General features: G+C 41.4%; 1 pseudogene; it reads right to left on the reverse strand.

Annotated features, from left to right (window-relative positions):
• Positions 1-13,793: 13,793 nt before the first annotated feature.
• Positions 13,794-53,898, reverse strand: LOC146618620 (cilia- and flagella-associated protein 337-like; annotated as a pseudogene).
• Positions 53,899-55,832: the final 1,934 nt, after the last annotated feature.

A 55,832-nucleotide genomic window follows, 5' to 3' on the forward strand; every position in this document is an offset into this window, starting at 1 on the left:
TTGTAGATAATCCTACAAGTATATTGATGAAATAATGGAGAAATTGTTAAATAACCTTGAAAAAGTGTTTGGCAGCTTTCATCCATTCATCTTCTATACCTGCCTATTCCTATTCAGAGTCACAGAGGGATGAAGACTATCCCTGTATTCACAAATGGAAAGAAGGTCACCAGTCTATCATAGGATTAACACCAGGCACATCTTCTATTTTACCTGATCTGCATGTTTTTGAACTGTGGGAGGAAACCAGATCACAGGAGAACATCCGTAGGACTTTCTTGCTGTAACACTCGGACGCTGTCGGCCTCAATAACTAAGTCCCTGTGTTGCCCCTCACTAAAAAATTTACAGTATAGAAAACTTTAGCCTTATGCTCGCTCAATCCTGACCTGAAATTGTCTGACCAAATCAGCGCAGCAGTCTCAAAACTGAAAAGAATATAGGGTGTATTACCTTAAGTCAACCAAGATTGATTCAACTAACCTCCTAACCCGGTTGGATCATCTTTTGCTTGTTGCAGCATAGATTCAGCAAGGTGCTGGAAACATTCCTCAGAGATTTGGGTCCATGACATGACAGCATCACACACCTGCATCACACAGATCTGTCACCTGCACATCCATCATGTGAGTCTTAAAGTTCCACCACAGTGCGGTGAACTCGAGAAAAAATTTCAGATGAACTTTGTGCTATGATTAATTATTCTGCTGGATGCTGCAATCAGACAATGGGTACACTGTGGTGATAAAGGGATGGACTTGGTCAGGTAGGCTGTGGCCTAAATTATGCCCAAAAAATATCCCCCAGATCATTACAACACCAACCATTCATGCAAAGCAGTATGAATCCATGATTTCATGTTGTTTACAAAAACTTTGGACCCTGCCATCGAAATGTCCCAGAAAAAATCAAGGCTCATCAGGCCAGGCAGTAGTTTTCCAATTTCTTGCTAATTTCCAGATTTGGTGAGTGAGTTTAAGCCTCAGTTTTCTGTTTTTAGCTGACAGGAGTGGTCTTCTGCTCCTGTGCTATGTATATTTCAAGACTTGTGCATTCTGAGATGCCGTTCTGCATATCTCAATTGTAACAAGTGGTTATTTGAGTTACTGTTGCCTTGCTATCGGGTTAAAGCAGTTTCGCAACTCTTTGGAGAACTGCCACTCACTGGACTCACTCATTTTCGGACTATTGTCTGTAAACCACAGAGATAGCTGTTGGTAAAATCCCAGTAGCAGTTTCTGAAATACTAACTAAACCATGCCACATTCAAAGTCACTTCAGGAGGTCATCAGATGTAACAGGACTCAAACCTTTTATAAAAGTCCAACTATTGTCTCGTCTGTCCACAGAATGTATTATATTCTGTCATGGACTATGAAATGCGTTGGACTCAATACTATTACTATTGAATGTTCACAGGTGTTTTTACAACTGGATGAGTAACATAATCTTGAGGCAAAGGTTGTAGAAGTGTTGGAATTCAAGGTTTGGGATCACAAACAAGCTGGTTCAGGATCTTCTTTTTCTACAACAGATTCTCTCAGTAACACGCCAGGATTTCTCTGCAGGGAAGTACTCTTCAGCCTGTTATTCTCAGTGAATACACAAGTATTAAAGTAACTGTTTACTCATATATATATTTGACTGCACATGCCAATGATGCTATTCGTTTAGAGATTTTGCACTTTAAAACAAAGCCAATCAAAAGTGCAGACAGGATCCTGCATTTTATGATAAAACTCACATCATCTCACAGCTCCATCATTAAAACCCAAGATATTGTTAACATCTGGTAAGAGCTATTTCAAGGGCTGAAACAATCATTTATTCTCACAGTTGTGTGGAACATCCAAAAGCAGGTCCTTCTGAAAATAATGATATTCCTTCTTTCTGAGGTTCTCATCACTGGGAGAAAAAAACCCCTTTTAGGCCACGGCTGTAAAGAGACTTACTCGGTGGACATGCCAATCTAAGAGATGTGGGCTAGATGAGGAGGAGGCAGATAGGCAAGAGCAGCAGAAGAGGATTAGCACCATTACTATAGGCCACAGTGATATGAGAAGTATGGACAGGAATACAGTACATGTGCAGATCCTTGACATCATAAAGAGAGTCCAGTATATTGAATATAATGAGGTCTTCATCCTCTTGTGACTTGCGGCTGAAGGTCCCAGTGGGTGAGTGATTAGTGTCCATGCAGTGTGTGTGTGTGCATGTGCATGGGAAAATGACTGTCTCTCTCTCTCAGAAATATGAATATGGTAAAGTATGTGGCATGCGTGCTCTAGACCAGTGTGCTGTATCTATCTAAGAATCATGAACATTCAGTGACCATAACAGGTGATAAGACTATTTGTCTTGCATAGCTTTACCAACATACAGTGATGGGATGTATGGATTGAAAGATCGATAGGAAATTAGAAAGGAAGAACAAAAGGGGAGGAGACAGAGTGAGTGACAAAGAGTGAAAGCAAGAAGAGCACAACAGAGCAGTAGGAGGGTATCAAAGTGTCAAGATCTGATAGCTAGTCACTAGATGTCATTGAGGAAGACACAGAGAGGTAATGAGAGCCGTGGCAGAGGGGAGAGAGGCCAGAGGGCTGGACGCAAAGGCCAACTGAGAAATTGAGAGGTTGAGTGTGGAAAGGAGGAAGAGAGGGGGGGAGATGGATGAGGTGCGGGACCTGAAGGCACAGAAAAGAGAAGAGCACCAAGGAACGCACGTGAGTGGCTCTTTATCACGTGAAGCCGCTTAAAGCCGATGGCTGTGTGTCACATATTCAGACGGTCACGTTCGCACGTTTTCTGCACAGAAAGTATGGATACTGTGCAGTCAAAGTGAGCCGCATGAGTGAAAGCAAGGCTGTAAAAGAAGAGATATGTCAGGAAAAAGCAAGAGTCACATCTGCTGAAAAAGATCAAAAGCAACTGGTGATAACAGGAGGCAGGCAGGCAAAAAACAAAGACAACCAGGTAGAATGTGCTTAGAAAGCCAGTAGAACGAATGGAGTGAACCACAATCCCCTATTGGATAATGATAAATTGCTCATTTTGGTTTGAGTAGAAGGTTTGACAGTAACACTGGCTGCCTTGTTAAAGCCACAGCGAAATAAAATTGCGTGTCATTCCTTTTTTATGTTACTCAATTTTATTATAGCTATCCAACTCGAGGAAAGAGTGAGTGTGACAGTAACTGCTGTGTGGAAATCTGGGTCAGACATGACGTTTAATAACCAGGGAACAAGCTGATACTGTTTGATCACATCAGCCTATTGTTCTGCCATGGATTATAGAGACAAATGGTGGCATGAACAAGATTTAGAATAGACAATTTTTCCCCTCCAATGTCTGTAAAACAATGTGCGTGGGAGCACAGGTAAAATTCCTTTCACTGGTGTTTTTTTTTTCCTTCTTGATCGCTCCTGTGCACCTTCTCTCTCTCTTTATCACACACACCAGCGTATTTTTTTGCAGCCACAAATACACACCTGAGCATAAGCACGCGCACACAGTACTAGCAGTCCATCACTGAGCTGTAACTCCACTGCCATCTCCAGGTCGTGTGTGGAACACATCCCGGATTGATTGGAACATAGTGATGAAGAATGGCTGTTGGCTCTATCACAGCTATCATTGTGATTTTATGCACTGAGCGTGTTGACTGCGGGCCGGGGAGGGGAGTGTTCACCACTCTCAGGAAGCACACACAGATTGTTCTGGGAAAGGGGGCTGCGTATATATTACAAACGACATGACATTTGTTTGCCAAAATGTGTTTGTCGTAATCACGTTGATAATGTTTCATTTCGTCCCGTCTTGCAAAGTGCTTCGTTGAGAGGAAAGGTGCAGAACTCTGTTTTGGAAAGAAATAAATCTCAGATGATGTGGGTGACCAGCAAGAAACGTTGATCATTTACGCCTGCTTCCACGCCTCGGTGGCTAGGTGTGCCCCTTTGCATAACTATGGTCAGACCATATGCTGTGTCCACATAGCAACAGCATGTAACTAATGTATTGTCTATCTGTTTGATGCAGCTGTTTGTTCCCATCCATTTTTTTACCGGTTTTGCACATTTTGTAATGCTCTTGAACATTCGCTCCACTGTAGATGCATTTAAAGATATTTTTTTGAAATGCAAAGACTTGCATGAACACAATGTGAATACACACCTAACCCATCCCTGCAGTTTATCTGAGCCAACAGTACAGAAGGCTTTAGCTAAGATTAATGCAAAGACTGAAAGCAGGGGGAAATAGCTATCCTGGCACTCTTCAGAGTCTCCAAATCCACCTACTAGTGCCTTTGGCCCCACTGTTTTACACATTTTACCCTGTAAGTTTAAGATATAAGGAAACAAAACTGTAAAAACAACATTTTTTGAATTTAGGATAGAACTGCATAGTGGAAGTATTTCTTGGCTGACAAGGTTCATTATTTATGCGTTGACTGCTTATAATTAATTGCAGTAAAAGTTGCAAAATGCACAACTGCAAGTTCCAAAAAACCTGCAAACCTTTTTGCACTTTGAAGAAGTGGTAAGGATTTTGTTTGTGGATAGCTGCTGCCGCCTACCAATCGCCATGCTAAGCTGTGCCGGTTACCTCCTGGTTACAATCAACAGTCAACAGTGGTATCAGACCCCCCCCCCTCTTTTTTTTCCCCTCCTCATATCATCCATGTAATTCAGTCAACTACTGTTAACTGCTGTTTTGCACTGTGGAACTGTATTTAATTGGCTTTGTTGATCATTTATTCAACCCACACAGTAAACATACTACCTGATTTTTAGTTAATCATCCCTTTATCAGGCTACACCACCTGCTAATGCTGATTATTTATGGATTAACGGCCATCTAGCACATATCTTTCGCCACACATACACGTTCACCCAAACAAACCCGGCTGGAATTCAGACACACGCATCCTTCTGCTTTTCATCTTTATCTATTATCTGGAATTATGTTCACGAAGACGCGTGCGCGCACACACACACACATACAGTATATAGCACACACATGCATACATAGACACAGCACTTGGGGATGGATGGTTTCTGTCATCGCAGCACTTTCCCAAACAGGCTCTGATTAAACAGCAGCTTAGAGCGCTTTAATTTCATGGAAGAACAGACAGCGAGAGAGGGCGCGATGGAGAGAGACAAAAAGAAGGTGTGTGTGTTTGTGAGAGAGAGAGAGAGAGAGAGAGAGAGAGAGAGAGAGAGAGAGAGAGAGAGGGCAACAGATGTATGGACAAGGGAGAGAGGAGGAGAAAAAAGGTGCCGGGTAGGGGGGCTGATAGGAACAGAGAGAATGAAACAAGCTGCAGCAGGAGAATAGATTGAAATGATGGATAGAAGATGAGAGAGAATGGGTGGACACAGTAAAGAGAGAGATTACTTAAGTCACGGAAGGGAGCAATGATAGACGGGATATGGAGGGAAGAAAGAGGACAGGGAAGAGTGAAGGCACAGGAGGAAGGAGATGGGGTGGGGGTGGGGGGTTAAAGAGATATATAAAGAGAAATCTGAAGACCTGTCCAGAATTTTTAAAAAACAAAAAAAACCCTTGAACAGGAGGTGAGGAGAGGTTGGAGAATATATATGCTGCAGGCAGGTGGAGGTGCTTCAATATTTCAGTCATATAAAAAATTTAAATCCCAGTTAAAATCTGTGAATACTGCATATTTGTGATTAGTCTTACGTGCCGTCACACAACACGTCGTTCCTCTTATCTGTATCGCTACACACACACACACACAGAGATCCACAAGCGCACACATTCATGACAGCCACGTGCTTCCAGTTAATGGCTGAATGGAAGATTATTAGGGGATATCAGCTATGGGGACGTAACCATGGGGCCAAACTGTCACACCAGGTTCTGGGCTAACACACAAGGGAGCGACCGTGCTGGAAGAGCCTCTAGCAAAGGAAGGGAGTTAAGCCAGCAGCCCACAGCAGTTTAAATGTGCGTAGAGCATGTCTGTTTCTCCAGTTTCAGATGAGGTATTCTATAGATATCCACACGGGAGGGGCTCGGTTAAAGGGTTTTATTATTCAGAAAGGACAATATGGACTGCGTGAGTGCACACACACGCACACACACACACACACACACACACACACACACACAAACAGGCTTTTTAAAGAGCTTTATGAAATATGTTAAAGTACTTACAAATCCATTTGCTTTGAAGAGCTTGCTGTGACCTTAAGGAGAACTGTGCCGTATTGCTGTGGTACTAGAATAGTTATATATGAATATTAATGTCATATTCTCCCCTCTGAACTGCCTAAACTGTGTGACACCTTTACTGCTGGCTGTTTGCATGCAGGTGTGTGCAAAGAATTCAGGCACTACAGTTACACTACGTGCACGCAGCTCCTTACCTTTACATTGTGCAGCTTATCAGGATTAATATTATATAGACTGCTCAGTGATGTGAGCACAGACATCAGCATCAAACGCAGCAGCTTCCAGGCTATGTAACCGCAGTTTTTTAAGAACTTTGAATCTTTTATATTTTTGATCATCTGCAACCATTGGGACCAATTTAGCATTCGCACCAACTGGAAAGATGTTTGAAAGTGTTTCAGCATGCTAGATAAGAAGCTCAAAGCCGTGTCTTGTGGAGAGACAAAAATAAAGAGGGAAAAAGAGAAGGAAAAATGAGTTGAAGACAACAGACATGTGAAGGTTGCTGTGGAGGTTTTCGAGCTGATGTGGATTAGGTTAACCCAGAAACCGGGAGCATGATATGAACTTCAAGTGGATGTGACAGATTTCTCCTCTTCACCTTTACTGTTCTTATACTCCGTTGTCTAGTCATCTCACCGCCTCACACTTCCCTCACCTGTTCCATATCTTTCCTGCTGTTTATCTTCAATTTCTCTTTTACACTTCTGTCCAAACCCTGCACTTTCACATCTCCTTTACCTCTATATTTTATCCATTTCTATCACCACTGAACTCTTGCCCGCTTCCTCTCTTCATCTACTGATTCTGTCTACTCTTCTTTTCATCCTCTTGTCAGTTCTTTCGCCCCTTGCTTCCCTTCGCGTTGGCCTCTCCTTTACTTGTTTCCTTCGATTTCTTTTTTTTAAATTTCCTTTGTCCTTCCCCCCCCCCCCCCATTCTACACAAATTCTCTCGTTACTTTCTTTCATCGTCCTCTCTCCATATCCCTTCCCTCTGCTACAGATGGACAGAGCAGGGGAGATAAAGTGGAGAAGAAACCTGCATTTGCAAGCGAGGGCATCAGTATTTACACCCAAAGTCTGCGTATACCTGATCATCAGTGGCAGCCTTAGCCCAGGGAAGCAGTGCACAGTGTCAAACTGAATTTATTGCTGTACAACTTCGCAACATTAAGACTGTTTAAAAGTGCTGCTTAGCATTCTGATAGCATGCATCATCCTGCTCCAAGTCAAATGTTCCTGCACTGATTTAGTCAAGATGCACAGATGCACAAGTATGCACAGAAAACACTTAAATCCGGCTCCTTTGGGCTGAGTTTTCTAAAGCACAGTGATAGATGGTTTTCATCTAAATCTTGCGTTTTGGCTTCCTGTCTTCGAAGAATGGCTCAGCTTTCATTTGCAGCACTAAACATGAAGCATGTATAGACACACTGACCACAGCCCCATGCCTTTCTCCTCTCAAGAGGACAGTAAGGCAGCACACAACGGCATTTTGAATAATTCATGATGCTGTCGTTCTTGCACACAACATGCTAGAACGGGCTGAATAGCCTGTAGCGCAGTAAAACTTCACTCTCTGTTTTTTTGCCATTTCCTTCACTCGGTTCGCTCTCATAAAAAAACGATATCCAGCCATTTGCATCTTTACAAGTGCGGCGGTGCTTAAAATGCAATTAAAAACGCACTCAGGCAACATCCTCAATAAATGTTACGAGGAACCCGACAAGGGAGGCGAGTGGGTTATTAGTGGCATCTTGAGGTGTCACAGTCACAAATATATTTTGCTAATATTGTGCCGTGCACCTCAGGACCCCACAGCTGGTTTTATCAAAGGTCGGCTGATGTAAAAAATAAATAAATAAACAAATAAAAAATAGCAGCAATAATTATTAAAAATGACAATAATGAGCTTGAATCAGGGCAGCGCAGTGGCAAGCTGGTTAGCACTGCTCCCTCACAGCGAGAATGTGCAGGGTTTGAATCCACCATCTGCCCTGAGTGGAGTTTGCATGTTCTCCCCATGTTCCTCCCACTTTCCCAAAAGGTCACATTCAAATGAGCTGCGGGTTGTCTGACTTCATAATTTCACAGCTCAGAATGCATCCATAGCCAGTTACGGCAATCTAATCATCTTATTGCCTGCTTCAATAACAGGTGCTTTGTTTGTTGTTCTTTCCTCAAATTTTGAAGCCAATTAAACAAAACAAAAACAATACAAATGAGACACGACCAACACGCTCATGTTAACTTTTAGTAAGGCCTCAGTCACACGGGCCTCGAGACCAGTTAGCGACCATCTGGCAACCACTGGGAAAATGTGCATTCCCTAACACGCTGAAGACACACTCACGCAGGCCTAGAGACCAGGCAGAGGCAACGGCTGGTCGCTACAGGAAAGTGTGTATTCCCCGACCAGTTGGTGAGGAGTGGTTTCAGGAGATTGCTGGCTGTCGCTAATGTGAAATGAGTTATTCGGTGCTGCACTGATAACCTCCACATGACTGTTTTGCTTGCTTGCTCATAGTTTGTATGGAAAACTTACACACACTTGGCTGCAAACGGCAGCAAATGACTGCAAGTTGCGAAACTGTGGAAAGTGCGACACAAACTGATGAAGGAGTGTGGAGCTGTATAAAGAAAAATGAGGAGTGATACTGTATACTGCATCTTAATTGTTAAATAGTTACACTCACAATTATTATGATAACTCCCCTGACACATTCAGGGGACCAACACGCGAGTGTGCGTTCCAATTATTAATCTGTATGAAAATAAATTTTATTCATGGTGGACGCTAAAATTAACTAGGCAATACCAAAATGAGAACTTAATTACATGACAAATGTAAATTTGATTTATGGTAATTATGCTGCAATCAGGCAACCTGAGCTGCAATGTGCAAGCAGCACCAAACTAATTCACCTGCCACTAAACTCATACATACAAATGAAGTTATCTTTAAAAAAAAAAAAAGTATATGAACAGAGATTTAGGCAGCATGAAACAGATAGGGCAATATTACAAGCCTGGGTGCTTCAGGCCAATTAAAGTCATATACATGCATGTGCACGTGCACTCGTGCATATGATAAACTGTACATTTGCAATAACCATAAGTCACGTATAACCTCATATAAGTGAAGTTCATTCTCTGAAGCCAATATATGATGGATCTTGCAGAATAGCAGTTTAATGGTTTCACAACTTGCAGGAACTTTTGCATGACGGCACAATGTATGAAGATTCACGCCTGATGTCTTCACAACTTAAACGTCAGCTTTAAAAAAGGGGGAAAAAACAACCAAATGACTGAAACTACTAAATTAAAATAAGCTGGAGCTGAAAGGCATGCAAATTATGTGAATACGCACACACACACATACACACACACGTAAGATAAGAATACTGCACCAAGAGGCCCAAATAGCAGAGCACTTTAATCACAGAGTTCATTTCATTTCCTCTCCTCTCCTTTATCACTGGCTTGGTTCTTATTCATCTTCATAAGAAAGCAGAGGAAAGAGGAGCCAGCTCCCCTAATAGCTCACTGATTTACATGATGAGTGTTTAGCCCCATAGACAAACTCCTGAAAAAGAGGAACAGAGAAAAGGACACACAGAAACCTCCACACACTTTCTCTAATACACACACACACACACACACGTATATAGAAGAATGTAATTTGATTTCATATTACTAAGACAAAGAATCAGAAGCAGATACACACATACACACTCATCTGTACCCAAACACACACAGACATAAAGAGAACAAACAAGGCAGGCCCTGCTATAAACAGATGAGTTAGCACTCACACACTGCTTTGCTTGTTTAGCGTGTAACTCAATTTGAAATGCTAACACTGCCATACGCTCAGGGGTATGCAGTGGCAGGCCAGCATCATCAGCCCACTTTCTAGTAATTTAACTCCACTCTTTCAACGCAGAACACTTGTGCAGTGGCCCCATATTTTACACACACTGAGTAAAATTAATTGGGAATTTTTTTGAGCACACATCATTTGCACGCTGGACCTACTTTGAATTGCAGATGAAGACGAAGGGGGGTGGCTGTAATGTAGCACGCCGTCTTTAAGTGCGTGACTGCATTCGGGTGCATTTTGTTTCTATTTCCGACTATCCAAAATGCGTGAACGCGTGTGTGTATGTGTGTTCTGTAGAGCTAGCAGGAATAATAATGACCTCGCGCTCCTTTATTAGAATCAATCATCAGTTAGAGAGGTGGTGAGTTTGGGGGGGGGTAATGACAAGGATGAGGAAGATGATGCTAATGTAAATATGGACAGTGGACATGAAATGAAGCTGGCAGCCTCCAGTTTAACTGTGGAAACACTTAAACTATTTTTGTTGTATATTAGCTGTATATTAGCTTAACGGTGAAGTATCGATATTCAGCCATGCTCATACTAAAACTCGTGATACTACCATTAATCTCACACTAAAACTGGTCAACTAATTCATTAAAAAAAAGTTGGAGGTGGAACTGGTGATTAGGCCACAGTAATTTCGATTAAACTCAGTGAACGAGTTATGCAGGACTGACAGCGCCACATTTATGGTTGCTGGCTACCGACAATAACAGGTGGAACTCACAGCGAGGGCTCCCAATTAAAATCAAAATCAACCTTCCTGCTTGTAATTGCTTTTCCACCTTCGCATTGTGTGTGTACGGCGCGTGTGCACATGTTTGCCCGCGCGTGGACGTTTGCGAAGTTGGTACTAAATTTAACGACACTGAAATTTCACAGCCTGGTTTGGCTATTAGACTGGCTCCGAATATTGACTCTTTTAATCCGGTTTGTTATAATTTCAAGTGATCTTTATGGCTACGTAAAAGTCAAAGAATAAATCCTGCACTTTCCTCCTTGAGTGTGTGTCGGTGGGGGCACCGTGTTTTATTTCTCCTGTGGATACCCGAGTACTTTGTGTTGCTGCAAAGATTAGACTGAGCGCCCAACTCCATCAATATCCATGACTCCTGTATTGCTCACAAACACACACATGCACGCGGTGATGGAGTGAGCGGAACAGACCTGACACGCTCGCTCACTGCTGAATGGGTTCTCTGATGGACTGAGGCTATTTAGTCACGCGCACACACGCACACACTCAGCTGGTGATGGAGTGAAGCCATTCCCTCTCCTCACCTCATGCCCAGTAGCTGGATGGTAGCCCAGTTAAGACTTGCCAATTGGCTCTTCCGCCAAATCAACCACACAAACTTTTCTGATGAGCTCAGTACTGTACACACACACACACACACACTTTCTCACAAACACGCAGCTTCACACGGCAAGTATTGATTCCCCCTGTAGAGTCATACTGGACACTTTTCCTACAGTTTCACACTTTTCAAGTTTTTTGGTTTTTGAGGGGGGGCGTTCTCATCCTTTTAAAATGTGGCGTCCTTTGTCATTTGACTTGCCCTTGAGCTTAGGCAGACCCTTAAATTCTCTCATCTCCACCTTTTAATTATCCTGCAGAAACTATTCCACTGTGGATTAATAATATATCATTCCTCTGATTGCTTACATTCTCTTGGTCATAAAATTATCAATTGCGAACTTATAAGAATTAAAAACATTGTAATCGGTTTCATTCTCTCATTAGATCTAAATATTACACATGTCCCTGTGAAACTGCTTCAGCTGACCTCTAATAAACTCTCAACAATAGTCACCTCACAGCACCTGGGTTTTAATCCACCAGCCGCCTGAGGCCTCTCTGTCTCCCTGCGCCTTTGTGGGTTCTCTCCGTGTACTCCAGCTTTCTCCTGCAGTCCAAAGGCCAAAGCTTTTTAGGTTAACTGGTTGCTATAAATTGATGTGAATCGGTGTAAATGGTTGTCTGTCTCTTTGTGTTAGCCCGGTTACAGACTGGCGACCTGTCCAGGGTGTATGCCTCCTCTCACTCAATGACAGCCGTGATAGGCTACCTAAATTGGATAAGTGGAAGAAGATGAATGGGTGGATGGATTGATTCACAGAAACCATATAAATTGTACTAACCATGGCTTTAACAGAGCCTTATACTTTTGGTCAGACACACTGTTACCTGCTGATGCTATTTTGTGACTTAAAGAGCAGCATCTAAAGGATTCTTAAGGTGCGTCCACACAGGAAGTATTTCATGGCAGCCAGAGAGCAATGGAAGTCAATGAGATTCGATGATGGGTGAAATAACAGCTGGCACAGAGTGGGCAATGTCCCAGGTTTAATTTTCTCTACTTCAGTGCAAGCTACTAAAGCACATACCAGAGAGCAAAGAATACCACTGATTCACATATGACAGCATGGTAATTTCATTAGAGGGATATTTAGGTACCCGGAGTCTGGACTGTCTGCTGGTGATTGACCTTCAGTAATAAAGCAATGTGGGATGAGCATTTACCTTAAAACAAGCTTAAAGACTGGTTCTGTTCTGTTATGCGCCTGCATCTCAAGCACACAGGCCTTCAGTCTGGTGGTCATGCAAAGGCTTTAAGGTGCAAGATACATCCACAACAAAAAAACTGCACAATTAATTTCTTCTTTCTTTCCATCCATCCTCTTCCACTTATCCAGTTCAGGGTTGGGGGGCTTGTCATAGGCCAATGCAATGCACAACTCCACTCAGAAAGGCCCCTTCTTGTTGTGAAGTGACAGTACTATGTGCTGTGCTGCCCTGCAAAATTTCCCAAAACTCTGGAACAAAGAAGTAAAAAGCTGTAGAAGAACAAGTGCCCCAGAGAAAGGCCAGTCAGGCAAAGGATGGGAGCCATCTCTTCTATCCTTGTTTACTGCCAGTTACTAATGAACTGCCTGCTTCTGGGTGAAAAACTGTACACACGAACATGATTAATATACAGTCAGATGCACTGCAAAATGAGGCAAAAAAAACCAAAAAAAAAAAACGCATCCACTCAGCAACCTCTTTAAGGTTTAGTTCAGCGGTTACATCATCAGTTATCGATGCATGGACTGATGGATGGATTTTCTGATTTCACACAAGCAGTCATTCCCAGGTCAGTCCCATCTGCATTAGTGGCATGAACTTTTGATTACAAGACACAGAACAACAGCAAAATCAAAGTATGGTGTCAAATACATAAAGCCTAAAAATCTGCATTGGCAATGACTGGAAGAGTGACTCTGAGAACACCAGTAAATGCTGTCTCGACTCTTACTGACTTTTGTATTAGAACACAGAACAACCTCAAAAAAATAATTACTGTAATCTCACGAAGTATCTTTTTCTAAGCATTATTGGTGATAAAAATCACAGAACTGGGAGCAATTTAAATGTTTTCATTCTTTGCAGATATGAAACGCATTCATGACGACTTACTGTCACACACTACACAATCCTAAGGGATAAAAATAAAATGCCCAAACGCTACAATTCAGTAGTGTTTTTATTTTTCTTCTACTCATTTGGCACACATGTTGTAGTTTCTTTAGCGAAACCATTACAGTGTATTTTTTTAAAGTAAGCAAACTATTCATTCTTTCAAGTACTTATTCAGTCCAGGAATAAAACAACTGTAATCATGTAGAACTCAAATCAGCTAAATAAAGTTCCTCTTGCAACCACTTTAGTTTCTCTTTTGTCTCTTTTGGCCTTTTTCTGATCCTTTATCCCCAGTTGTCCTCGCTCTGCAGGAGAGTCGTGTCCTTGGTTAACATTAGTCTCGCTGCTTGCCAGAGGTGATCTCTAGTCCGGTGTTTTCTTGCCTTCCTCGGTCACTCTGGTCCTGCTCCGCTTCCTGTTGCGGCTGTTGCGTTCCAGGTCTCTCCAAACACCAAGGATCACTCTACAGATCATGCACAGCACTGATGAGCAGAATATTCGAGTGTGTTGTGTTGCAAGATGTCCTTGCAGCCCCAAGACTTTTCCACTGAATTGATAAGAGTATTCTGGATTTTGACACTAGAGTTTGCAGGATTATTATTAATTGTGTTATTGTCTGTATTTTCTCATGGCTGTAAAATTATATGTATTATTTGCAGAACCTGAGAAATACTGAACAATGTTATCTAATGAGGCTTCATGAATTAATAAAATGTAGCACAATACTTCTTAAAGTATAAAAAGCAACACGAACTATGCACTGAATTTTTTCTATTGCCTCAAAAACATTATATTAGGGAAAGCAGCGTATTTCCATACCATGAAATTTAATGTAGAGAGCCTGTAAATGTATTAGCTTTCATGCATCTGTGCAGTTCTTTGTATTCTTATGAAATCATAGGAGTGAATTTGTGTGAATGTGTGTGCGACTGAATGAGTGTGTGGGCCTGAGGCAAACTCAAATGAAGCAACACTCAGCAGACACCGCCGCAGGCTAACTTCACATGAGTCTCTTTTGACACACACACGCCTAACCATGGCTTGATGGTAGGTTTCACATTCATTTTGTCAACTGGAAGCTAACAACCACCAGCATGCTGCAGAGAGGGAGGTTAGGCTTTATCAGAGCCCTTCTGAACATCTCTACATTTCAAGTGTGAGGATATAAGGCCGTTAGCCTGCCACTGTGTCACCGAACAATATCTTCATCCGACCAGCTCTTTATTACACACTTGCAGGTTGTGTTGCGTAACCCAAGACGCTGCACTTGTGTGCATTTGTTTACCTGTCCGAAAAAACCGACGGTCTCTCCAGGCAGGTAACTGAGAGCCAGACTGCAGTCTGACGATGCCGAGAGGAGGAGGAGCTTATCGCCATGTAAACACATCTCCAGGTGAGTCACGTGGTCGAGGTGTGGATGGAAACTAGATAGCAGTTTTGGGAGTTCTTTGTTGACTCCTTCACCTGGTGTGAGGCAATAATACTGAGGGACAGAGGAACAGATCATTACACAACCGCTGAGCTTTGCCACCCATAGTTACCGTTGCTAAGCTTTCTGTTTTCTCAAATCACACAGCAGGTTACAATGGCAACAGTGGCAGATTTACCACTCTCATTACCACTTCTTGTGTGTTTTATTGGTGACCATAGATTTTGCAGGCAGACATAAAAAATGACTAAAAGACTGAGGTACTTAATTCATATAAAACTGTATGTAGTACATAATAGGTGATTATAGTATGCCAAAAGACTGAGCGAGAAGTGTGTTGTGCATTCTATGGAATGAAACCTCACGAGCTGATGATTTATGTAGAAGCCTGAAATAAAGGAAGATCCTTGATATTGCACTGCAGAAAAGCTAGTTAGTGCTAATATTACAGTGCAGTAAAATTCTGGAAAGATCTGACTTTTTGGAGATGATTTGTGTTGTGAATATTTTTGCTTAACATAGATAACAGAGTGAGATGAATGCTTTTTTCAAAGAAAGACTTAGGGCTATGTTTAGCTGGGGCTCCTGAAGAGTAAACTTTTTAATGACAGAGCTGCCGCAGCTGGAGTGTACAATGAAAGTGAGATCCCACTGTAAAAGGTGACTTTTCCACGATAACCTGTATAACCCACAAAATCATATTAGCTAATGATGTCCTCTTTGGCCCAGATAGCATTTCCAAGGTTGGTAGTAACCTAACTGGCCATGAATGCCTCTATTGGCATCTTAAAGCAGATGAAGTACATTTTTAATCAATGTCTGACATTTACTGCTTTGGCTTGTTAGTTTTGCAGAGTAAATAAAACCTCTAAACTTATAACCTGTTAACTGTAACTTACAGTGGGGCAAAAAAGTATTTAGTCAGCCACCGATTGTGCAAGTTCCCCCACCTAAAATGATGACAGAGGTCAGTAATTTGCACCAGAGGTACACTTCAACTGTGAGAGACAGAATGTGGAAAAAAAATCCATGAATCCACATGGTAGGATTTGTAAAGAATTTATACGTAAATCAGGGTGGAAAATAAGTATTTGGTCAATAACAAAAATACAACTCAATACTTTGTAACATAACCTTTGTTGGCAATAACAGAGGTCAAACGTTTACTATAGGTCTTTACCAGGTTTGCACACACAGTAGCTGGTATTTTGGCCCATTCCTCCATGCAGATCTTCTCGAGAGCAGTGATGTTTTGGGGCTTTCGCCGAGCAACACGGACTTTCAACTCCCGCCACAGATTTTCTATGGGGTTGAGGTCTGGAGACTGGCTAGGCCACTCCAGGACTTTCAAATGCTTCTTACGGAGCCACTCCTTTGTTGCCCGGGCGGTGTGTTTTGGATCATTGTCATGTTGGAAGACCCAGCCTCGTTTCATCTTCAAAGTTCTCACTGATGGAAGGAGGTTTTGGCTCAAAATCTCACGATACATGGCCCCATTCATTCTGTCCTTAACACGGATCAGTCGTCCTGTCCCCTTGGCAGAAAAACAGCCCCATAGCATGATGTTTCCACCCCCATGCTTCACAGTAGGTATGGTGTTCTTGGGATGCAGCTCAGTATTCTTCTTCCTCCAAACACGACGAGTTGAGTTTATACCAAAAAGTTCTACTTTGGTTTCATCTGACCACATGACATTCTCCCAATCCTCTGCTGTATCATCCATGTGCTCTCTGGCAAACTTCAGACGGGCCTGGACATGCACTGGCTTCAGCAGCGGAACACGTCTGGCACTGCGGGATTTGATTCCCTGCCGTTGTAGTGTGTTACTGATGGTGACCTTTGTTACTTTGGTCCCAGCTCTCTGCAGGTCATTCACCAGGTCCCCCCGTGTGGTTCTGGGATCTTTGCTCACCGTTCTCATGATCATTTTGACCCCACGGGATGAGATCTTGCGTGGAGCCCCAGATCGAGGGAGATTATCAGTGGTCTTGTATGTCTTCCATTTTCTGCTGATTGCTCCCACAGTTGATTTTTTCACACCAAGCTGCTTGCCTATTGTAGATTCACTCTTCCCAGTCTGGTGCAGGTCTACAATACTTTTCCTGGTGTCCTTCGAAAGCTCTTTGGTCTTGGCCATGGCGGAGTTTGGAGTCTGACTGTTTGAGGCTGTGGACAGGTGTCTTTTATACAGATGATGAGTTCAAACAGGTGCCATTCATACAGGTAACGAGTGGGGGACAGAAAAGCTTCTTACAGAAGACGTTACAGGTCTGTGAGAGCCAGAGATTTTCCTTGTTTGAGGTGACCAAATACTTATTTTCCACCCTGATTTACGAATAAATTCTTTACAAATCCTACCATGTGAATTCATGGATTTTTTTTTCACATTCTGTCTCTCACAGTTGAAGTGTACCTCTGGTGCAAATTACTGACCTCTGTCATCATTTTAAGTGGGGGAACTTGCACAATCGGTGGCTGACTAAATACTTTTTTGCCCCACTGTATAAGTTACAGTTTATACACCTGGTGAATCATAGTTTGGTATTTTAATCATTTATATTTGGTCTGTTGAAACTGAAATGAAATGCTTTTATAAAGTGATGATATTGCATAAAGGCTACAAATGGATCATTTTATCCATTCTTAGGTGGTTGCTAGGCAACATTATAATTACATTATTATTTATAGAACCTTTTCAGATAGGAGGAGTTTCATGTGTTACAATAAGATAACACTGAGGGTACCTAATAACTACAAGATTTAAGTTCAGTGTTAAGAGTTACAATTTAAGCACAAAACATTTATTTTCAGTTACTTTAAATACTTTAAACTTATTTAACTAAGTTGCACATCATTTTAAGGTGACACCTGCGACTGACCTGAGAAATGTCTGGGCGCACAACTCTGTACTGTGCAATCATGTTAGTTATCCAGCTGATTCTGAGGTGCGCTCAATACTAGCCGAAGGGACAGAATTTCCACCAGAGCACTGAGATTGCCCAGCTTCAACTATATATACATAAATCTCCATAAATTAAACTGGAAGCCAATTGAGACGTACCCATCTGAATTCATCCCCTTATAAACTGTGACAGAGAGTTGAGCTCTGAATATTGTGGCAATAATACCCGAGAGGGTGTTCTTTTACTGTGATTATGAGCATGACAGTGATGCAGCTATGCTTCATACTGACGGCACGATCCAAGTCTTCATAACAAGAGTCAAAAAGTCGAAAGGCCTCTCTGAGGTATGAAAACTCTTCAGTGACCAAACGCGTGGGACATTCTCGTGTGATGAACTGAATCTCAGTGGACGTGGATGACATTACTGATGATGTGATGACTCCTCATCACTCCTCTTTTAATCGAGGTGGTCTACAAAAACAATATCTTTTGTTTAAAAAAGGAATCAATTACAAATCTCATCCATTTCTAATGGCCTCTACTGCTTTAAAATAATATTTTTTTAAAAAAAATAAAGAGGATGGAGGCATTACCTCTCTCCACTAATCCATCAGGGGAGATTTTCTAAATGATTGACTGTCTTCACTGTACTCCAGCAAGCTGCTGAGACTTCACAATGACAGGCAGGGCTGTCATTTTCAGAGTGAACAACACGCTTTGATTTAATGGAAATATTCAGGGTCCACTCTTTCTTCACTGTCTATTAAAGTCTGCCTCTTGATCTCTGTCCCACCCTCGGGCTCTGTTTTCATCAGTTTCCGTCATTTTCTCTTTTTTACTCCTTTTTTTTAACACCACAATATACAAAATTGTGCACAAACCCACCTTCACGTCCCATATCTTGACTGTCCCTTCCCTGTCAGCTGTGGTTAAATATTCTCCACAGGGACTGACAGCTATTACAATAGATCCCAGGTCCCCTTCGTGGGCCGTGAACTGTCCTACCAGACGGGCGTGCTGGGTGCTCCAGAGCCTGACCGTACCTGAGCCCCCGCAGGACACCAAATCTGCAGCGCCTGATGGAAATGCAGAAATAGAAATGGCTGCAATAACCAGAGGCATCGGTTATTTTAGACGTGTGTTTGGACTAGATTTGAAAAAGAAAACGCATGCTGTGGTAGCAACACCACAAGTACCAATAGGAGAAAGTCAAACAGAGTTACAATAAGTCAGTTAGAGTGTACCCATGTGGTCTAAAATGTAATCAAAATCAATTATGGATTAAAAATGCTCATATTGTTGCTAAGTGGGAATCTCAAACATCCATGATACTGAAAAAAGAAAAAAGAAAAAAGATCAGCAACATATTTCATTAAGCACTGAAATAGTCGAATTAGTAAGAAATCTGTACAAGTTCTGACTGACAATGAGATTTTTTTGGTCAACAATAAACATGGCCAGGGCTTCCTTTGTTTAGTTCTCCCTGGATCTGGCAACCCATAGAAAAAACTGCTCCACTAACATCATCAATAGAGCCACATACCTCATTGCTACAGCAAACCCGAGCAGCAGCAGCAGGCACAGAGGCCGATCATGTTTTTTTTGTTTTTAAAGCACCTAACAGCTACAGCTCAAAGCAGCAGCAGCTACTTAACAGCAAGAATAAATCTAAATGGATTTAAAAAGTCAAGGGACCAGGGAATTTTTTAAATAAATACAGGAAAGTAAACTTTGGCAGGAAAGTAGTTACAAATATCGAAAACTTGCTACATCAAAGGATCAGTGATGTGCAAATGCTGTACAGTATTTCCACACAGCCTTACTGTATTTGAAATATGTAAACACCAGACACACAATCTGTGTAAAACATCCTTAAAAAAATAAAAAAAAATAATAAATGCAAGGCCATATATTCAGCAGATCTGGCATTTTAAAATGTAGAACGCCTTTAAAGTTACTTCATTGTTTGCATCAGCTTCCGCTCTTGGTTTTGCAGGCACGTCAAACTACAACACTTTTACAGCAAGCATGCTTAAAGAGGCTCACAGCAAGTAGGTGAAATTAGCTGATTTGCAAATGCGATGGCTTTATTGTTAGGAGAAAAGTTAGAAAAGTCAAAATACGGAATTTGTTTGGGTGAAAATAGTTTTCTCTCCACTCTCTCTCAGCTGACATTTAATACTGAGCTGAGGCTGCCCCACAGCGTTACACAAACATACAGCCTCCCACATCTTTTAGGACTTACTTTAAATAACACTTTAAAGAGTCCACAATCTATACCTGCAGTTGTTACAGATGTGCGTCCTGGAATGAAGAACAGTCTGGTGATGGCATCGCAGCTCTCCGAGTCCTCTGTCATTCAAAAGCACATTGAGAAGTGAGAAGTGGGGAAACGACCCACAGTGTCAGAGTTGAGAATGAGGAACAGAAGAAAAAGCAAACAGAAACAGGCAAAAAAATTAACTTAATTTCTCCTTGTTTTAAAGATTTTTGGAAGAATTAACGTCTAATAATAATTACAGAAACGACGGTTTGAATGTGTTTGCAGCTGCTGTCGTTGAAAGTGGCACCTTGCTGCTTCTTGCAGTCTTCCCCTTCGTCATGTGGCCGGAGTTTCCTCAAAGCTTTTTCTGTGCTGCTGTTCCACACTATGATCTCGCCATGGTAGCTTCCTACTCACATCAGAAGAGGGACAAAACACAGAGGAAGAACTTGGCAACAACAAAAAAAAAAAAACCTTCTAAAAACTGTACTTTGCTTCATGGCAGTATATAGTAAACTTCACCGCCTGTGCTTTACAAGCTCTTGTGTTTACCAAGTGTCTTCACAGTAAAAGAAATACAAAGACTATACACACACACACACACAAAAGAAAACTTTTTATCAACACACACTTACTTTCTTATCTTGCTGCTGAATCATGCAAGCTGGCCACTAAAAACTTCTCTAAAGATAAAGTTCAACATCTGTCCCCAGCTACCATCTGTTCCAACACTCAACCCCTAACTTTTACTGCAAGAAGAAGTGCTTTTGAAGTAATCTACATTATATATAAGCAAGAGCACATGCATGGCAATGTGTTTGTCAAAAACGGCAGGAATCTCATCAGGTCGCTCAACAGTCCAACAGCAGGACTTAATGAGATGTGTGAGGAGTGTGTTGGCTATGGGAGGTGAGTGTGTGTGAGCAATAGGAGGTATAAAGTTTATGAGAGTGCCAGTCTGCTGCATTATTCATGCAGCCCAGGGCCAGCTTCTGTATTTCAAGTGACTTTTATCATGTCCTGTGTGTGTGTGTGTGTGTGTGTGTGTGTGTGTGTGTGTGTGTGTGTGTGTGTGTGTGTGTGTGTGTGTGTGTGTGTGTGTGTACGGCTGAGACAGAGAGGGTCAGAGAGAATGAGAGCAGATTTCTGCATCATCTACACAATGTTGAGCTTTAAGATGTAGATGCTTTAATCCCCCTCATTAATTTTTAAAATCACTTTGATGCACTTAGCCTGCACAATTTTGACAACATACATAGAGTACACATCACAGTGCATATTTAAACAGGGGATAATAACAAGAAATACAAAGACGTACGTACACAAAATAGTACTACACAGATTTATCGCTGCACAGCAATGTGCAAAAGTCTTGAGCCGAAGGACAGACGCAACAACATTGTCATCCCCTATGTAGCCGGTGTATCAGAGAAACTCAGGAAAAATTTTTCCAAGCATGACATCCCGCTGCATTTCAGACCCAGCAACACGCTCAGACAAAAACTGGTTCACCCGAAAGACAAAACGCCAAAACACAAACTTAACAACGTGGTGTATGCTGTACAGTGCAGCGAGGAATGCTCGGACCTCTACATTGGAGAGACCAAACAGCCACTTCACAAGCGCATGGCACAACACAGAAGAGCCACCTCCACAGGACAAGACTCAGCAGTCCATCTGCATCTTAAGGATAAAGGTCACTCTTTCGAGGATGCCAATGTTCACATTTTGGACAGAGAGGACAGATGGTTTGAAAGAGGAGTGAAAGAATCCATCTATGTCCACTGTGAGCGACCATCTTTGAACAGAGGCGGGGGTTTACGACACCAACTCTCTGCCATCTATAATCCAGTTTTGAGATCCCTTCCCAGACGCCTTAACGCCCACTCACATCCTGGGCCATCTGACCTCAGGAATTCGCATGATAAGGTGGGGCCAGGTTTCACAATGAACACACCCGAAACTCTGGCTGATTGGGACCCACACGCAGTTTCACACCTTGGCGATTAGAGGATCATCAGGGGGTCCTTTTGTCCCTCTGTGGGGGGTCACTCCCACTAGGTTTATATCTGGGACTCTCCACCATTTGACCTTAAAACTGAAGAAGCTTCTTGGATGAGAGGTGAAACGTCTTCAAGCAACTTAAAGAAGTCCAGACGCTTTTCTTTGCAAGCTCCTTTGACAACATATAATAAGAAAAGCGTTTGCACGGTTTGTCATTCTAACAAACTCAAAAGTCAGTATTTGGTATGACCACCTTTATTCTGCAACACAGCCTGAACTCCCAGTGGTGGCAGAAAGAGTTTGCTTAAATGGATCATCAAATGGAAGGGCTGTGTTTGGGATATTACTGGAGGAGAATGGGTTGTCTGTCTAACGTTGCTTACAGGCTTCGCTCCATTAGCAGCAGAATAGCGTCAATGGGAGCAGCAGTGATGGTAGTAGATGTACCGTAGTGTCAAGAATAGCTCTAACACCTGTAGTCTGAACTGCAGCTCTATACTTTAGTACTATTATACTTCTGACTGCAGTGTCAGAGTTAGTAACAGCAGCAGTGACTGGCAGACGTACAATTCTGTGCAAAAACTTCTAGTCACCCTTCGTTGCTTATATTTTGCTCAGAAAATGGGAAATGGGTGGTGATTTATTAAAATGTATGCAAACTGTCAAATGCTGAAAGTCAGTATTTGTTATGACCACCTTTATTCTTCAACACAACCCTAAATCTCTTAGGCAGCTTTCTTGTCATTTCTTTAAGGTGTCTTCAGGAATAGTTCTCCAGGCTTCTTAACGGACATTCAAAGCTCTTCTTTGGACGTCACCTGCCTTTTGTTCCGCTCTCTGTCCACATGATCTACACTGCTTCGCTAATGTTGAGGTTCAGGCTCTGGGGAGACTGATAGAGCTTAACTGTGTCCTTTTCTATCCAGGAATGCTTTTAATACTTTGAAATGTATTGAAACTCATTGTCAGCAAATAAAAATGAGAACTAATCAGAACTAAATAAGTTTTGCATTAAAATGAGTTTGGAAGTGAGTGAACTGATCGGTAGTAATCTGCAGTATGGTTAGATGCGCACATTTGATCTGCCGCCAAAAAACAGGAAGGGGGAAGCTCCCGGATAAAGTGTAAAGCTTTGTAAAGTGTGTGGAGAAACTCTCACCAGTAAAAACACAACAACTGTTATACGTTACATTTTAGTTGATTGAGTGAACTGTAGATTTAGTCTACAGTTGATTCATGGTATTTGGTTGACTAAAACGAAATCAGAAATAGCTGTCAAAGTTAATGCTGGTGTTAATTACCTAAACCGTTCATGAAAGAGCCCAGAACATGTGTCACAGATGGCTGTAGGCACTCACTGTGCTACGTCTCCCCTGAACTTTCCCAAACATACTGATGATTATTTGTCTTTGTAGATGTAACTAAAGAAACCAGAGGAAAACGTGTTTTTGTGACAGGTTGCTAGTAACAAAGACAAAAGACAATTTTAAAATGATTCTTTGTTAAGTGGTCTAAGTGTAGACACAACACCGGTTCTCTTAGGTTTGATGCCTTTTTAGGCTTGAGTGATTCATAGATCAGATCAAAAAACAAAACAGTCCTCTGAATGTGGTCGGGCACAAGGACGGGACTAAAAATGAATGAAAAAGCAGCCAAAGTCTAAAGAAAATTTTTAAAAGATCCTCAGAAATCCTGGACAACTATTGCTCAAGACCACTTTAAACATTTACAAGAAAGTCTTGGTCCTTGGAGCAAAAATATAAAGAAATGAGGGGTTGCCCGAAACTTTTGTTCAGTTTTGTAAAACATGATTTTGTTTTTAAAAAGATTGATTGATTTGGCAGAAACAAAGATGTTATACTCATTGTATTTTTGGCGAATACGCTCAAGCCCACAAATGGCTACAGAGGTCAGATGAGTTTTTAGCTAGTTTTTACCATTACAGAGCCTGTGCTACTGCTGTCAGTGCCAGCATGGAGCCAGTTTGCCTTGGATGCCTTGTGAGAGCGATCTCACATTTTGACAGGTTTGACAAGTAATTTCCTTGATATGAAAATCATTGCAGACAGAATCTGTCTGGTACATCAGCCAGTCATTAGTGAATTTCTCGCGGCAGCGCCTCCCATGTTTATTAAAATCAGCTTTGGGCCCAGCAAATTTGTGGTGCCAGCTTTTTTTTTTTTTGGTGGAAGTCCATGGAACCTGTTCCAGTTAACCCACCAGCACAATGTCTGTGGTAAAAAGTTCTGACTCCACCGAGTCATTTTTGAACTTCCATTCCTCTGCCTCAGTTAATGCCAACTCAAGCGGCATCACTTGATTTAATATCAATGATATTAAATATTGTTTACCATTTTCCCCCCAACAGATTTATATATACACAAAAAGAGCCCCCTCTGCTCAAAAAAAAAAAAAAATTTCATTGTTGTCATCACGTCCTTTGATTTCTGCGCTTGCTATTTCTATTTGTTGCAAAACATTTTGGCCATTCATCAAACTTCAGATTAGTTGGTGACTGGTTGCTTGGAAGTTTTTCATTCACAAAGGATTAAGGGATTCAAGGAAGGAAGGAAAAGTGAAAAGGGGGGTTAGACTGAAGGAGATACACAGAACCCATATATCCTGCTGTGTTTGTGTGCACCGAAATGCACGTGTGTGTGTGCGCGCGCGCGTGCATGTGTGTGTGTGTGTGTGAGTGAGAAGTCAAGCAGAACCTAGCAAACACTGAATATGGATGAGGAGGCCTCAGTCCCCCATCAACCCAATGTTCCTGCTACAACTTGATTCAACTCGAGACCCAAACTAACAGATGCGTGCGCACACACACATACACACACACACTCACAAAAATAATATACACAAACACAGACACGTGCACCGTCTCCTAAGCAGGTGCGAGGCCAAATAGAACTTTAAATTGACTTTTCTCACTGGTGGCCATGATGCCACCACTGCCTTCACTCGGCGGCACAAGCGCATAACTTGGCAGCACCGATGCTTTGATGTGAAAAGAGCATTACTCACTACAACCCCGAAGAAATATGCAGCCAACTGAAACTAATGCGTCATCGCTTTTAGATGCCGCCTTTTTGCTCGGTGGATTTGTCAAAGAAAGAATTTGCAACTCCAAAAAAAACAAAAGTTAATGTAGAAAATAGCGCACAGTTCTCATGCACCTTTTACTTTAATGTGCGAGAAGATAAGGGTGGAAATGCAGGAAATAGCAATGCGAATGCGATTCACCCTTTTTTTTTTCTTTACCCCCTCCCTTTCATTCATTTTTTTCCATCCCTTTCATATGCCCAAAGGCCAGGGGAGGAGAGTAACACACAGGATATTCAAATGTAGGAGGAGTTAGGAATGAATTACACCATTTTCTGAATTTTTTGGACAAGATGTTAGCAGATGTGGATATCCCAGCACCTCTGATGACGAAAAGCTGTCGCAAAGGTTATGTTTTTGAATCTTCCCCCCAGCTTAACGCTTTCTCCTTCTAGACGTTAAAGCACTGAAGCTCAAAATATAAAAAATGTGATTTATGAGGTGACTCATTTGCATTCAGCCTGCACATTTCCAAAGTTTTTTCTTAAAATATACAAGCACCCTCCCTGCAGCCGTACAACATGCACGCACAGACAGACACATAGATGCTCGAAAGGCAGAAACACATTCATTTCACCCTTGCTTCCACTGCGAGAGTTCTAATAAACATAATTCAAATTGGGCATTTTGGATTAAATTGGAGGTGGAGGGAGCAGTGCAATGCGGGGCTATGTGTAGATGGAGGGGGGTGGGCAGTCTAAAGTACAGAGATTAGATAAAAATGCATAAATAAATTGATGGCGGGGGGCTGAGCACGGGGAAAGAAATTGCACAGCGAACTTTGAAGAAGTTTCCAAGTTTCTAAAGTAGCTCCTGAATCGTGCTTTTTGTTCTAGCTCCAACTATTCATTTCCTTCCAAACCATTTCTCCCTCCAGCTTTGAGAATACCCCTCTTATCTACCTTTCCAACTCCATCCCTCACTTTATCGCTCTCAGTACTTATCTGTGGGCTTGATCTGTCTCAGAAGGCCAGAGAGGGGCCCTGCAGTTTGTGTCTGCACGCTGCTCACACAGACTGGTAAACTGCAGCTGAACTTTCAATACGTGAGCCAAAGTGATACAACTTTACAAAGTGAAGAGCATACTGGGGCAAATTGGGTGCAGGGTGTTTGCAGTTTGAGGGTTATACAAGTGGACCAGTGGCTGGAGGATTGCCAGTTCAATCCCCCAGGCAAAAGGAAAAAAAATCTTAGAAAGTGATGAGTACTGAGGGGTCATGCCGACATTTCAAAGCAAGCCGTCTTCACATGCTAAAAACCATGACAGAGCCGTTAATTCTAAGTATTTGTCCATGTAAAGAGCAGCTACTTGGTTTCTCTGTTAATGATGGCTGATACTCAGTGTGACAGCTTGGCAGATGTGATCAAGTGCAAAGGAGGGAGGGGGGATTGCAAGGTCCACAAGAAGCTTAGAAGCTTCTTTTTTTCTTTTCTTTTTTTAAATCATGCATAAAAACTTTGGAAAAAATGTTTTTGAAAAGTTCACATGAACTCGAAGAAGTGGGATGAAAAATAGAGTGATTGGAAGACGAACGCTTCTCGTCTGCTCTTCCATTAGCCAGAGGCGCCCAGTGTTTCTGCATTTTAATAAGCGCTGGTGTGATTTTAGGACACGAGTCATTTGCAGCTCACGCCGCTGAGTCCATGCACTAATCAGCTGCCAAATCATTTTGATGGTAACGCCGGAAAATGTTCTTCAGTGTTCAGGTTTTTGTTTTGTTTTTTCACGTTTTGTGTAACAGTTCTACCCTCAGTGAGGTACTGAGTAATTGTTTCTCCAAGGACTCAGGGAGGGAGAGGCAGAGAGAATCAGAATTAGAAAATACGAGTATAGAAACAGAATGTGAAAAGAGAACTGCTTGTAACTTTTTTATTGGGAATAGATCTTGAGCTTATTGGATGAACCAGTGCAGAGCCTGTTTAAACAGTGCCTGTAAGAACAGGTTGATTGCGTAGCCTCCAGTATTAACACTTGAGTTTTCTTAATGTCGTCATCTAACCATTTCATCCAAACACCAATTCTGCAGATTTAGAAAACTACAAACTTAAATTAGCTGTCGCCCTTATTAGGTATAACCAGACTGTTACATTACGGTGGGTTTTAATGTGGCTCCTGCTGATTGTTAGTTTTAAAAACATTCATTCACTGATTAGATGGTTAATGGTTTTTATTAATTAATTAATAATGAGAATTCAGAGTGAAATTCTTAACATCTGTCACCACTGGCTCACATCCTCTTGTCTTTTTGGCAGTGACACCATCTCCAAACCCTGCATCCACCCTCCACTCACTCCACCCTGTCTGCACTGTCTTCTTTACTGCTCTGTGAGTGCACTGAGTGGCTTTGGATGGTTAGAAACTCATCCACCTTCACTACCTCTGCCCTTTGCAGGTTCAGCTTTGTATAACCCACACGTTATGCCATTAATAATTGTGAATGTATGTTTTAGGTGTCTTATCAGAAAAATATCAGTGTTCAAATACAAAAAAAAGTTGTTTAATTACTGCATGTCGCAGAAAAAAAGCATCATAGCTGACTGTTGGTCACTAGTCAACATTCTAGTATCTTTTTCGTTCACTGTTAGTTGCTTAATGCTGACGACATATTATTATACATAACAAAACCATTAATATCCCTCCCAGCAATTCTCTCCGTGATTGATAAATTCAGTACTTTCGCAGGCTACAAGATTAACTGGGGAAAAAGCGAAATACTACCCATTAAATTAGAGAATAAACAATGGCTTACATCTCTCCCATTTAAAATATCCTATGAAAAAATCACTTACTTGGGCATTACAATACCAAAAAAATACAGCTCCCTAATGAAAGAGAATTTTCTTCCCTTACTGGAGAAACTTAAAAATAACATTCAGTACTGGAGGACACTTCCTATTTCTTTAATAGGGAGAGTGAATTCAATAAGAATGGTATTCCTCCCGCAGTATTTGTATCTGGTTCAAAACATCCCAATTTTCTTGCCCAAATCTTTTTTTAAAAAAATGGACGCCATCATTATGCCATTTATATGGAATTACAAAACACATAGAATAAAAAAAGACCACCTATGCAAACATAGATCCCTTGGTGGACTTACACTACCTAACTTTATGTACTACTACTGGGCATCAAATTTAAGAATAATTTCCCTTCTATTGGATGACACAGCAATACTCCCTAACGGCTTACAGATGGAGCGGGAGGATTGCCTTCCTTACTGTGTTGGTGGAATACTACTTTCTCCTATTCTTTTGACAAACTCATATTACAATTCGAATCCAGTGATTTATAATACCGTACAAATTTGGAGACAAATAATTAAGCACTTCAAATTGAAAAAACTATCAATGTGTACATCTATTACAGCTAACCCCTCTTTCCTTCCATCATGTGTAGACGGAGCTTTCAATATATGGCAGGAATTGGGAATTTGTAAATTAAAAGATTTATACCTAAATGATACTTTTATGTCATTTCAACATTTAAAAGATAGATTTGGATTGCCTCACAGTCATTTTTTTAGATATCTTCAACTAAGAGACTATATCCGTACATACCTGCCACAATTTGAAAACATATCGTCCGATCCTTTGGACAGATGTCTTAGTGATGGAAGGGGGTTTGAACAGAGAATTTCATTATTTTATAATTCAATACAGGAGATGAGTATACCTTCAACTACTTCAATCAAAGAGGAGTGGGAAAAAGATTTTGGGACTCTCCTATCAGAAGATTTCTGGCAGGAGGCCTTACACAACATAAATACGCCTTTTATTAATTCCCGTCACTGTTTAATTCAGTACAAAATTATACACAGATTACACTATTCAAGGGAAAAACTTCACAAAATGTATCCAGAGTGTTCCCCCCTCTGTGAAAAATGCAAGATACACTATGGAAATCTGTTACACTGTTTTGCACTATGTCCAAGGCTTCAGGGTTTTTGGTATGATATTTTTACTTATATGTCTAATATTTTTAAAAGTAAGATTGAACCAAATCCGACAGTAATCATCTTTGGGATTTCCAACGAAACACAAAATTTACAACACTCTCAAAAAAGGTTTATGGCATATGCTTTGATTATTGCAAAGAAATTGATCCTGCAGCTTTGGAAAGGCAATGAGACTCCTGTATTAAAAATGTGGCTTACTGAACTTATAAACACTCTTCACCTTGAAAAAATAAGATATAGTATGAATGACAATGTAAAAGAGTTTGAATTAATCTGGCACCCTTTACTTATATACCTTGGGAAAATATAAAACTTTGTTTACTTGTTTCTCTTCCCTTTTGCCGACAGCCGGGGTATTGGGACCCCTTATGGGTGACTGCGGGGTTTTTTTTTTTTGTGTTTTTTTTTTTTTTGTTGTTGTTGTTGGTGTTGTTTAATTATTTGCCTTGTTAGTTTAGAGAAAAAAAGGAGCATAAGCTATGTTATGTCAAGTTGTAAAAACTACAATCATGATACTTGCTCTCAATAAAAATATTTGAAACACTGTTAGTTGCTTAGTTTATTTATAAACTGTAAATCTGTTGCACCTGCATTTGTTTGGCGAGAGACAGGGGCAAAAGCTTTTGACCACCTACACACTGACATCAGTATGAGCTTTGATGGCGTTCCATTCTACATCCATAGGCATTAATGTGGAGTCCGTCCCACCTTTGGAGCTTTAATAGCTTCCACTCTTCTGGGGAGGTTTTCCGCAAGATTTTGGAGTGTATCTGTGGGAATCTCAGCCCATTTATCCAGATCATTTGTGAGATCAGACAGCTGCTGGAGGGGAAGTGCTTGGCTTGCAGTAATTCTAGTTCATCTCAGAGGTGTTTGATGGGGTTGAGATCAGGGCTTTGTGCGAGCCAGTCAAGTTCTTCTACACCAGGCTCATTCAACCATGCCTTTATGGATCTACATTTGTGCACTGGGGCATAGTCATGCTGGAAAGGAAAAGACCCCACCCAATCTGCTGACACAAACCTGGAAGATTGCGATTTATTGGGCAAAGGATCAATTTAACCAATAAAGGAAAACTGCTTTCAAAAGATAGTTTCTGTTTTTTTATGAGAAACACTCGAGTGAAAAGCACACACGAGGGGAAAAAAGGGTTATGCTTGTAAAATTATGTGGTCCTCCAAACTGCTAGATGTCAGTCTCTGCCAGTCTCATATGACAATCTGAAGTGGAAAAAACTTGTGAAACAAAATCATAATCAGCCAATCAAAAGTGCAATCTGTGCATTTCTAGTTTTTTCACTTAAAAAAAACAAACACACTTCTTTCATTTCATCTCAGTTTATGAGTCCCTGTGTCACCTGTCTGTGTTAGAAGCCCCTCCCCTCCACACTCAGAGCGCAGACAGACATACAGGGATTTCTTCACTTTCTAGTGAGTTGCGGTACTGACAGGAACACGTGTGAGGGTTTTTTGTCCTCATTATACTTGACGACCTTTCCAGTTTACTTGCTTCTAATTGCAAATTTAATTAAGATGGAAATGGCAAATTAAGGCATTCTCACATTTAAAGGTTTCGGTCTGTGGTGGAGGCAAATGTCAGCCCACAACAGAGAAAATGGAAGCTGTTGTGCTTGTTGTTGAGTAATGTGGTTTGCACCAACAAAGGCCAACAGGGGAGAACACCGACTTAAAAGGGCCTGGCAGGTCTACTGTATCTGCCACATGGGGAGTTTCTAATTAGGGTATTTTCACTTCACTTTTTCATTTTTTACTTATATTGTAGACTTTTGTTGTGTTTATACTGTGAGAGAGAGAGAGAGAGAGAGAGAGAGAGAGAGAGAGAGAGAGAGAGAGAGAGAGAGAGTACAGTTCTTTGATTGTGAATTCTGAGCTCTATTAAGTCTCTTTCTACCTTCACATGTGCACAAACACACAAAAAACACACACACAGCCATTTCCAGCAGAGACAGAGAAGCGTGAAGCTTGAGTCCTTTGATAACAACACCACTTACTTTAATCAGCAGATAACTGCAGCCAGTTATTTTTCAGTTAACTAAAGTCTGTTTTCTCAGATTCATTTTAATTTCCTAGCCTGTGTTTGTTTTTTCCCCCCTTTCTTCCAACTCTCTCTTCTGCACAAGCTCTCGTTCTTATAAGCTGTGAAAGCGTAATCGAAAAGGAAAGGTGCACACAAAAGCTACAGGCATGAATGCACACATGCATTGTTAATGACGCTTCTGTTACTGCAAAACTTTACTGAGTAAAAGAAACATTTACGTTGCATGTACAAACACACACCTGTCACTAGAGTCTGTGGGGGCTGGAATGCGGCACACAGTACAGCACCGCGATGCTGGAGTCCCCCCTTCCACTCACAGGGCTCAACAGTAGACTGCCAGAAGGAATGCAGGCGGAAAACTGTTAACTTCCTACAGAGGGACAAACACAGAGGGAAGGAAATGGTGTAAAAATGACTCCAACACAGTTTTAAGATAAGCTGCACACTGGACCATCATTATTAATTCTCTTTCTTTAGGCAACATATGTGTTAATCAGGATACATGTTATATTAAATTATTATTATAATGATCATCAGTATCACTGGCAGTTCGGAGCAGCCCTAGCAACAGTACTTGCTAGTTAGTTACACAGTAGTTACAGTACTGTGTAAAAGTATAGAGTCACTGTTGGAGTCAAATTGTTAAATGTTGCCATTATTGTACTTAAATTTGTAAGTCTTGGTTCAAACTGTATGATCAAAGACATTCTCCTGTTTCTATTGCCCTCCCCAGCCTGTTGAATGGTGGGGAGGCTGTAGTGTTTTATTATAGGCACATGAAGGTTCTGTTTTCTTGTTTAGTAAACTTCCTGCCTTTATGACCATTTTGGTGAACAGGAGGTCACACAAACGCACCCCCAAACACAAACACACACACACACAAACACACACACACACACAAACACACACACACACACACACACACACACACACACACACACACACACACACACACACACAGTGTTTTAACCTTTTATAGGGGGGTTTACAATGAGTGTTTGTGTAAACTGTGTGTCACAGAAATAAAAGGCTGTAGGGGAAGCTGGTTCTTTGGACTCGCTTGACACCAACGGCAGAGGACTGCTGCCGTCCATTCCCCTTGCTAGCATGTGAAAACCGGTTGAGCTGTTCGTCTTGCTTTGTTAACGGGAATAAGTCTCTAAACCAGCAGGGCCTGTAGAAGCGCAGACCCAACAGTCACCTCTCATTTTTTTATATTATGCTGGGAAATAGGTGCAGCAAATACACATGGAAATACAGTAAATAAGGCAAAAAATAATCAAATTTACAAATCTCAGATGTTGAAAGTCTGTATTTGTTATGACAACGTTTATTCTTCAACACAACCTGAACTCTTATAGACAGGTTTCTTGTAGCTTGTAGTCTTCAGGACTAGTTCTCCAGGCTTCTTGAAGGACATTCGAAGGTCTTCTTTGGATGTCGGCTACCTTTTGTTCTGCTCTCTGTCAAGATGAATCCACACTGCTTCAGTGATGTTGAGGTCCAGCTCCAGGAGAGGCCAATCCATGACTGACAGTGTTTCATTGTGTCCCCATTTCCCTTCCTTAAGACGGCTTGTTGACAGCTACCCAGATAGTTTGTGATGAGGCTTCAGTGAACAGTTAATGGATCAACTAAAGGGTCAAATGCATCTCTTTGGGCCTTTGTCAGATTTTTTTTTTCCTATTTCTTAAAGACATGACTTTCAGATAATATTCATCTGCTGTACATAGTATTTTTAGGCCCTCTAGGCCTTCCTTTTGTCCTCTACTTGTCCAGTTTCTTTAAATTACTTAAGGAAAGAATCTCAGCATGGATTAAATTGGAGGTGAAGGGAGCAGTGCAATGCGGGGCCATGTGTAGATCACAGCATGCTGAGATATGTCATTTTCAGCTAATAGTCCTTTGGGAATCACCTCGTTGGTGCAAAAATCCTATTTTATGCCTGTTGAACTGTGTTATCTTTGGGATTTTCTATAGATTCAACAAAGGAAATTGGAACAAATAATGTGCTTCTACGACAGGCTGCTAACAACAAAGTGCCAAAAGACACCATTTAAAATGTATCCTCTGCTAAGTTGTCTGTTATGTGGTTCATGTATTCGAGATCGGTGCCCTTTTTATGATTGCATGATTCATAGGTCAGTGTTAAGAGGCTTAACCTGGAGACCTACTGCGCACGTTAAAAATGCTACAATAAGGCGTGACTCCTTGGAAGGAAAATATAAAGATATGACGATTGGTCGAAGACTTTTACACAGAACTGTAGCAGGCTTATGTCCCACCCCCACCCCCCAAAGAAAAAAGTTTTATTTTGCTCATTTAAAAAAAGAAATAACTTGAATTTGAGTGCATTAAAGGTAATCATTATAGCATTAGCAGACTCATTTGTTTATTTTCCCAACAAAAATCATATTCATTTAATTTCACTACAAATTTTGAACCTCGCCATCCATGCTGCCCCCATCAAATTGCTTTTTTCCCCCCGTAGTCTGAAGAAACATTGCATTAATCAGCTATTTATTCCATAAATTATACCTCCTCTGCAACACATTCAAACTTTGCTTTACACCTGCAATGCATCAAGGCAGTGTTGGTAATGAACATGGAAGCAGTTCCTTTACACTACAGCGCCACAGGGGATATCATGAATATGCAACACTTTAATACTCATCATCTCAGGAGGACTTTTAGCACACCTGCAATGAGTTCTTCTTCTTTACTCTTTTGTTCTCTCATCACAGAACTTTTGCTTTTTATTGTTGAGCTGCTGCTGCATGTGAAATGAAATAATGATGCACTTTGGTTTCAAACTGAGAAGTATGTCTAGCAGTGGGATGTGGATATTTCAACCCGCGTGAGATCGCTTGAGCAGCCGAAGCTGATAGGACTTTGAATTGGATGCCATGTGACACAGCGCTATATGGATTAAACTGCGGTCTAGGCTGATGCGAAGAAACAGGAAATTATATGAGTAATGAAAGTCATAACGGCACCATTTTCTTTTACTGCTGCTGATCTGTCGTCTATGTTCTCTTTACCACTGTGACTCCCCAGAGAGCGAGAAAGAGTGTGTCTGCGTGCGTGCGCGCGTCGGGATGTGTGCGCGCATGTGGCGATGAGACGGAAAGACAGAAAGAGAGCGAGTCGTATAACTTGATGATAGCACACTGCTGAGTTCAGCTCACTGGGTGTGAAATGATGATGATGATGAAGAGCAGATGTGATGTGAGTATAAAAAGAATAGACACACACACACACACACACTATCACACAAATATGAGGTAGTGATAGTAAAGCAAATATGAGCGCCCTGGAGCGTTTTGACTTGTTAGGGTCCAGATGTCTGGTTGGCTCTGAGCTTTTGGCAGCCAGACAGAGCAAGAAAGGACAGAAACACACAAACACACACGCAGATGCTTTCACACACAGTCATTTTTACACACAGTTGTTCAGTGTTGTACATTATGGATTTAGTGTTTAAAATGAAACACAAATGAGCAAAACAACAATAATCAAAATAATAACATCTCTTAAATATATACACGACTACCTTTCCCAGCCCATCACCAGTATGCTTCTCTTCAGCAACAACACCTGAGAGAGTCTGACAGCACGACCCAGGCCGGCATTCATTCTGTGAAGGCAACGGCCGTTAAAGTCCCACACCTGAAAAGAAGCCAAAATAACACTTAAATGCATTTGGACAACACGAAATGTTTTTAAAGTCTTTGGTACACCCTCAACTGCTCATTAATGCAAATATGTAATCACAAGACAGCAAGTCGGTGCATTTAGACAAGCTGCAGGAGTTTCAAACTGAGAATCAGAATGAGGAAGAAAGGGGATTTAAGTGGCTCTGAATGTAGCATTGTTGTTGATGCCAGGTGGGCTGGTCTGAGTATTTCAGAAACTGCAAAACCACCTCTAGAGTTTAAAAAGAATGGTCCCAAAATGAGAAAATATCCAGTGAGTGGCAGCTTTGGGTAGAAATACTTGTTGTAACCACTTGTTAAAACCAGTTAGTATATTTCTGAATGCACAACATGCTGAGCCTTGAACCAGATGGGCTACAGCAGCAGAAGATCACACCGGGTGCCACTCCTGACAACTAGGAGTAGGAAACCGAGGCTACAGTTAACTCGGGCTCACCGAAACAGAAGATTGGATAAACATTGCCCGGTGGGAAGAGTTTCAATTTCTTCTGAAAAATTACGATGGTATAGTCAGAATTTACCGTAAACAACAGGAAACCATGGCTCCGTCTTGCCTTGTTTTAACTCTTCAGGTGGGGGGTGGTGATGTAATCATGTGGGGATATTTTATTTTTGCACCCCTTAGTACCAGCTGGGCATAATTTAAACACCACAGCCTACCTGAATATTGTTGGTGACCATGTTCAGCCCTTTATGACCACAGCATACCCATCTTCTGATCCTCTGATCCTGCATTCTGATTAATCCAATAGAGCACTTCTGGGATGTGATGGAACAATAGATTCTCATCATGGATGAGCTGTGTGATGCTGTCATGTCCATGGACCAAAATCCCTGAGGACTGTTTTCAGGACCTTGCAGAATCTGTGCCATTGAAGCAGCTCTGAAGGCAACCCAGTACTGGGAAGCTGCAGCTAACAAAGCGCCCAGTGGGTGTATGTTGCTTAAGGAAATTTACTAGAAATGGAATTACAGCTTTATTTTCTTGTCTAAAAAAAGGATTTAAAAAAATAAATAAAACCAATGTGTGTTTTTCTACTTTTGAAAGTGTCATTTTTCCCCCCAAGGAGGGATAAGGCAACATGACATTAGGGCTTTAATCCCCCGTCACAGCTCAGGCACCATTTCTTCTTCTGTGTCCAATTTTACACGATGACGCACTTTGCGTCTTTGTTTGTGCAATTTCACAAAGAAACACTGATTGGCTCAATGGGGACACTGTAATTAAAAGGTCAAAATTTCACATTTGGAATGGCCCTAACTGCTACACAACGGGTTCATTGTTGATGAAAATTGGAGCGATGATGCATCGTGTTACTAATTGGCCCAGGGGGGGCCCTGCTTCTTCTGCTGAGAATGACTTGTGTGGTTGTTTCAAGCAGCGGTGCAAGTATTTCTGACGCTACTTGCACATGGATGCATTCTCACAAGGTCTCATGGGGTCAGAGAGCTGATGTGGTTGATTATATTGATTACAAAAATGCATAATTATAACTACTGCAGTAAGCTCAAAGTCATTAAAAACAGTCTCAGAATGCTACATATGGCAAGCTGTTTTCACATTTAATACCTACACTGGATGTGTATTGCAGAAATCTGTCATTCAATTCTTCGGAGCCCAAAAAGAACATTTCAGATATCAAAAAGGTCGTTGTCTCTCGGAGAAATGGTGTCCATTTAAGTGCACATTCTCTTTCAGATATTCTTAATTGCATTTTTCAAATCCAAAATGAATATGGGCTGAATCTGCAGTGGAATTACTACTTGGAAAAACTCCCATTTTGGATATCTAAAATTAATTTCTGATTAGTTACAATTCCGACTGAAGATATATTTAATTCCCCTCAATTCGAGATAACTGCCTTCTCCTCATTATACGTTTTAAATGAGGGGTTAACTAGTCAGAATGAGGTTGTAGACATCTTGAGCTGTAATTCTAACTATTCAAAATGATGTTAATGATATCTCAGAGTTTCCTTTTCTATAGCTGAAATGTAATTATGGATATCTTGAATTAGAGTTTCCATTAGTTGAAATTACATGAGAAATAGCTGTAATTCAGTCAGAAGCTCCTTTGTGTGTGAAGCAGGGGCAGCTTGGGATCCAAACATAATGCCACTGCAAACATCTGGAAGCAAATAACTTAGAAAACGGAAATTCCTACGAGCGAAATCTACTGAACAAAGCTCACAAGTGCTTCAAACTCCTGGATGATAAGCTCTTTTTATTACATGTTCAGTAATGATTAAAACTTGTTATTATGTTTGAGATTCTCACAGCTGTTATTTTTGTAGTAAAAACTGGATTGCAAACATATGTGCTAGTCTGATTAGTCTGACTGAAATGATTCCACTACAATTTGGTAAAATATCAACATTAATATTTGTAACATTATTTCCAGACACTGAAACTTAACTAGAGCTTACTAAATGAGGAAATGGCTTGCCAGCTAAAAGATCTTTAAACTACCAACAAAGAAGAAACTGTGCAAGACGGGATTCTGCCCTGAGGAGATCTAGTGACAAACGACAGTGTAAGAAAACGGATTTTTCTCATAAATGAATATTTAGATCTAACGAATCTGTCCTGGGCCATGTTGGCCCAGAATTGTTAGTTTTCATGTAATTTTGTATTTTGTTCTTTATTTAGGCCATGGTTCCTGGGTTGCTCTGTTAAGTTGTTCCTTATTTGATTTCCCCTTGTGACTTTTACCCCCTGTGTGCCCCTCTGTATCTGTGAGCCCTCGTCTCCCCTCCTTGTGTTTCATTCAATGTTTTCCCCAGCCTGTTATGTCTGTGCTCTCTCTCTCCTGTCTGAACCTCTGTGTACTTCCTGTTTTACTTTGACAGTCTCTCGTCAGTATGCGTCATGTTGTGTTCACTCCTTCCCTGTCTCGTTACGATTATCTGTTTCAGCTGTGTTCCCCGTGTGCTCCCACTTCCTTCGTTAACCCTCTGTGTATTTATGTCCGCGTCTCCCTCAGTTCTGTGTCGCGTTCTCGCTCATGACTGTGTGCCCCTCCATGTGTTTCCTCGTGAGTCAGTTCCTTTATGACTTCCCAGTTTAGTTTCATATTATTATTAGAAATGGTTTATTTGAGCTTTGAGCTGAGATTCAGAGGTTTCTGTGGACACTGCTCATGTCAGCACTTATATTTCTAACCTTTTCTTATAACCGATTAAACATGATCTCCATCCTTTTGCCCCCATTTTTGGTGGTGTAGGTACAAATGATCAGTCATGACATTCTCATAATAAATAAGATACTGCAAATAATTATTTCTGCATTTGTGCGATTGAAGTCAATTGAAAATGTGTATGAAATGACACTGTTTTAAAGATTTGGCCTAAATAATTTTGGAGTGAATGAGTCTAAACATGATGACCTAACTAGTGATACCCTGACACACACACACTCAAGCATGTTGTGCCACTTTCAGCTGAAACAATGTTTCAAACCATATTCCGGGTTTTTAAGTTCAACATTTATGAGGTTTCAAGAAGAAAATAAAAGACAGATCTGAATGTTTGAAAATGTTTTGGAAAAATTCTGTAAAGATGAGATGAAAAATACTCGAAGGATAAATTTAATTGGTTTATTATTTAGATAAGTTGAAAAAAAGTTAAACAAGCAAGTAAATGAAGAAAAAAGGTAGAGGAGAGAAAACCCCAACAATCCCCTCTGAGCAAGCACTTGGCGACAGTGGGGAGGAAAAACTGTCTTTAAACGGGCAGAAACCTCCGGCAGAACCAGGCTCAGGAGGGGACAGTCAACTGCCGGGACTGGTTGGGGGGGTTAACAGAGGTGGAGCAAGACGAGGCTGCATCAGGTGAGGAAGCAGTAGCGTCTCTCCTCTGGAACAAGCGGAACCATTTTTCTTTTTTTTCATGCACTTTTCCACGAGCGCTTTTTTTCCCAGGATGAGATTTCTCAGCTCATCGATGGTTACTGCGTTTTGTTCTTCAAGTTTCTCACATCTTTGTTCCACCTCTTCCAATGTTGCTTGTTCTTCTTCAAGCTTGTCTTTGAGTTGTTTGGATGTTGCCTCCTGTATCAGCTTGTCCTTGTGCATGTCTGCATTTCTCTGTTGGACCTCTTTGTGCTTGTCTTCTAACTGCTCGTTTCTTTTCTGGGTTTCTTGGAGCGTGAGCTGCAGGTCTTCATGTATTTTGTCTTGTTGTTGTTTTTGCGCCTGCATTTGAGTGTTTTCACGCTTCAAGTTATTGAATTCCACCGAAATCCCCTTAACGAGCTCAGAATTGTTTCTCGCTATCTGATCGATCCTTTTCTGCATCTGTGAGCACCCACCGTTTCTCCAGTTTGTCCTTTTCTTCTTCCACTTTAGTTGCTGTCCTCCAGCTGATTACAAAACTCTTGCAGTTTTAGATTTTTAGACTCAAAGTCCTGGACGATGCGTTTTCCTTCTTTCAGTCTTTCTTGTTGTTGCTCTTTCTGTTGAAGAAGGTCTTTATTTTGGCACAGTGTTTCATCCAGGCTTTCTGTCAGCATTCGGTATTTTTCCTGCATGCTCTTCAGTTCGTGCTGCATGTCTCGTTGCTTTTTGTCATGCTCTTCCTTCTGTTGGAGGAATTTATTCTTTTCTTCCACAGCTTCATGGAGCTGTCTTTGGAGGAGCCGATTTTTTCGGTCCATGTATTGGAGATCCCGTTGTATCTTATCACTCATCGTTTTCTTGTCGTGGAGCTGGTTGGTCATTTCTTTTAGTTCTGCACTTTTTTGCCTGTTTTCTTTAATGAGGTGCACAATCTGCTCTCGGGTCTGAGCAAACTTGATTCCCCAGCCCTCATTAATAATTCTTATGTCCGGCTGGCGCTTCCGCTTATCCTTTTCAGGGTCGCGGGGGGCGCTGGAGCCTATCCCAGCTGTCACAGGGCAAGAGGCGGGGTACACCCTGGACAGGTTGCCAGTCTGTCGCAGGGCCCAAAAAATCATTCAGCAAAAACTTTAGGAAGGATTAAATCAACAACATGGTTCATTCTTAAGTGGAAGAATGCTCAGCAACACCAAAAAGGCCTGACAGACCACAGAAGACACATAAAGTGCATGATGACAGAATTATTTCCATGGTTAAATAAAACAATTTCACAGCATTTAACCAAGTTGTGATCTCTCTCAGAGAGGCACGACTGCCTGTCAGCTCTGTTAAGATGTCGGCTGCCAGTGGAACCCAGTCACTAGTGTTTATTGATGTGAGTGTTAACTGTGTGAAGTGTACAGGACTATACTTTCTGCTCAGATTCAGCCAAACACTGTATAACTGATCAGAGTTTCACAGTGTAAATGGATAATGACTCATTGCATACCTTGAAAGTCACCCAAGAGTTTCTCAAGACAAAAGAAACAGGATATATCAGTCACCTGATCTAAACCCAGCAATGCAGCTTTTCAGTTACTGAATAAAAACGTGAATGCAGAGAGACCCACAAACAAGCAGCAACTGAAGGTGGACCGGCAGAGCGACTCAAGGGAGCAAACGTAGCATTTGTTCACGTCCACGTTCTAGACATCAGGCAGTCATCGACTGCAAAGGATTTTCATCCAACTCTTAAAAATAATACTTCCAGTTAAAATTACGTTAGATTGTCCAGTTACCTTCGAGCTACTGTTTATGTATTAACAGCATTAACTGTCCCAAATTGGTAAAACAAAATGTTGGTCAAACCCCTTGAATTTCAATCACATCTGGATTTTTTTGATGTTTTATTCACTGTGGCGGTGTACAGAGGCAGGATTACACATTATAGCATATCCTGCAAACCCTGAAAAATGTAAATGAGATCAGTAAGATTTGATTCTGTCATGATTAGGCTGTGTGCAGGCAGGATGAGGACCCAAACGCAAGCTCACGGAGGCAGGAATGAACTCAAAACACAGTGTTATTGCTGACGGAAGTTAAGGCGATACAAAATAAAGTATTATTTCATATTAATGAAGATATAAACTTGTAAAAAAAAAATTAATATTGTAAAGTGATAAAATAACAATACAGCAAACAAAAAATATTCTTCCTCACACTGAAAAATATTCAGCATTGCCATAAAGCACCCACATCAGCTTGACACAGCTAGAGATACAAATGGGAACACTAAATGATATTGCTAAATCTAAATTCTTAGGAATATTGTTTGTCTTACAACATATATCATCTGATAATCACCTCTGATAGTCTCCAGCACCTGAGAAAAAACACTATTTGAATTCACAGTGATCCAGTGGGGAAATTGGCAAGTACCTTTAGACCCATTAGACACAAACACCAACCATTTTACCATTTTCGGGGGGAAATTTGTGCCAGTTTGTCAAAAAGCTGGTGTTGTCCCTTCAAATCCACGTTTGGCCATTAGCCAACAGTTAATCACACAATAATCTAACACAGTGAGTCGCAGCTGATGTAAATGTAACCATGCTGGTTTGCAGCTGCACACATCTATTTTGTAGTGCCCATATCAGGAGTAAATACAACAATTTCCTAGAAACATTGTCCTAAAAAGCTGCTACTCCACATTAATTCACACTTTAATTTTGCATTTCACTCAGGCTTTAACATTTCCATGAGGACTAGCCGGCAGCTGTACTGTGCATCTTCATATCCGTACAAATCCGTGTGTGTGTGTGTGTGTGTGTGTGTGTGTGTGTGTGTGTGTGTGTGTGTGTGTGTGTGTGTGTGTGCGTACGCCTGTCCACCTACTTTGACCTCTCCGTCGGCGCCCGCGGTAAACAGTCGGGTCTGCGTAACGTCTAGGGCCATGGTGGAGATCTCAGCATCACCATGGCAACGGTGGAACTGCTTGACCTTTTGTCCTGTGTCAGTCAGCCAGAAGATCACAGAGGAGGCAGAGTCGCTGCTGACTACCTGCAGAGAGAGTTTGATCCATGTTATGCTACAGCAAAGGCGCTAATGCATTCTTTAATGATGCTCACATAACCAATCCATTCTCCACGCTTATTTTAGCGCTAAGCCACCGCTGAAGAATACATAATGGGAACAAGAGGAGGAAGAAAAACACGAGTGTCGCACAATAGGTGCTCATTTTCACTTGTTTGGTGTCTGCTGCCGCGTCAGTGGGAAACAGCTTGTTAAGAGGAGTGAGAAGAACTGGAGAACTTACCTATTGTATTAATTGTACATGTGGAAACACAAAGAAATAAAACAGCAGGTCACAGAAGACCATGTCACTGACATACCTGTCTGAACCGACTGTTATACAGCACACAGGTAACAGGATGTTCATGGCTACTGGTTTTCTTCTCCTCCCTCTTGGATTCCAGCAGGAGAAGCAGGCTGTTGAATGAAAGCACAAGGTGCTGGCGCTCCTCATTGAGAAACAGGAAGGGGTGTGTGTCCCCCTGTATGTTTGGAAAGACACCGGCCAGACGGTGTGTGCACAGCTGGCTGGACACATCCCACAGACAGAGCACCTGGAAGGATAATAAGGGCTCTTATGTGTCTGTGCTTCAGGGCAGATATTTTGGTACATATCCACATGTTCCTAAAAAAGAAAAGTGCCACTAAAAGCTATCGCTCCTACAAAAAAAACTTTTATTCAGTGATTACCAAGCAAATACATCGTTGCACCATGAAGAACTGCTCCTCTGGTTGCAGTTTTAGTGGCCATATTGCTTCTAACGGCAACAACATGCCTGTCGCTGCTCCAGAAATTCTTTCAGAGTGAACTGAGGTAAAGCCTTCAGAGTTTCTTGCAGTGGCAGATGGTGTTTGAGCAGAGGCAGATGGAACATAAATCACTTCTAAAATATTCATTCTCTTCAGAAAAGCCAAAGAGAAGGCAAACATGCACGGTGCTACAACAGGGAGAGGAAAAGCAACAGAAGCACCAACATCCTCTTTGCATCAGAAAATAAAACAAGGCTTTAAACGAAACACCAGCTGACAGTGGCAAGAAAAATGTGAAACAGGCTCGTCCCCAACACCTCGTTCGTCTGCAGTAATTAAAGCAAGGAATAACAATTAATATTACAATTACGGGGCTCTTCATCTCTACATTATCTGCACTAGTAGCGGGTCTGCGCACCCACTGAAGGGCACTCCTACCTTATCTTTGGAGTAGCTGAGGAGTTGTTGCTTGGTCTGCAGGAAGCAGACAGCAATGACGGGGCTTGTGTGTCCACCAAGGGCGCACACCGGCTCAGAGGTCACGTAAGGATTCCACAGCAAGACGTGATGATCCACACCTGCTGTGGCTACAACCAATCAGAGGCACCATTCAGACCTGGAAGTAACAGGCTTCTTTGTGATCCTAACACAAGCGGACAGCTCCAGGCATGTTAGTTCACACCTGGCATAAGAATGCATGTCCAGTGTCTTCCGGTGACTTTTCCTCTCTATATGGAGATAATCATTTACATGACTTCTGTTTGCAAATGAAGATCAAATGCCCGCACGGGTCCCCTCCAAGTCAAATCCACCCCACCATGAGCCCACCTGTGATTAAACAAACAGGTTTACTCACTATTTATTTATTTACATGCACAGTTGGCCAACAGCCTTATGCAAAAATCTGTCAGATCTCAGTGCATTCCGACTTGGAGATAACTGCATGTTGATTCTGGTAGCAGGTCCGGTCAAACGTAGGTTTCAGAAATGGACTTGTGCCGGACTTTGATCTCGAGTCTTCGCAAATCGAAATTATGTAAAGCTCACTCGCATACAGAGCGGGGTAGTGAGATCCAATTACAGGTGGTCATTCAAGATGCATTTTAATCCCAAGGGTGAACTGACTGATCATCAAAAGAGACATTTCAGTGCCAGGTCTGAACAGCTCCCAAATTAGCGCAGAGATTAATTGCAGTTATTTCCAGGGAACAATACCGCTCCCAGCCCCCTCCACCACCACAACCAATTTACTGTTCAATGAGGCATTTGACAGTTTTGATGATGCATTGTTAGTAAATTTAAGTTGATTGATTGAGAACTGTAAAAGCATTCACGTTTTTGCAATTATTTAGAAACACATGGTATGGTACATTAGACATTTAATAGATAGTGTACAATCATTAGAGTTTTTTTTGGTTTTTTTATGTTTTTTTTATGTAAAACCTCTAAGTTAAACCTGAAATGAAAACCTTCAAGTGAATAAATATGATTCATATACACTCATGGTAAAAACAAAGTGCAGCCTCTTTCATTCAAGGTTCTATCAGGCATAATAAAAAGGTAGCTAAATATAATCTGAGGTTAATACAGCCTTAAATGAACAACAACAGACAAAATGACAAAATATGACATATTACACTGTGTACAACCTTACTGCTTCCATAGGAATTAAGAAGGTAATTAGCAGCCAGGTGCTAATAATCAAATGTACTTGATTAAGTGACCATTTGCATGTAAAAGCAGAAGGTTTTGGCCATAATGCACAGCGCCATGAACGCAAGCATACTTAATGTCGAGCACGGTGGTGGAGAGCTGATGATCTGAGCTTGTTTTGCAGTCACAGGACCTTAGGATCATTGAGTGGACAATGAACTGAATACTAACATATTAGAGTCACATGTGAGGCCATCTGTCTGACAGCTAAAGCTCGTCATCCAGAACAGTGATGTTTTGAATCATGAGGAGCACATAGTTTTTTTTTACATACTTCTGCATTTTATCTCAGTTTTTGTGAAATAAATAATGTCAGAGTCTTCATCTGAGGTTGCATTTGCCAAATTTCAATTCGTAGTAAGGACCAAATTATTTTTATCATGTCGTAATACCTAAAACCTTGAAAATTACATTTTACCATGACTCTATGTCATCATACTTTATGTTGTACAGCCACTTCGTTTGGACCCACCTAACAGGCCGAGTCCAATATGGAAGTCGACGTCCCACACACCGTCCTTTGTAGAGTAAGAAGTGATTCGTAGGCTCGTGCTTTCCTTTTCCCTCCAGCCAATCACGATGCTGCTCTGTGGTGCGATGCTGCACGACACAAAGGCCTCAAGTGAGCCCAGGTAACGCACTGCAAGAGGCATAATAGTCAGAAAAGTGAAAGTAAATCAGAAGTGGCATACTGTAGTTAGCTTGACTCCATCCAGAAAAAAGCAAGTAGATAGTATAACATTATATTAACATTTCTGCAGTTTATGTCATTGTAAATTTCTGCTTTAGCATTAGGAGCTGCTTATTTGTCATCGTCTTCCAATCCACAATAACTACAACTGGTTTCATCATAAAGGAAAAGCTGTATGGCTTGTACAAACACAGCAATAGGCTTTTTATCTACAAGCTAATTTCAAGAGAAGAAAATAATCCTAAACAATAGCTGCTGCCTTCCTGTGTAAACAGCAAAAGTTACTGGCAGAGTGACTAAATTAGTTTCAAACTTGACAAATTCAATATAAAAACAACATTGCAACATATTTTGATGATGACACACTGCTCATCTTCTTTCATTTCCTCAAATTATATCCTTCTCCTTGCTGATGCCAAAATGCTCTCACTAGCACGGCTCCAAAGGATATCCATCCACTCTCTGAAACGGTTGCGCTAAATGTGCAATGACCGCAGCCGTATAGTAAACCGACCAATTCTCAGGAGCTCAATATAGCATAGAATTAGGCGGTTATGATTTGCTCACTGGTATTACAGAAAATGTAATGGATCTTGCATCACCATCTATCTCAATTAAGACTTTGATTGAGACCAGCTAAATTGGTTGCCACATGTCTCTATTAGAGGCTGCTTAACTTTCAAAGCCTGCACAAGCTAAGGGCTGGTTTTGAGATGGCATGTGACAAGTCGTAGGTCAAACACTGGCTGGAGAGCTTGGGGCAAATAATTATATCTGAATACACTTCACGCATTCCCATCTTTGCTCCGCTCCGTGAATTTAAGAGATTAGTGGATTTTCAGACAGCGCGTTGTGACTCATCATTGATTAATGATCCCTTCTCTTATTCATTGACAAGCACAGCTCATCAAACTAGTTGTGATGCAGACTCAGATACAGAACATCTGCTTCCTTAGCCGGTGCTGCAGCTATTCTCGCACTTTCACTGCTGAGATTGGAAATAACACAGAAACAGCAGGAGTCATTGTGTGTTTATATCAAAGCAAACCTCTCGTGTTGTGCAATAAATCGCTGCACGTTATGGGAGATTTTTATGTTACCTACACGCTCTCTCCATCACTAACACACCCCTTCCTTGCACCTCTCATTCTTTGTCCTTATAGGACTGTTGTCCATCCCAATTTCCTCCTAATTTGCTCTCAATTTCCCCTCACTGATCCACCGCTGTCTCTTTCTCCTTCCTCTCCTCCTCTCTCTGGTGGCCCATGAGCCTGAAGGTTTGGAGGTCTGGATAACCAGGCATGTCTAATGGTACACAGCCCACTCATACTGCAGGGTGGGAAACTTCAAAAGAAAAAGCACCAGCACCCCAGAGGTATGCAAACACACACGCACATGCATTCACGCGGGCTGCCTTTATTTACAGTCAGAAATGACGACACACACGCCCACACACAAACAAGCGTGCTCTTGCCGATTCACGTGCATGTGCACACACAGATTGTAAAATTTTCATTTAACTAAAGCTTTTAATGTTTCGCCATTGTATCCTTTGTTTCCCCATTCTTTGTTATTCCTTTTTCCCCATTTATTGAGCTTATTTATACGTGCTTTATTCTTGTTTTCGCTTTTATCAGGATTCCCCCCCCCCCCTTTTCAGCGAATCCAGCCTCAGAGCGTTGTCTCGGCTGAATCATTATCAAACAGCCCAATAACTCTTCAGAGAGCCTCTGTCCAAATGATGCAATCGAGATAAAACTAAGCGACCTCTTTGTTACCCACGCTGAGCTGCAGTGGGGTGGGGGTGGGGGGGATCTCAGCAAGCCAGACCTCAAGTTCCTGACTTTATATCAACAGTAAAAAGTCTGGCTATGAAGAGAATGACTCAGGACTCACTGCATTTGTGTCAGCGTGCCTGCATCAGTGACCGGGACACACCCAGGCGTTTTCATTGTGTTGCATAAGCTGTTATTGCAACGACACCGGAGAGGTGACCAAGCAAGCCTGTGGCTCTCATCCCAGGTGTGAAGGGTAAAGTGTGTGTGTCTGTGTTTGCGTGGGTGTGTTAAGTAGGTCTGACACCCAGAATGTGTTGTTTCTATCGGATATACTCCTGATTTCATTCTGACCTGATACTGGAGAGCTGCTTTTTTTTTTTTTAACCTGAGGCTGAATACAGTTGTGCACAGGAATGACAAACAGAAGCATTTGGGTTCTGATTATCGCTGCTCATGCAGGCTATTTCAGCTGGCTCCTTCTTTTGCATACCATATGAAATAGCAGATGTGCAAACAGAGGAGTTTTCACTGGGACAAGACAACAAAAGAGAAACTACAGCTGCAAGAAAGACATGAACTTTTACAAGAATGTTAGGCTATAATTAAAGAGAGAGGGGTTTGTTAGTATGCTTATGTCTCTTTGATGGTTTGTGTGTGTGTGTGTGTGCGTGCGCGTGCGTGCGTGCGTGTGCGCGCGTGTGTGTGTGTGTGTGTGTACTTTCTACCTTTTCTAACCCAGCCAGGCGCGTGTGCTTGGTGTGTCACGGTGTAACAGGAGCGATGCTTGCCTTTGGCCAGATCATCCCAAAGGATGATGTCTGCTGAGTCAGAGTCTGTCCTCAGACTGAATCTCTCAAACAGGAAGATCTGGGCTGAGGTGAAATATAAAGCGCTGACCTGGGAATATACACAGACACTCACAGTCGTTGAGCAGTGGACCTGTTCGATTCAGATTTATTTATGTAGCGCCAAATCACAACAACAGGCGCTTACATTCACCTTACATTCTTTAGCTCATAGGGGGTCACTTTGCGACAGTGGGGAGGAAAAATGACTTTTTAACAGGAAGAAGCCTCCAGCAGAACCAGGCTCGCAGAGGATCAGCCATCTGCCATCAGCGGTTGGGGGTGAGGGGAAAGAGAAAGAGAAGAAAGAGAGCATATGGAGGCAGGACAAAACAGACTAAGGGAGAGACAAGACAAGGATTTAATGACATGCTGCAGTGGTTTATAAATAGGGAGAGAAAAGAGGCAAGTGGAGCATAAGTGCTCATTGCATCACACAAAGTCCCATAGCAGCCTGAACCTATAGTAACATAATGAACACATATGTGGATAATGAGGATAACGCCTTCCTCTCTTGTTCTTTAGTAAACTAGTTCATGCATTTACTACTTCTAGGCTAGACTACTGTAATTCATTATTATCAAGATGTCCTAAAAACTCCCTAAAAAAGCCTTCAGTTGATCTAAAGAGTACTGGCAGGGACTAAAAAGAAAGAAACATATTTCTACCATATTGGTTTCTCTTCATTGGCTCGCTGTTAAATCCAGAATCAAATTTCAAATCCTTCTCATCACATACAAGGTCTTGAATAATCAGCCCCCATCTTATGTGAAAGGCCTGGTGCCTGAATCACCCCATTAGAGCACTTTTTCTCTCAGACAGCAGGATATGTAAAAGTAGAATGGGAGCCAGAGCCTTCAGCTTTAAGGCCCCTCTTCTGTGGAACCAGATCCCGGTTTGGATTTGGGAGACAGACACCCTTTCTACATTTGAGATTAGGCTTAAAACTTTCATTTTTAATAAAGCATACAGTTAGAGCTGGACCCTGAATCTTCCACTAGCTATGCTGCTATAAGCGGCTGGGGTGTTTCTTTTTCACGCTCCATGTGTTTCTACAACACTCTGCATTTACTCATTAGTTATAAATTTCTCCTCCGTTGCAGCAGATGGGTGCCCCTCCCTGGGCCTGGTTCTGCTGGTGGTTTCTTCCTGTTAAAAGGGTTTTTTTTTTGCTTCCCACTGACGCCAAGTTCTTGCTCATATCTTCTGTGGATTATTGTAGGGTCTTTGCCTTACAATATAAAGTAACTTGAAGCGACTGCTTGCGATTTGGTGGCATATAAATAAAACTGAATTAAGTTCTTTTTCTTCTCAATCATTTGCTTTTCTTTGTATGTGTGTATTACCCGTCCTCCAATGTCTCCTATAGTGAGAACAGCCTGGTCAGGGTTACAGGGATCTACCCAGTAGTCTAGACACCAAGGAGTAAAGTTCAAGCCCTAGAGTAGATAAGAATATATGAGATATATTGCCAGTTCTTATGTTCTTAATAATGCAATGGAATCAAGCTGATGGTAAAATGAAAATAACACAAAACACTAAAAAAAATCTCCTTGTTACCTGGAGTTTACACTTGCAGCTGAAGGTCTTTTCACACACGAAGTCATAGAAACACACCTCTTTACTTGTGAAAGCCACAGCTATCTGAGACTAAAGAAAATGGAGTTTGTTAGAAAACACAGAAACATGGAGACATGCAACCTGTCCCTATTATATAACAAGGATTTAGCAGTTTGCCAAACTGTTAATTAATGCACAATGGGGGGAAAAAATCCTCATGTATTATTCAACGCGGTTATACAATACAGAATATGGCATCCATAAATCTGTCGTTTAAAGAAATGCCAATTAAAACTTACAATCAATTATTGATGGTGTTATTACTAAAAAATGTATGTTTACTTTCTGATCTTTATGCACCAGCTTCGTGTCTGAAACGCAATTAACCAAAGCCACAGATCAATAATTCATTAATTGAGTGGAGTATTTGTTTATCTCTGTGCCATACAATATCTGCTCCATTAAATGAGGCTACTTATCAGTTATTAAATTATAAATCCATTTCTTTGAATAATATTTCTTGAACTACGCTTCAGGAGCCACGATGCAGCAGTAATCGATGAGAGGACTGATTAATAGTTAGGTATGCATCTCTCAGTATGTTGATAGGTTCACCTTGTCGACGTTTTGCATCAGCACCACATCTGTGACCCAGAGGTCCTTGGGTGCGACTGTGCTGTTCTGCAGTCGATGAGTGTGCAGAAGGGACATGTCCTCCGCATCCCGCAGTCCTACGTTTCCTCCTTTACTCACAGTGAGATACTGACCTGAACTCTGCAGGTACAGCACCTGAGGAGGCCAGAGGTTATTACAAGCAAAACATTTAAAGAAAATATCCACAGAAAGACTACAATTCACACTTCCCCGTAACACCAGCCTTTAGCTTTATGCCCCAATGAAGTTTGCTACATTAGAGAGTGGCGTTATTTATTAAAACCTGAGGAGACAGCTTTTAAAAACCAATTTAAAATATTAATTATGGCTTGAATTTTCCTCTTCTTGCTAGCTACTTTATAACCGCAGAACTACCCTAATATAAGTTCTCTAAAAATGAGCCCCTACTAAATCTTCCACTTATTGGATACAGGTGAATAAAAGGAGCCGTTCTGTGCTGAATCTAATAAAATTGAGAATTAATCATTACAGGAGTTATTGGGTGAACAAAACTTGGAGCTGCAAAAAATAAATTAATTCATTTTAAAAAGCTTGAAGCTGACTGCATCTAATGAGCAAGAGACAAAGTAGATCTTTGATGAAAGGTAGTTTATTAAAATTTCACCGCAGAGGTAAGAGGTCAGATGTTCTGCAACGTAATTGCTGTCTTCTCCCTTTTCACAGTGTACCTTTGTAAGATCTCCCAGATTCGCATGTCATTTTTCCATAATTATTATAATTACATATTGATATACAGCTGGTGAGTAACTGATACAATGCGTTTATCTGTAGTGCGAGCGAAGGGCTATCATTTTGGGGCTCTTTTAGCAGCTTTTTCGTTGCTTTAAAAGCTGGAAGACAAAAACTGTTATTCAATTTGAAGTATGTACCCAATGAAGTGTCGGTGAACCTGTAACTGCTAAATGGCAACAAAATAACTTTTATACTTAACAGTATATGGTATACTTTAGTAAGTATTTCAGTGTATGCAATAGATTCCCATTTAGCTTGTAATAGGGAAAAGCAACGTTCAGGAAGAAATGGTGGTAGATGAAACAAATAATATAGGACCATGTAAAATGGGCAGGTGCAAATCCCTGGGGAACTCTGATGAGGACAAGCATTTCAGAAATAGCATGTTCTGTGGGGTGCTGCTGGTTAGCAGCACTGAGTGGTCAAATGAGGGACAGACTGTCCACAAGGTCTCGGGGATGTGCTTGTATTACTAAAACCTCACAATACTGGCACCAAGGGGTACTTATAGTCTTAGAACCATGCTATAGGCAGGTATCTTTGCTATTAAAGCTGTTGTGTTGCTCTGGCTCATCAGAGTTATGTGAAATATCAAACACCAGAAGTGATTTTGGGAGACAATTACATGACAGAGCAGCTCTAGAAGTGACTTTGAGGAAGAAAAAGATGCAAGATAATGTGTGTTCTAACTGTATGATCCATGTAATACTGCAATGGGGCGGGGCGATCGTGGCTCAAGAGTTGGGAGTTGGGAGTTCGCCTTGTAATCGGAAGGTTGCCGGTTCGAGCCCCGGCTCGGACAGTCTCGGTCGTTGTGTCCTTGGGCAAGACACTTCACCCGTTGCCTACTGGTGGTGGTCAGAGGGCCCGGTGGCGCCAGTGTCCGGCAGCCTCGCCTCTGTCAGTGCGCCCCAGGGTGGCTGTGGCTACAATGTAGCTTGCCATCACCAGTGTGTGAATGGGTGCGTGAATGGGTGGATGGATGACTGGATATGTAAAGTGCTTTGGGGTCCTTAGGGACTAGTAAAAGCGCTATATAAATACAGGCCATTTACCAATGTAATGTAATGTAACATGAAAATAATATTACATGTTTACTGAGGCTCTTCCATCACATTATCGTCTCCTCAAAATCACTTCCATTATAGACAGACAGACATAGACAGCTCACAGATAGAGAGCTTCTGCTGTATTTTATTTAACATTTAATGTTCTTTTGCAGCATTTTTCTATTTGCTTGTGTTTTCTTAAGTTGCACTGCCCAACAGTTTGGTCTACAATTGTAGCAGACATAAAGCAAATATTAATATTTGGTGTTACCATTTAATGAATACAAGTCCAGAATTCACTCCTTTTAGCTCAGTTTTGGTCTTCAACAAGCCCTGAGTGAAATGTGTACAAAAAAAATGCAAAAGCTGCAAGCTGTTGGTGGATTTGTCACCATTAGTAACCACTTCCTGCTTTGCTACAAATTTGCCAGGGTTATAGATACAGTACATTGTTTCCATATTCTCTATTTGATACTTAACTAGTGGAGTAATGGTCAGAAATGAAAGCTATCTAAGCAACAATACTCTGCCTCTTTAAGGCTGTCAAACCTTCCAGGCACTTGGAGAACAACTGACACAACAGTCTGACATTTCGACATCCTCGGGATTGAAAGATTAAAGTGATGAGCTGTCACTTTATCCAAAGCGGTGGGGACTTCATACCGGCTGCTTCATTTACATATTAATTGATAGATGTTAAAGGAGTCCAGAGCCATTTATCTCCAAAGGAGTCAGCCATTTTGATGAGCAAGACCCTAATACTTTTTGAACGTTTCCTTCCACAATGTTTAATAATGTGCAATTCCATCCAGTCAGCAGAGTTTTGGATTCCCTAGACTGCCAATGTCAAAATGTTTTCAGATAACATGCAGAGGGTCATTGGTTTTGGGGGGGGGGGGGAGAAAAGGGGGAAAAGGCAACATGCTATGACTCTCATAACAAACTTTTCTTCGTGTAAGTCTCTACTAGGTTAAAGGACCTTTTACCTTTTGAACAGGGTCTCGATGTGGACAGGTGAGGGTGCGTGGTGGCTTCCAGCAAGGCGCACTAACAGTTTTGCTGTTCTTTAATTTATTGGAAAGCTCCATCAGCAGAAATGAGCACAGGCCTCCCCAGTCAATGCACTCTTTCTCCTTTGAGGTGTCGCTGTCCAGGAGGAGGCCACTGCGCTGCTGACTGAGAACCACGCTGTCAAACAAGAAGCCATATTCCTCCTCGGACCCGTGGCCAACTGATGACCAAGCAAGATCGATGAACTGAATTCGGGACAAGGAGCGGGATGCACCTGAGAAGTCCTGCATTCAACAGCAACAGGATTGTGAGATATTGCACAATCTTGGCACACAGCTGAATACAGCCAACTAGTGCACTCCCAGCATCAGCAAAGTTGGTCAATCATGAGTGTGGACTATGTAAAAGATGGAAATAGCTTCAGGCTATTTAAAGCCTCCCTTTTTTGCCTCCAAAGTACCCCCACTTTAAAGAAGTCCATGAGCACTTTAACCTCAGTAAACAATGTCTCCAATCTCTTTGAAACTGTTAGCTAAAACTAGTGCATCTCTTAGCTATTATAGTAAGGTATAAGACTAATACCTAAGGTTAGTTTCAAGTCTCAGTTATTGAAGCAAAGTATAAGACTGACAGCTAAGACTAGTTTCAAGTTTGAGCTATTGTAGTATGGTGTAAGGCTAATAGCTAAGATTAGCTTCAAGTCGTAGCTGTTGTAGCAAGGTGTTCCATTTAGAATGGAACACACAATAAATCAAGGTGTGTTTAAGACTGTGGCTACACTGTGACAGGAAATTGGTGCAGTTCAGGGCATCACAAATAAGCGACTTACTTCTAGGTGGCTACCTCCATCTTTTATACATCAGTTATGAGAAGAACCCAAAAATTAGGGCAGTACTTGAACAAATTAACTTGACAAGCTGTATATACTCCAGTAAACTAAAAGTAAGTAGAACATACCCAAACCCTATGATTTCTTAGTAAATCCCTGAAGATTCCCTTGTTTGTATAGCACTTCTTATCAGATCTAAAGGTATGGTTCTATACTGTCAAAATTGGAGAGAAATAATTTAACCCTGTTCTTTAAATGTGAAATAAAGGTGCTGTAATACAAGGCTGTCAATAGACTGACTTGAAATCAAAGACTCACAAGGAAAAGGTTCTGTAACTTTCTATAATCCTCAGCGTTCATTCTGCTTTCAAGCTGTGCCACCTCCATTCTCGTTCCCATGGTTACAGCTCAGACCTGTCAATCAATCAGCAATAAACCAGGTGAAGTCAAGGAGGTAAAATGCGTGTCTGCTTGCAGGTTGGTGTGGAATAGGGAATACACACACACACACACACACACACACACACACACATCACTGAATAAAATAGATTTCCCAACGTCTATGTGTTACATGACAAAACAAGATGCACTCAGAATAATCCCTCAATAACCTGCCATATCTATTTCACATGGGTCGTCATGCCACCGTGATCGTACAGCAAGGTCACAGCAGCAGCTTATTCTTGCCTCTTTTCACTGTTGGATAGCGTGCAAAGGTTTCCGCTATTTTCCGAACTGCAAGACTTTAGGAAGTAGTCAAACAAGCCCCCCCCCCCAAAAGAAAATTTCTCAGAAAGGCAGCGGGTTGCCAAAGCATGTCGAGTCTGTCATATCCGTTAGTGTGAAATAAAATACAGTCAGATAGATGGAGAGAATAAAAGTGTGAATAAAAGGGAATGATTTCTGAAATTGCTCTGTGCTGAAATTAAAAGCGCATTTGAAGTCAAAGGGAGAAAGTTTCTTTTTAACTCCAACTCTCCTACAAAACACTCCAAGGGGCAGCGGGGCGGCAAACACTGTTTCATTTTTAGCATGGCATAAACGTTTATGAGACAAATTCACTGGATGTGGCATCAAACTGAACAGAGATTTAGATGACAGGCTGTGTAATGAAAGCAAAGGGAAAATAAATAAATAAATCAATGCTTTGCTGCAGCTATTATCTTTTTTTTTATAACAGTGATGAACTGCAGTGTGATCTTGACATGATAGTTAAACCAGACAACAGGTTCGCAGTAGACTGCAAGATGACTTTAGACTACTGTAATATTTAAAAGAACACCGATACTCATGGGACAATTTCTTCACATCTTGTTTGTGAGCGTGATAACTTCTAATCAACCACATCCTGACTTGTTTTGTGGCACGCCGCTGGCTTCAGTCTGCATGCGACTGCAAAGACGCAACTCTATAAAGAAAAATGAACACAGAAAGCTTGATGTGCCGTCCAAATTGCTGCTGCTTGAAAGGTAAGAGGCATTTCTTATGAATGCATCCACCTCTGGGAAAGACTCCTTTTGCAATCTTTTAGCAAACACACTTATCAGGGTTGCCTCTCCTCTTCCTGGATGGTCACTTTTGCTCCAGTTAGTCCTCTCAAAACTGTCACTGTAGTACTTCTGAGTTTTTAAAAGAACATGCAGTTAACTTGTCCGTCAACAAAGCATCTCAGCTCCTAACTGTGTAATGGCAGACCTGGCCTTCCAGTATACACATACCTCAAGTCAAGCATGTTTTCTTTTCAATCACAAAGTTCAAACAGTGAAACCAAACACAACTTTACACTTAATAACAAATTCAAACTTACCATTCAATTTCACCTCTCATTCTGTCATGGGTGTCTGTAGTATGTTGTCCCAAGAGTCCAGCTCTGAGGTGTTGGAAACACCACTTTCAAATGTGTGACATTTCAAACAAATCCTCACCTTCTGGCTATTCCGTCTTAGCAATGGCTGCCTCTCGTCTACAGGAGACTCGGCCGATTTGTGGCTGAAGTTTGTGTCCAGAGGTTATTCTAAGCTGGCAACGTGTAAGAAGCAATCAACGCCAACAGCCCTGACTGCAGGCACACACACCCACAGAGAGTTAACGAACTGCCCCCCAGTAGCCCAGACAGTGGCAGAGGCCACACACACACACAACAAATCTTTTATTATCCTTCACTCTTAAAGACTCGGGCTAAGTTTCCTGGCAACCGAGTAGTCAAAAAGAGTTGTGAGAGTTTGTGAGTCCAGGCCTATTGTCAGTATGCGTGCGCGTGTATCCTTTCTATTCTCAGATTAGGCACAGGAGCGAACATAATGTGTGTGAGAGTGAGGTGCAACAACGCCACA

This window comes from Diplotaxodon limnothrissa, linkage group LG14 (assembly GCF_057381915.1).
Source record: "Diplotaxodon limnothrissa isolate DT_005_m linkage group LG14, D_limnothrissa_male_GT1.1, whole genome shotgun sequence".
Lineage (NCBI taxonomy): Eukaryota > Metazoa > Chordata > Actinopteri > Cichliformes > Cichlidae > Diplotaxodon > Diplotaxodon limnothrissa.